The sequence below is a fragment of the Budorcas taxicolor genome, chromosome 1 (assembly GCF_023091745.1).
Source record: "Budorcas taxicolor isolate Tak-1 chromosome 1, Takin1.1, whole genome shotgun sequence".
Classification (NCBI taxonomy): domain Eukaryota; kingdom Metazoa; phylum Chordata; class Mammalia; order Artiodactyla; family Bovidae; genus Budorcas; species Budorcas taxicolor.
In genome coordinates this window covers 214,298,312-214,370,400 of record NC_068910.1, presented here as the reverse complement: position 1 = coordinate 214,370,400, position 72,089 = coordinate 214,298,312, and the positions used below count along the sequence as shown (strand labels likewise).

The 72,089-nt window shown below is 41.5% G+C and overlaps 2 non-coding genes across 2 annotated transcripts; both read left to right on the top strand.

Annotated features, from left to right (window-relative positions):
* The first annotated feature begins 40,997 nt into the window (after positions 1–40,997).
* On the top strand, positions 40,998–41,100 carry LOC128058253 (U6 spliceosomal RNA). Its single transcript, XR_008200423.1, has one exon. It is a non-coding gene; the product is annotated as a U6 spliceosomal RNA (small nuclear RNA).
* Positions 41,101–69,457: 28,357 nt separating this feature from the next.
* LOC128058342 (small nucleolar RNA SNORA72) lies at positions 69,458–69,589 on the top strand. The gene has a single exon (XR_008200451.1). It is a non-coding gene; the product is annotated as a small nucleolar RNA SNORA72 (small nucleolar RNA).
* The last annotated feature ends 2,500 nt before the right edge of the window (positions 69,590–72,089 follow it).

The following is a 72,089-nucleotide window of genomic DNA, read 5'->3' as shown; positions in this document are numbered from 1 at the left end:
GTATTTAACTGGCCGCCAATTTGCAAACCCCAACTCTAAAGCATGACTACTAACTCAATAGTGAGAAAGAATTTGCTGTTCCTCTCTGGTAACACCAGTGCCAGTTTCATGAGTTTGTGACGCCTGACTCACCCAGGGCCCTGTTCTCAGGGGAGCTCCCCATGTGGTCCAATCATCTACTGTCTCTGTCATGAAACTCTTACTGCTTTTTAAACAAAGTACCCGCATTTCTATTTTGCGATGTGTCTGTCACATTATGCAGCCAATTCAAAGACCTTCATTTACTGCCCCTGGATAAAGGGAACACCCCAGAACTAGAGCAACACGGGGAGGCTGCCTTGAGAATTGTATGACACTATCACGCTGTCCTGACAGTGGGCTGGCTGTTCAGAGAGCCCCCCACCACCCCAAGTAGAAATATCAGTATAATGAGCGCAGTTCATGAAAATTCAGCACATAGCAACTTACAAAAGAACCACCACATTATTTCAATTGAAAACACCAAAACAAAAAATAAAGGGAAACTCATGCACTTTTTCCCTTCACACTCCACCATCTGGCTGTTCTTTCTTATTTATCTTACATCTGATTCTTTATTTGGCAGCAAATTAATCTGGGTAGTGATCCTTATCGTAGGTCTTCTGAGTGGTTTAAAAGGCTGATTTTGTTACAAGAGGGTAATTCTTTGATGCTCACAGCCTGTTGCAAGGGTGCAGAGCTGGCAGGCAGAAAATGCTGCCTGCTCTATACAAGGTCAATGGTCCAGAGAACTAACGTCTTGTATCTAAACAAACAGCCTAGATGAGGCCAGCCCAAAGCATTCCTTCTTTGTCTTTGGCATTCGAAACAGGGAATTGGACCACTCTGTCGATCTTTGATCATTCTGGGAACAGACGCAGAGATGAGTGCGGTCCTTAGCATCTACCTGTCTCTTTCCAGAGTCCCTGCTTTCTCCTTGTGAATTACCTCAAATCCCAGGCCCTATTTCCTTGGGTGATGCTCTTGGTTCTCTGATGCACCATTCCTCAGTGGGGGTACCTGTCCTGCCAACCTCCTCCATCTCAGGCCCTGCCTCCTGCAGTCTCAGATATCAGGCCTCGGCCACTTTTCCCTAGAAAGCATGAGGCAAATAGCAGAGCTGATGACTTTGCCATGGAATCAAGGAATGTTTGCATTTCATAAAAGATGAGATTTTTACATACGAACTCTGACCCATAGGGAATGCTCTCACATGTGGACCTTCAGTTCTACTTCAAGAGTAACAGAGGCTTGATTTGAGAGTAAGATGGGCTGGGAGAAAGGCTGTATTTTAAACATTGGGAAAAAAAAAGTCTTACCATTAACCCTTCAATCATGCAGGGGTTAGGGGCACCAACCTTCCATGCTGTTCAAACCACCTTGTAACTTATAATTGGCTGTCCATATCCGAGGTTTCTCCAGATCCACAGTTTCTCAACCATGAGTTCAAATAACAGATTATCCTGTAGTACTGTAGTATTCACTATTGAAAAAAATCTGCATGTAGGTAGACCCATACAAAGAATACACTCAATCTGATTTTGGTGTTGACCATCTGGTGAAGTCCATGTGTAGAGTCTTCTCTTGTGTTGTTGGAAGAGGGTGTTTGCTATGACCAGTGCATTTTCTTGGCAAAACTCTATTAGTCTTTGCCCTGCTTCATTCCACATTCCAAGGCCAAATTTGCCTATCACTCCAGGTGTTTCTTGACTCCCTAGTTTTGCATTCCAGTCCCCTATAATGAAAAGGACATCTTTGGGGGGTGTTAGTTCTAAAACGTCTCGTAGGTCTTCATAAAACCGTTCAACTTCAGCTTCTTCAGTGTTACTGGTTGGGGCATAGACTTGGATAACTGTGATACTGAATGGTTTGCCTTGGAGACGAACAGAGATCATTCTGTCATTTTTGAGATTGCATCCAAGTACTGCATTCTGGACTCCTTCGTTGACCATGATGGCTACTCCATTTCTTCTGAGGGATTCCTGCCTGCAGTAGTAGATATAATGGTCATCTGAGTTAAATTCACCCATTCCAGTCCATTTTAGTTCACTGATTCCTAGAATGTCGACGTTCACCCTTGCCATCTCTTGTTTGACCACTTCCAATTTGCCTTGATTCATGGACCTAACATTCCAGATTCCTATGCAATAGGAATTTACAGCATCAGACCTTGCTTCTATCACCAGTCACATCCGCAGCTGGATATTGTTTTTGCTTTGGCTCCATCCCTTCATTCTTTCTGGAGTTATTTCTCCACTGATCTCCAATAGCATATTGGGCACCTACTGACCTGGGGAGTTCCTCTTTCAGTATCCTATCATTTTGCCTTTTCGTACTGTTCATGGGGTTCTCAAGGCAAGAATACTGAAGTGGTTTGCCATTCCCTTCTCCAGTGGACCACATTCTGTCAGACCTCTCCACCATGACCCACCCGTCTTGGGTTGCTCTGCAGGCATGGGTTGGTTTCATTGAGTTAGACGAGGCTGTGGTCCTAGTGTGATTAGATTGACTAGTTTTCTGAGTATGGTTTCAGTATGTCTGCCCTCTGATGCCCTCTTGCAACACCTACCATCTTACTTGGGTTTCCTCTTACTTTGGGCATGGGATATCTCTTCACGGCTGCTCCAGCAAAGCACAGCCACTACTCCTTACCTTGGACAAGGAGTATCTCCTTACCGCTGCCCTTCCTGACCTTCAACGTGTGAAAAGAAGAGAGGCAAAAAGCAAAGGAGAAAAGGAAAGATATAAGCATCTGAATGCAGAGTTCCAAAGAATAGCAAGAAGAGATAAGAAAGCCTTATTCAATGATCAATGCAAGGAAATAGAGGAAAACAACAGAACGGGAAAGACTAGGGATCTCTTCAAGAAAATTAGAGACAGCAAGGGAACATTTCATGCAAAGATGGGCTCGATAAAGGACAGAAATGGTATGGACCTAACAGAAGCAGAAGATATTAAGAAGAGGTGGCAAGAATACATAGAAGAACTGTACAAAAAAGATCTTCATGACCCAGATAATCATGATGGTGTGTGATCACTAATCTAGAGCCAGACATCCTGGAATGTGAAGTCAAGTGGGCCTTAGAAAGCATCACTATGAACAAAGCTAGTGGAGGTGATGGAATTCCAGTTGAGCTATTTCAAATCCTAAAAGATGATGCTGTGAAAGTGCTGCACTCACTATGCCAGCAAGTTTGGAAAACTCAGCAGTGGCCACAGGACTGGAAAAGGTCAGTTTTCATTCCAATCCCAAAGAAAGGCAATGCCAAAGAATGCTCAAACTACCGCACAATTGCACTCAACTCACATGCTAGTAAAGTAATGCTCAAAATTCTCCAAGCCAGGCTTCAGCAATACGTGAACTGTGAACTTCCTGATGTTCAAGCTGGTTTTAGAAAAGGCAGAGGAACCAGAGATCAAATTGCCAGCATCTGCTGGATCGTGGAAAAAGCAAGAGAGTTCCAGAAAAACATCTATTTCTGCTTTCTTGACTATGCCAAAGCCTTTGACTGTGTGGATCACAAGAAACCGTGGAAAATTCTGAAAGAGATGGGAATACCAGACCACCTGACCTGCCTCTTGAGAAACCTGTATGCAGGTCAGGAAGCAACAGTTAGAACTGGGCATGGAACAACAGACTGGTTCCAAATAGGAAAAGGAGTACGTCAAGGCTGTATATTGTCACCCTGCTTATTTAACTTCTGTGCAGAGTACATCATGGGAAACGCTGGACTGGAAGAAACACAAGCTGGAATCAAGATTGCCGGGAGAAATATCAATAACCTCAGATATGCAGATGACAGCACCCTTATGGCAGAAAGTGAAGAGGAGCTAAAGAGCTTCTTGATGAAAGTGAAAGAGGAGAATGAAAAAGTTAGCTTAGAGCTCAACATTCAGAAAATGAAGATCATGACATCTGGACACATCACTTCATGGAAAATAGATGGGGAAACAGTGGGAAGAGTGTCAGACTCTATTTGGGGGGGGCTCCAAAATCACTGCAGATGGTGACTGCAGCCATGAAATTAAAAGATGCTTACTCCTTGGAAGGAAAGTTATGATCAACCTACATAGTATATTCAAAAGCAGAGACATTACTTTACCGACTAAGGTCCGTCTTGTCAAGGCTATGGTTTTTCCTGTGGTCATGTATGGATGTGAGAGTTGGACTGTGAAGAAGGCAGAGCGCCAAAGAATTGATGCTTTTGAACTGTGGTGTTGGAGAAGACTCTTGAGAGTCCCTTGGACTGCAAGGAGATCCAACCAGTCCATTCTGAAGAAGATCAGCCCTGGGATTTCTTTGGAAAGAATGATGCTAAAGCTGAAACTCCAGTACTTTGGCCACCTCATGCAAAGATTTGACTCACTGGAAAAGACTCTGATGCTGGGAAGGATTGGAGGCGGGAGGAGAAGGGGACGACAGAGGATGAGATGGCTGGATGGCATCACTGACTCGATGGACATGAGTCTGAGTGAACTCCGGGAGTTGGTGATGGACAGGGAGGCCTGGTGTGCTGCGATTCATGGGATCGCAAAGAGTCAGACACGACTGAGCGACTGAACTGAACTGAACTGAGACCCGTGCAGTTCAAACCTGTGCTGTTCAAGATCAATTGTATTTTGTTTAAATGTTGCTTTGAAATCTTATGTTGTCTGAAAAGAAGATGGTTTATTTAGCTGAGGCTGTCTCAATACATCTTGCAAAAAGCATTTTGCAAGCAATTGAGCTAAACTGGTGGGTTTCTAAAAGGTATGGTCTGACTTCCCATAGATTTATCTGATATCAATGCGCTTGTTCCACTGATTTCTTATTTCAAATGTCCATCAGCAGATGAATGGATAAGAAAGCTGTGGTACCTATACACAATGGAGTATTACTCAGCCATTAAAATGAATACATTTGAATCAGTTCTAATGAGGTGGATGAAACTGGAGCCTATTATACAGAATGAAGTAAGCCAGAAAGAAAAACACCAATACAGTATACTAACACATATATATGGAATTTAGAAAGATGGTGTTGATAACCCTGTATGTGAGACAGCAAAAGAGACACAGGTGTATAGAATGGACTCTTGGACTCTCTGGGAGAGGGTGGGATGATTTGGGAGAATGGCATTGAAACATGTATATTATCATGTAAGAAATGAATCACCAGTCTCTGTTCGATACAGGATACAAGATGCTTGGGGCTGGTGCACGGGGAAGATCCAGAGAGATGATATGGGGTGGGAGGTGGGAGGGGGGTTCAGGATTGGGAACTCATGTACACCCGTGGCAGATTCAGTCAATGTATGGCAAAACCAATACAGTATTGTAAAGCAAAATAAAGTAAAAAAAAAAAATTTTTTTTTAAATAAGAAAATAAAAAATTTTATTAAACTAGGCAATCAGCAACATCAAAAAACAAAGTTATACCCAAGTCAATATTTAAAGAAGGTTAACAGTAAAATGCAGCTTAGATAGTCAAGGAACATTATAAAAGACTTAGAAATGGACAAACACATGAGTGATTCTGCTGTCTAGGGCACCCATCTGCCCTGGCTCTGCTTTTGAACACCTTTGAGTTATTTTACAGTTCTATAGGTTGCAGAAAATAGACTATAATGAAATTGTTTCTTATCTATAATAGAAACTCAAATAAGTCGTGTCCTTTGCAGCACTATTTAACAATATCCAGGGGATGGAAGCAACCTAGACATCCACTGACAGAGAATGGCTAAGGAAGATGTGGATTGATGGAATATTAGTCAGCCATAAAAAAGGAATGCATTTGAGTCAATGGTAGTGAGGTGGAACAACCTGGAGCCCGTTAACAGTTCAGTCCAGTCACTCAGTCATGTCCAACTCTTTGTGACCCCATGAATCGCAGCACACCAGGCCTCCCTGTCCATCACCAACTCCCGGAGTTCACTCAGACTCATGCTCATCAAGTCAGTGATGCCATCCAGCCATCTCATCCTCTGTTGTCCCCTTCTCCTCCTGCCCCCAATCCTTCCCAGCATCAGAGTCTTTTCCAATGAGTCAACTCTTTGCATGAGGTGGCCAAAGTACTGGAGTTTCAGCTTTAGCATCATTCCTTCCAAAGAAATCCCAGGGCTGATCTTCTTCAGAATGGACTGGTTGGATCTCCTTGCAGTCCAAGGGACTCTCAAGAGTCTTCTCCAACACCACAGTTCAAAAGCATCAATTCTTCGGCGCTCAGCTTTCTTCACATCCAACTCTGACATCCATACGTGACCACAGGAAAAACCATAGCCTTGACTAGACAGACCTTTGTTGGCAAAGTAATGTCTCTGCTTTTGAATATGCTGTCTAGGTTGATCATAACTTTTCTTCCAAGGAGTAAGTGTCTTTTAGTTTCATGGCTGCAGTCACCATCTGCAGTGATTTTGGAGCCCCCCAAAATAAAGTCTGACACTGTTTCCACTGTGTCCCCATCTATTTCCCATGAAGTGATGGGACTAGATGCCATGATCTTCGTTTTCTGAATGTTGAGCTTTAAGCCAACTTTTTCACTCTCCTCTTTCACTTTTATCAAGAGGCTTTTTAGTTCCTCTTCACTTTCTGCCATAAGGGTGGAGCCCATTATACAGACTGAAGTAAGTCAGAAAGAGAAAAACAAATACTGTATATTAACACATATGTATGGAATCTAGAAAAATGGTATTGATGAACCTAATTGCAGGTAAAGAATGGAGGTGCAGGTGTCTAGAACAGACTGTGGACACAGGGGTGACAGAGAGGCTGGGACAAACATAGACAGGAGCTTTGACATATATACACCACCATGTGTAAAGTAGATAACTAGTAAGAAGTTGCTATAGACAATAGGGAGCTCAGCCTGGTGCTCTGCGATGACCTAGAGGGGTGGGATGGGAGGAGGGAAGGGTAGCTCAAGAGGGAGGGAATATATGTATAATTATGTCTGATTCACATTGTTAAATGGCAGAAACCAACACAGCATTGTAAAGCAATTTTCTTCCAACTAAAAAATAAATTTAAGGGAAAAACAAGTAACCTGTGTCCAGTGGAGAGGTAGCTGGTTATCATTCCAAGAATATTAACCAATTTTACCTTTACTTGCTCCATTCAGATTTAATTTTTAAAAATGATAATTGCTAGAAAATGGTTTAAGATTCAAATTGACTGACATTGTGTTCTCTTGGGATAGTAAAAGTATTTACTGCATGCTACATAGTCCGAGGGGCTTCCCAAGCAGTGCTAGTGGTAAAGAATCTGTCTGCCAACGCAGGAGACATCAGAGACTCGTGTTCGATCGCTGAGTTGTGAAGATCCCCTGGAGGGACATGACAACCCACTCCAGTGCTCTGGCCTGGAGACTCACATGGACAGAGGGGCCTGGAGGGCTGCAATGCATGGGGTCACAGAGAGTTGGACACGACTGAAGCGACTAAGCACAGCAAGTATTGAATCAAATACGAATCTGAGTGTTACCGTGAAGGTATTTTCAGTTGACATGAACATCTGCAGTCACTTGATTTTAAGTAAAGGGGATTGCCCTCAGTGAAATATTTGGGCTTCGTCCAATTAGTTGAAGATCCTTAAGAACAAAAGCTGAGATATCCCAAGGAAGAGGCAACTCTGCCTCCAAGACTGCCTGAGTTTCTCAGCTGCCAATCCAACCTACAGAGTTTCCGCTGGCTAGCCCTGACATTGCATAAACCAATTTCTTAAAATATACCTCCTTAAAAAATTTTTTTAATTTTATTTATTTTTGGCTGTGCTGGGTCTTCACTGCTGTGGGGGCTTTTCTCTAGCTGTGGTGAGTGCGGGGCTACCCTCTACTTGGGGTCTGCAGACTTCGCACTGAGGCGTCCTCTCTTGTTGAGGACCACAGGCTCGAGGGCGTGTGGGCTCAGCAGCTGTCCCTGGCTGGCTCTAGAGCAGAGGTTTGATAGTTTGTGGCTCATGGGCTTAACTGCTCCACAGCATGTGAGATTTTCCCAGACTAGGGATCAAAAACTCGTGTCTCCTGCATTAGCAAGCAGATTCATAACCACTGAGCCACCAGGGAAGCCCTCTTTTAAGCTTTTAAGAATGTAAATTAAAATATCTCTATCATCTATCTATCTCTCTGCCTCCTCTTGGTTCTGTATCTCTGGGGAACCCTGACTGATGCAGGACCTTATTTCAATATAAACACATTTCGCACTGGTGGGAGACAGATGCAAGTCTGGGTGTCTGTCGTGGCTTGGTTTTTTATGACAATCTTTATGTACATTTTCAGGACAAAATGTGAAATTTGGTGATGAGCTGCTAGGGTTCTGAAATTAGGCAGAGGAAGCAAAAGGATGGGAAACCACCCTTACAGGCATGTTCCCAGGAATGCTTTCTAGCTTCCAATAAACATAATCTTTGGCACACTGACAAATTCACTGATCTGCCTGGGTTTCTGGGCTTCCTAGGTGGCACTAGTGATAAAGAACCCTCCCGGCAATGCAGGAGATGTGGGGTTCGATCCCTGGGTGGGGAAGATCCCCTGGAGGAGGAAATGGCAACCCACTCCAGGATTCTTGCCTGGAGCATCCCATGGACGGAGGAGCCTGGTGGGCTCCAGTCCATGGGGTCACACAGAGTCGAACACGACTGAAGTGATTTAGCACGATGCACGCCTGAGTTTCCCCCATGATTACGTTCATGGAAAACGAAGAGCCACAACCCCCCTCCGACTCTTTCCACTCTGCTCTTTCTGCGCCGTAATTAAAGCTTTCCAATATCAGGGACTTCAACCCTTGAAAGATTTTCTTAAGGGAAGGCAAAGAATATAAAGCATCTCAATTTTAATTAAAAGTAAAAGGACCTCATTACACAAGTGAATAAGCTACGGTGCTGATAATTATCAATTCAAAAGAGCAAAAATGGTAATTTCTAGTTAGGAAATAAGTACCAGTTCACCCCCCTTATTTAATCCATCCAATTTTAATTTCCTTCTTGTTTATGTAATTGAGGAAGAGCTGCCAGATTGGGGATGACAGGGCTGCAGCCTTCTGCTTCGAAAGGAGGGGGCTTTCATCTTCATTGTCACAGAAGCAATTAAAGCCTCTGAACTAGGCTGTCTCAGACGGATTTTTCTCCTTTCCACGTACTCATCCTGCCAAAAATAAGGAGGTTCATTAACCTCACACTGTTAGGAAACAGGGCTTATCAAGAGAAGTCTGGAATGGGATCCTTCTAGGAGCTGGGAAGGAAGGACCGCTTTTCCTAAGGGGAGCACTCCTCCCGGCTCCCAGGGCATCAGACAGCACGTGACATCTTCCTTCTCTTCAGCATCCATCAGCCCCCTTAGCTCAGTACCCCCCGGCACCCTGGTAAGAGAGAGGTTCCAGGAAGCAACATAGTCTGTAAATACTAGCATGCAATGGCAAAGCAATCAAATCCTGCCAGATAACGAGCATGACATTTGGGTTTATTGTACTCAGGTGCTGTATCACAGACTTCAGGACTTCTTCCGAGAGGAGGGCAGGACCAGAGGGGAAGCTGATGAGAACCGTGTGATTACCCTGAAAAACGGTGTTAAGCCACCAGCCTCTAGTGCTCTCAGATGCCTCATGATATTTGATAGCTAGCTGGGTTTGTAGCATTTGCAGTATCTTTTCGGCTATTGGGATAATTAATGATGTCCTTTACTAGCCCCATCAAGCTTTGGAGATGTTTTAAAATGAAAACATAGCTTTTTTTTTTTTTCTTTTTTCCCTTCCTCCTTTTTCCTTTTCCTTGCTTCCAGCATCCTTCAGAATAAAAGCTGGCCACCACTGAAACATCTTTGCATACGTGCCAAGCATCTTCAGTGGTTTCTGACTCTCTGGGACCCTGTGGACTGTAGCTCACCAGGCTCCTCTGTCAGTGGGAATACAGGAATGGGTTGCCTTGCCTTCTCCAGGGGATCTCCCTGATCCAGGGATCAAACCCGCATCTCTTATGTCTCCTGCATTGGCAAGCTGATTCTTTACCACTGGTGCTTCCTGGGAAGCACTGAAATATCTTTAACTAAAGATTACTCGTGGTTCCCACAAAATGTCAGAAAGGCAGACAGAGGGGAGCAGCGCGTGGATTGCCCACTCTGCCATCAGGTGGGGCACTTGGGCTGGATATAACTTCTCTGTTCTGCATTAGCAATAGAAATTAAAGAAATGAATTTTCTGAAGTTAACTTGCAGGGAATAACTCCTCAGTTGTTTTGGGCCAAGTGGGGCTCAGAGGTTAATGGTAGGTTATCATCAAAGAGAAATAGAATTTCTTTTTCCTTAGAGCAGAGCTTCTCAATCTCATCACTTCTAACATTTAGGGCCAGGTTAGTTTTGGTGTGGGAGACTGTCCTAAGTGTATCCTGTGAGCTCAGCAGCACCCTGGCTTTTACCCCCAGATGTCATAGGACCCTCCACAGTGGAGACAATAAAAATGTCCCCAGACACTACCAAATGTTCCCTGAAAATGAGTAGGGGTCAAATCATCCCTGGATTAAAATCACTGCCTAAAATAATGTGGCCTCCCATTGAATACATGCAAAAAACATAGGCCAAGTATTACTTTTGAATGCTAAATACAACATGTATTTAAAGTTGGTTGTTTAGCTGCTAAGTTGTGTCTGATTCTTTTGTGATCCCATGGACTATAGCCCACCTGGCTCCTCTGTCCATGGGATTCTCCAGGCAAGAGTACAGGAGAGGGTTGCCATTTCCTCCTCCACGGGAGCTTCCCAACCCAGGGATCAAACCCACATCTCCCGCACTGGAGGGTGGATCCTTAGCCACCGAAGAAGACCTGTAATTAAAGTTAAAAATACACTATTCAAATCTCCACCTCTTCCTTTGTTGCCCCCCTTTTTAAGAAATTTGCAAATTAATGATCACACCTGTAACTGTTATAAAAATTGCTGTGAAGTAGTAATATCGACAGTAATTGTCTCTGAAACAAAGACATAAAGCTTGAATTTTTTGCTAACAGCACGAACGATGAGTGTGTGCTCCACGTTTACATTCACTTCTGGAGAGACCAGGAAGCAACTGGCCTCAGTAAAATTAGCATCAAGTGAAGTTAGTTCCCACAAAAATTTATCAACTACCTCCTGCTACTTGTTGTTTTCATAGAACTCTACCTGTGATTATGCATGATTGCCAACTATCATGATCCTTCTTCAAGGACACAGTTTCCACTGTCCTCTCCCCTCCAATTTTTCTGGCTGTGGGGTCATATGGGGCACCACCCCACAGATGTCGTTAACTACAGCCTGAACTGAGAATTCTGTTCTCAGCATGTCTAGATGGTTTTCACTGGCATGTATGACTGGCTGAGGGGTTTTAACGCAGTTCAGTTAAGGGAGATGCTACTCCCAGCAAGGGAATGGTCTCACTTCCTAAACCATCACAAACCATCAGCATCTGGATTTACAAACTTATGCTTTAAACTTTTAAAAACTTGTCTGCCAGCCTGTAAAACTTCAATTGCCCCCCGAAACCAGTCATCTGTAGAACCTGAAGTTTTTATGAACTGGCACCGAGAAGCATTCTTAAGATTATAATGGGGTGGGGGGGGTTGTTATTTCAATAAGGAAAGGTAAAGCAGAGCTTCAGATCCTCTCTCTAAGTTTTCATGCCAACACCCCTCAACACACACACACATACACATACACGCCACACACCACACACACACATACACACACATCTATGTCTGTCTATGTCACCTGTTTCCCAAGAACATGTTATGAACAAGGTCAGATGCATTTACTACTGTTACCATTCAGAGCATGATTCCACAGAACACCATGGACCACGACTGTGTTAACATCTTGGCAGTCTTTCTGGGCATGTGTGGGAAGACAGATCCATCCAGCTGGCATCTGGCATTTTCCTGCCTGTGTCCTAGACAGAATGTTGAGCAGACACCTGAGGCCACACAGAGAGACCGCCAGCATCACACCTGTCCTTCACTTCCTCCCAGCACCAAGGTCATGACCACTGCCCAACCAATCTGGTGAATCTGGCTCAAGTGAAACTTACTGAGGCCCCATGTGCCAGGGAATGGGATCAGAAGCAGCCCGCATCCCATCTTCCTTCCATGGCTCTGAGCCAAAGAGCAGTATCCTAGAAGGACTGGAGGAAACTGAAACTGGCCAGGTCAAACTCTTTACGTCAACAGCAAGGGGACCAAGACTGGGGACATCTAAGGGATCCATTCTATGGCCCAGGGTTAACAAATTCAGAACAGATGGTTGTACTGAGAACCAAGATGTCTGAGATTATGGAGCACCATTGTGCAAGGCATTGTCCTGAGACCTGCTAGGCATACAAAGAAGTATCAGTTATGGACTCTGTCCAAAGAGCTCACAACAATTGCAAAGAAAAAATGCAAAGTGGTCAAGACAATAATTGAAGAATAACTCAGGAAGTGCTCAATTGTGCCAAATAGAGTGATTTGCAGATCATTAATTTTTATGCAGTGGAGCTAGTTCAGATCTCTTTTGGATGAGGTGCTTGGGAGAGATTTTAGCAGGTAAAATTAAATTTAAACAGGATTCTGAATGATGAACAGGTTTTGATCAGATGCAGAGGGGAAAAGAGACTCCCAGACAAGAAAGTAGCAAGGTAGGGCCAGGAAAAATAAACATAAATAAGCTTGATCCTCTTGGGTTCAAATTCTGTGGCTGGACCTGACCAGCTTGGCAGCTTCACCCCACAGAACCTCAGCTTGCTCCCTGTAAGTACAGTAGGGACCCCAGCAGAGAGGCCTCAGTGAGGTTGTGCGTACGTCACCCACGCGGCAGTAGTAGCTTCTCTGTCCTTTGAGTCTCCCATTGCATGTCTGAGTGAAAACCTATGACCCATGACCTCTCCAAGATTTCTCCAAGCATCCAGTGGTATAGATGATTACCGCTTTCTAGTCTCAGAACCTCCTTTCCAAACTCATGGCTCACTTCCCATGGCTGAGTTCTCTCTGATTGGCAATGACACATCCTTGAAAGTAACATGCAGGATGCCACGATGATCAGAGACGGGAGGATATGGGGGGTTTGTAGGCTAGGAACAGTACTGGAAGGTGATTGTACAGACTGGGCATATTAGTTTCTGAGGTCTGCTTTAACAAATTACCACAAACCAGGCAGCTTTCAACAACAAAAATATATTGTCCCACAGTCCTGGAGTCTAGAAGTCCTCAATGAATGTGTCCAACGTGTTGGTTCCTTCTATAGACCTTGAAGGAAATCTGTTCTGTGTCACTCTTCCAGCTTGTGGTAATTACCAAAAACTGTTGACATTTCTTGGCTTGGAGACACATTACTGCAACCTCTGCCTTGGCTGTGACATGACCTTCTCCCTGTTTGCTTCTGTGTCCAAGTTTCCCTTTTCTTATAAAGGTACCAGTCACTGGATTAAGCCTAAAGCAAGAGAGTTCCAGAAAAACATCTATATCTGCTTTATTGACTATGCCAAAGCCTTTGACTGTGTGGATCACAAGAAACCATGGAAAATTCTGAAAGAGATGGGAATACCAGACCACCTGACCTGCCTCTTGAGAAATCTGTATGCAGGTCAGGAAGCAACAGTTAGAAGTGGACATGGAACAACAGACTGGTTCCAAATAGGAAAAGGAGTATGTCAAGGCTGTCTATTGTCACCCTGCTTATTTAACTTATATGCAGAGTACATCATGAGAAACACTGGACTGGAAGGAACACAAGCTGGAATTAAGATTGCTGGGAGAAATATCAATAACCTCAGATATGCAGATGATACCACCCTTATGGCAGAAAGTGAAGAGGAGCTAAAAAGCCTCTTGATGAAAGTGAAAGAGGAGAGTGAAAAAGTTAGCTTAAAGCTCAACATTCAGAAAACAAAGATAATGGCATCTGGTCCCATCACTTCATGGGAAATAGATGGGGAAACAGTGGAAACAGTGTCAGACTTTATTTTTTGGGCTTCAAAATCACTGCAGATGGTGACTGCAGCCATGAAATTAAAAGATGCTTACTCCTTGGAAGGAAAGTTATGACCAACCTAGATAGCATATTGAAAAGCAGAGACATTACTTTGCCGACTAAGGTCCATCTAGTCAAGGCTATGGTTTTTCCTGTGGTCATGTATGGATGTGAGAGTTGGACTGTGAAAAAAAACTGAGCACCGAAGAATTGATGCTTTTGAACTGTGGTGTTGGAGAAGACTCTTGAGAGTCCCTCGGACTGCAAGGAGATCCAACCAGTCCATTCTGAAGGAGATCAGCCCTGGGATTTCTTTGGAAGGAATGATGCTAAAGCTGAAACTCCAGTACTTTGGCCACCTCATGTGAAGAGTTGACTCATTGGAAAAGACTTTGATGCTGGGAGGGGTTGGGCACAGGAGGAGAAGGGGACAACAGAGGACGAGATGGCTGGATGGCATCACCGACTTAATGGACATGAGTCTGAGTGAACTCCGGGAGTTGGTGATGGACAGGGAGGCCTGGTGTGCTGCGATTCATGGGGTTGCAAAGAGTCGGACATGACTGAGAGACTGAACTGAACTGTACTGAATCCAATATGAGGCTTCCCTGGTGGTTCAGTGGTAAAGAATCTGCCTGCTAATGCAGGAGACATGGGTTCAATCCTTGGGTCAGGGAGATCCCCTGGAAAAGGAAATGGCAATCCACTCCAGTATTCTTGCTGAGGAAGTTCCATGGACAGAGGAGCCTGGCAGGCCACAGACCATGGGCTGGCAAAGAGTCAGACACAATTTAGTGATTAAGCAACAACTAGAAGAATTGATGCTTTTGAACTGTGGTATTGGGGAAGACTCTTGAGAGTCCCTTGGACTGTAAGGAGATCCAACCAGTCCATTCTAAAAGAGATCAATCCTGGGTGTTCTTTGGAAGGAATGATGCTAAAGCTGAAACTCCAGTACTTTGGCCACCTCATGCGAAGAGTTGACTCATTGGAAAAGACTCTGACGCTGGGAAGGATTGGGAGCAGGAAGAGAAGGGGACGACAGAGGATGAGATGGCTGGATAGCATCACCAACTCGATGGACATGAGTTTGAGTGAACTCCAGGAGTTGGTGATGGACAGGGAGGCCTGGTTGCTGCGATTCATGGGGTTATAAAGAGTGGGACACGACTGAGCGACTGAACTGAACTGAGCCCGGTGTGACTTCATTTTAATTTTATTGTATCTTCAAAGACCGTCTTTCCAAATAAGGTCCTTTCACAAGTATGGAGGGTTAGGACTTGAGCATATCGTTTTGGTGGACACAGCTCAACTCACAGCCCTGGGCATAACGTGACGAAAGTCTGGAATAAGGGTGTTCAGTGAGAAAGGAAAGATGGCAGATGATGAAAAGGTGTTCTGAGGGCAGAATCAGTCATTCCTCTTAAATGGCTTTGGGAAATGGAAAGGAGAAGATGATGTCAATTTTGAGCATTGTGCATTTGTAAATGAGAAAAAAAAAAAAAACCCTGCATATTACTTGGTAAGTGCTTGATAACTTTGGCAGGAGCTGGTGCAGAAGTATGCAAGTTCCATGAGTAGAAGTGCCATGCTATCACAGGGAAGAACAAATTCGACTCCCTATATTGGATCTTTTTTTTTCAGACTTTAACCTTTGTATCTTATTGCTTTTGCTACAAGTTGAGAATGTTACCTATAGCCTAAAATATAATAGATCATTTTCAAGGCTCTGACCTTTAAAGGTGTAACATGTTTCCATTCATATAGAGATGAAAAGTTGCAGAACAGAGAATAACCTTTGTCTTGTTGGGGGGCTATAGGAACTTTATGACCTGACCCTCATGGACAGATGCAAGAGAGAATTCTGTCACCAAATAGTTTGCAACAAACAATCACACCCCTCCTTTTTTTTTTTTTTAAGTAAAAGTGAAGTATGAATTCTAACTTGGTTAAGATGAGTTCTCTGGGACACTATTCTACCATCTTCTTGGTAGCAGTATGAACTTGGACTTGTAACAATATTCTCTTGTATTCATCCTCATTATGAGGCTTTCAATAAAATTTGAGCAGAAAAGAGTGGGAGGGAGGGAGGAACAAGAGGATAGGTGAGGTTACAAAGGGAGGGAGAGAGAACGGATGGGAGAAAGGTGAGAATTTACAAAGGGAAACCATTTCTGGAGAGAGTAAGTCTTCAGTGTCAGTAATGCTGAACATTAAATTAAAAGACACTTGCTCCTTGGAAGAAAAGCTGTGACAAACCTAGGACGTGTATTAAAAAACAGAGACATCACTTTGCTGACAAACGTTTGTATAGTCAAACTATGGTTTTTTCCAGTAGTTATATACAGATGTGAGAGCTGGACTGGAAAGAAGGCTGAGCACTGAAGAATTGATGTTTTTGAATTGTGGTGCTGGAGAAGACTCTTGAAAGTCCCTTGGAATGCAAGGAGATCAAACCAGTCAACCTTAAAGGAAATCAACCCTGAATACTCTTTGGAAAGACTGATGCTAAAGCTGAAGCTCCAATATTTTGGCCACCTGATGTGAAGAACTGACTCATTGGAAAAGACCCTGATGCTGGGAAACATTGAGGACAGGAGGAGAAGGAGAAAGCAGGGGATGAGATGGTTAGATGGCATCATGAACTCAATGGACATGAGTCTGAGCAAACTTTGGGAGATAGTGAAGGACAGGGAAGCCTGGGGTGGTGCAGCCCATGGGGTCACAGAGTCCAGCATGACTTAGCCACTGAACAACAACAAATGCTGAATATAGATTCCTATGCCCATGAACCCAGTGGAAATACGTTATTAGATCTCAGGCAGATGTCTCATATTCATTTGGCATCTGGAATACAAATACATGGAATAAACAGTGACAGCTCAGAAATGGAGACAGAAAGGTATCAACCAGTTTGGCAGTCGTTTTTGTCAGACACCAACCCTTCCCTCTCCTAGAAAAATGTGGAACAAGATCTTCACTCAAGAAAGACCCTGGAGGCATTCTTACCTAGAAAATTGTCCTGACTCATATTTATACAGAGTGTGGCAGGTTAGGTGAAATGAACTTGAGATTTGGGGACTCTCAACCCCCTGCAGATTCTGCATGTTGTATGGATGCTCTGAAGAGTCTTCACTTTATTAGAGCCTCCCCAGATTTGATGCACATAAAAGTAATAAAGTCATTCTAACTTATTTATTTTTTATTGCCTCTGATGAAATTGTACTGCAAATATGCTTAGAGAATTCAGATTTTAATTGTAACTAATTGCATTCAGACTCATAAAATAGTGAAACAACACCCAGAGACAAATACGAGGAAGGAGAAGCAACAATTCACAAAAGAGAATTTACTGACCACTTTCACAGGCGCCTAGGAGCCACATTTTCTTATTACCACATGTGTGGGGATATCTGGGGGCCCTAACCAAGCCTGCTAGGGGAGAGGCAGTAGGCTCCCCTTCTAGTTCCTAATGCATTCTGTTAGGTAGTTAGAATAGGAAGAAGGAGTCCAAAATAGTGTGGCTAAAAGACAAAGAAAGGGAAAAGCCTGTGAAAATAGAACAAAGGAAGGTCCGAGGACTGGAGTGAGAACCTCAGGTGAAACAAACAGCCCTTCTGGCTAGCCCAATTTGCATAGAGCAGGCTCAAGGGGAGGAGAAAAAACTTAAAAAAAGGAGCCAAAATTAAGCCTCTCTCTTCTCTTCGCTTCTTATGGGTCGGCCAGCCCTGACGCCTCAAGGATGTATTTTCCTTTGCTTGCCAAATAGAACTGAGCTGTAACCAAGCTGTAACACTGGTCCGTCCGTCACTTCAATTTTTTGCTGTGGTGAGACAGAACCGAGGAAATTACACACTCCCCCGGCAATTCCAAGACAGAACTGGGCTTGCTCCTTTATTTTTCCTATGAAAATCAAGCTAAAACAATGCTAGAGGGTCTATGTAGGGCTCTCCTCTAGAGGGCGCCAAAGTGCAAACCAACAACTCCACCCGCAGGGGTGGGGGCGCCCCTCCAAAGCAGCAGCGGGCAACTTTTCAGAAATGACCAAGAAGTTGTAGAGGCTCAGGCCAGTTGGTTAATATCCCACAAATGAAAAATAAGCTGCTTGTGAATGTTTATATGTAAAACATTGTGGGTAATTGTGGGGGATCAAATATAGATGAAATCTTCCCTTGAGAAGCTCAAGATTTGGTAAGAAAATAAAATAGATACGAGCATCACAAGTTTTAAGTGTCACAGACAAACACAAATTAAGGGCTGTCCCACTCAACTTTTCTGAGCCATGAACTCTTTGATTGAGAGATGACAATGAGCCCAGGAGGGATTCTACTTCCTAGTTAATGTATAAGGGGTTGACACTGGGTTTCCAAGCGATTTGTAATTCTTTTTTTTTAATTTATTTATTTTACTTGGCTAATTACTTTACAACATTGGGGTGGTTTTTGCCATGCACTGACATGAATCAACTATGGGTGTACATGCATTCTCCCCATCCTGAACCCCTCTCCCACCTCCCTCCCCATCCCATCCCCTTGGGTGGTCCCGGTGCACCGGCTTTGCGTGCCCGGTTTCATGCATCGAACTTGGACTGGTCATCTATTTCACATATGGTAATATTACATGTTTCAATGCTATTCTCTCAAATCATCCCACCCTCACCTTCTCCCACGGAGTCCAAATGTCTGTTCTTTACATCTGTGTCTCTTTTGCTGTCTTGTATATAGGGTTTTCATTACCATCTTTCTAAATTCCATATATATGCATTAATATACTGTACTGGTGTTTTTCTTTCTGACTTACTTCACTCTGTATAATAGGCTCCAGCTTCATCCACCTCATTAGAACTACCTCAGATGCATTCTTTTTTATACCTGAGTAATACTCCATTGTGTGTATGTACCACGACGTTCTTATCCATTCGTCTGCCGATGGACATCTAGGTTGCTTCCGTGTCCTAGCTATACTTTTCCACTGAACATTTTAAAGGACAGTTGAATTCATCTCAACTAATATTATTGAGGTCTTCAACTATTTTACTGCCTCCCTTTCTAGCTGAGTGGGACCCACAATGAAGAAAACAAAAAAAATTACACCGGCAGTCACAAAATCCAGTCGTTGCTGCTCTTGTTCAGGTGCTCAGTTGTCTCTGACTTTTTGCGACCCTATCGGCTGCAACACCCCAGGCTTCCCCGTCCTTCACTCCCTCCCAGAGTTTGCTCAAACTCTTGTCCACTGAGTCGATGCTGACATCCAACCATCTCATCCCCTGAGGCCCCTTCTCCTGCCCTCAATCTTTCCAAGCATCAGGGTCTTTTCCAATGAGTCAGTTCTTCATATCAGGTGGCCAAAGTATTGGAGCTTCGGCTTCAGCATCAGTCTTTCCTATGAATATTCAGTGTTGATTGCATTTAGGATTGACTGGTTTGATCTCCTTTCAGTCCAAGGGGATTTCAAGAGTCTTCTCCAACACCACAGTTCAGAAGCATCAATTCTTCAGCACTTAGCCTTCTTTTTGGTCCAAATGTTCTCAAAGTTGAAAACATTTAGCAGTGCTATTCAACTTGAAACTTCATTCATGTCTCTATCCCTGGAGGAATAAGCTGCGTGAACACTTTTTCTAATTTGGTGAAGACTGCTTGATGGATTGATAACCATGTATAAGAACGCTCAAATAAACATTTGAGAATAAAACAAACACCAGGAAATAACAAGTGTTGGCAAGAATGTTGAGAAATTGGAATCCTTGTGCCCTGTTGATGTGAATGCAAGTGGTATAGCTGCTGTGGAAAACAGCATGATCATTCCTCCAAAATGAAACATACAATTACTGTGAGATCCAGAATTCCACTTCTGAATAAGTACTCAAAACATTGGAAGGTGGAGTTTCAAAGAGATATTTGTGCATCCTCGTTCATGAGAGCATTATTCAGAGTAAACAAAAGGTAGAAGCAATTCAAATATCCATTGATGGATGAATAGATGAACTGCAGGTCTATGTGTATATGTACATGTATACTATGTACATGTATATACACACACACCATGGAATACTATTCAGCCTTACCAAGAAGAACATTCTGGCACATGCTACAACATGGATGAATCTTGAAGAACTATGCTAAGCAAAATAGGCTAGTCCAAAACACGAACTAATGCTGTATGATTTCACTTAGATGGGGCACCTAGAGTAGTTAGTTGACAGAAACATAAAGAATTGTGCTGCCAGGGGCTGGGGAGGAGGGGACGATGACTTATTATTTGATGGAGACAGAGTTTCAGCTTAGGAAGATGAAAAAGTCTGGAGATGAATGGCTGTTTCACAGTAGTGTGAAGGTACTTAACGCCGCTGAACTGTACACTTCAAGATGGTTTAAATGATAGATGTTATATATATATATATATATTGCCACAATTTTTAACAGATTAAATTTTAATTTAAAAATGTTTCAGATACACAGGAAGACTGATGTGCTACCATAAATTAAAGTAGATGTAACATAAGCAGTAATTCGGTGCCTACTCCTCTACGCCCACTCAGTGAAGTAGGAGAAAAAAGCAACATTAATGTCAATAGTTAGAATTACAGATAAACCTAGATTTTGAAATAAAAATAAGAATAGATAAAAGTAGCCAGCCTTAGGAAGTGCTAAGACAGAAACCTCTAAATCTTACATTAAATGCAAACCTTCAGTTTAGCCAAAGCAAAAAGGAAACTGGAGGGAATGAGAGATGTAAACAGCTCATGTTTGGTTAAATAAACTGCTGAGTCAGAGCCCACTGCTCTCATTAGAGCTTCCAGTTCCAAGGACCAGAGCAATACTTACACAGGTTTTCAAAAGATGTTTTTACTGTATGTCATTTACTGAGATAAATGCATCACATGTGTTGCTTGTAAATCTAACGGCAATCTTGCAATGTAGTTCCCATTTTATAGATGAGGAAACAGAGGCTCAGAAAGAGATATCATTCCATACAATACAGTTTAATAACTAAGAGCGCAGTCCTTGGAAGCCAAAAGACTCTACAGCTTGCTGGTCTAAACCTTTTGAGCAAGTAGTTTACCACTGTAAGCTCTTTATCTGTAAAATGGTAAATACTAGTAATGATACCCTTACCTTTCTCATACTCTGGCTGAGAGACTCTAGTGAATTAAGGCATGTTAAATGTTGGCTGCAATATCTGATACACTGTATGTGCTTTGCAAATGCTCACTGTGGTTTCTAGGAGGATTACAGCTCTGCTGTAATGGGCTCTTTGCCCACCGTCCTCTTCTAAGGAAAACTCCACCCTCGGCAGCATGTTGAAGGAAGCAGCACCAAGCAGCCCTTGAGACAAGGGTGGCCAGGATGTGACCCAAGGCTAGCTAGTATATCAGGCGGCCAGTGACCTTCAGAGTAGCCTGGACTGCACGCCAAGTGTCTGCTCGAAAGGCATTGCTGAGAGTTGCTGAGAGTCCACGAGTGCCTCTCAGACTCCTAGACCCTCTGCCCTGGGGATCTGAACAGGGGAAGACAGAGAGAATGGGCTGGCTGGTACCTACTGGAAAGACAACATGACTCACAACGAGACGAAGAACCAAAAGCATTGGCAACATCTCCACCGTGGCTGAGTTCACGGGGCACTGAGGCCTGAGTGAGTGACCTTGAAGAGTCTAGTTCCGGACCATGGCTGGCAGGAAGTCCTACTGCTTGGTGAGACTGTAACACAAGGAGCTGCCAGAATGTTGCCCAAAGTCATACATACAGTTCTTAAGTGCCGACAATGGCAACTTCCCGCAACAGTTCTGACCACAAAGATGTGGCTTTTCTGCTCTGGCCTTCAGCCTTTCCACAATTATCTGTGTGGTTCTGGGAACTGGGAAATGCATATTGTGGGTCTGCGTTGCTTAAACTTTACTAATGACATTAAATGAAAGCTAAATGGACCACTGGGCTTCCCAAGTGGTACTAGTGGTAAAGAACCCACCTGCCAATGCAGGAGATCCAGGAGACGTGGGTTCGATCCCTGGGTTGGGAAGATCTCCTGGAGGAGGGCATGGCAACCCACTCCAGTATTCTTTGCTGGAGACTCCCATGGACAGAGGAGCCTGGCAGGCTGCAGTCCATAGGGTGGCAAAGAGTTGGACATGACTGGAGCGACTTAGCACGCACACACACAAATGGACTATTAAGATATCAGTGTTTTGTTGCTGCTGTTGTTACTGTTCTTGTTTATGAAAAACATTTGAATGGAAATCATGATGGGATGAACTGTCTTATGTTTAATTTTCAGACATAAATCTCTCATGTCCTTACTGAAATATAAATTAAGATTGAGTGTAATTTAGTTGTTTTATAAATGATCACACAGTCTTGGAAACCACGCAGAAAAGTTTGCCCAGCTAATCTCTAATTTCTATGGATAAGAAACACATACAATCTCTTACAGAAAAAGTGAATGTTGGTTTGTGACAGAGAGCAATATTCCTCCTCTACAAAATGGGGATAAGAGGAGTGCCTGCTACCCCTACTTTGACCAGCCCAGTCCCACCTGCTTCTGGAACTCGGGTCTACCTGAGTTCCAAGGGTGGTGTGCTGAGACCAAAGACACAGAGTCCTGTCGGATTGAAGTTTGGGGAGATGGTTTTAATGACCTAATACATCAGTGCGCCATGGAAATGTGGCCATGAAATCCTATGTCTCATTCCAAGAACAAGTCATCCTAGAAGCTGTCTACACAGTAAACCATCTGTGAGATAACAGGCTTTCTAACACTGCCCCAGTTCAAACCTAGAAGCACAAACCCCATAATCAACACCAGTTATTAGGAAAAGCAGAAAGGGGCTGACTTTTGAAATATAAAAGCTTTTATTTTCATGCAGTCATATCAACCTTCTGCTGTGACTATTTCATATTGCTTTGCACTTAAAAGGACTTTATTTTTTTGCTCTGAGATACACAAATATTCTGCTACATATTCTTCCAGGGGTTTTATCATGGCTAATTTTTCACATTTAAATCTTTAATCTAGTATTTATTAGGGATAATGTATCAAAACACATATCTACATTTACTTCATATTAACATACTTATTCTGTTTGGGGAGTTTCTATTTCATTATTTTATTCTGATCATCTTTTCTGGGCCACCACCACCTGTTTTGATTATATTAATATTAAATTATGTTTCTATATCTAGTATGGCAAATATCACAAGTTAATCTTTTTTTTTATTTTGTTTCTGTTTTAACTTTTCTCAGGTCTGCTCATGAATTTATTCTTCCAGATAAATCTTAGCTTTACTTGAACATGTTTCAGAATAAATCCCACTGGAAATTTAAATGCAATTGCGTTGAATGTATAAATGAATTTGGGAAGAACTGACACCTTCCCATATAGAGAATGGGGTGGTTTTTATTTAACACATTGTTTTTAATGTAGCTATCAAATTTTTAGACTACCTTCACATTTTTTTGCAAAATTTTTATAAAGCTATTTAGGTACTTAATATTTTGTCTTCTTATTATAAATGGGAAATTATTTCCATTAAATATTATACTTAGGTTTTTTCTTGGATTTTAGAAAAGCCATTTATTGTTAGAAATTCATTATGTGTCTAGCCACTTCATTTTTAAATTTGAAGGTCGAGAGTCTTTCTGGGCAAGCAGCCATTATTATCTTAAAGTAATAAAAAGGTAAATTTCTTATTTTTAAAATACAGTCCATGGAATTCTCCAGGGCAGAATACTGGAGTGGGTAACCTATCCCTTCTCCAGCAGATCTTCTTGACACAGGAATCGAACTGGGGTCTCCTGCATTGCAGGCAGATTCTTCACCAGCTAAGCTACTGGGGAAGCCCAGTAAAAAGGTAAATTTCTTGTTTTTCTCAATGTTATATATCTTACTATGTTGACTAAAATTTCTGGAACCCTAAATGGTAATGGTGGTAGCAAGCATCCTTCACTGGCTCTTGGTTTTAGTGAGGATGTGTTAATATTTCCTTATCACTTGTGTCTTTGGCTTTAATTTCATATAGAGATTCTGTCCTGTGTTGAAAAGCAATGCTTTCATTTCTGATGATGCTGCCTGCTTCTCCTCTCTCTCTAATAACAGCAAGTGAAATAATAATATGCTAGCTTCTAATATGCTTCTAAATAATAATATGCTAGTGACTACATATCACTACTTCTGTGTGTGCATGTTAAATCACTTCAGTCATGTCTGACTCTTTGTTACCCTATGGACTGTAACCCACCAGGCTTCTCTGTTCGTGGGATTCTCTAGGCAAGAGTACTGGAGTGGGTTGCCATGCCCTCCTCCAGGGGATCTTCCTGACCCAGAGAGCAAACCCACTTTTCTTACGCCTCCTGCCTTGACAGCCAGATTCTTTACCACTGCACCACCTGGGAAGCCTGTCTTTGTCTCCAACTAAGCATAAAAAAAAAAAAAAAACAGAGATGTGCCACCTGTGACTTCAATCACATTTTACAGTAACTATTCTTCAATTTTTTAAAAAGGAGACAGAAATGTTAACTAACCAGTCTTTGATCACATAGCTGCCAAGTGCCAGAACTCAGCTTCGAACCCTAGTCGATGATAATGTTCTAGAGTATGACATGCTGATGTTTAAATTACGCAAGGAGTTTGTGGCTATTATTCATTTTGTGCCCTCTCCCACATGAATTTCCTCCCATCTGGGCTCTGCTCTGCGCCACCAGGCAGATGACCTCTGCAAATCACTGTCCCCTGCCTCCCTTGCTGGCTGCCTTCCAGTGGGTTTGGCCAACTAGCATCACTGACATGACACTGGAAGTTAACAAGAAGAAGTAAGGATATTTCACCCTCTGCTTTCTCCCTGCCTAGGCATGAAATCGCTAGTAGTAGCTGAGTTCTAGTTGCGTTCACAATAATAGTGAAATGCCAGTGTGAGGCTCCAGCACCAACCCTTCGGTGGCCATAGCCTACTGTGGCCGCTATCTCTAGGTGCCTAACAAACCTTTTATGTTTCCTGAAGTTGTCTCTTCATTAAACTCTATTAGAAAAATCTAGTGGGGATGCTGACTAATTCAATGATTCTATTTTTTTTTTAATTAAAAAATAACTTGTAAAACTTCAAGAATATAACATAGAAGAAAATATAAGTGACTTTAGATTTACTGATAACTTCTTAGGTCCAAAAGCACGATCAATAATTTTAAAAAAAGAGATAAGCATGACTTTATTAAAATTAAAAATTTTGAAAATTACACTGTTAAAAGAATAAAAGAGCAAGCCACAGGCTGGTGAAAGGTTTTCTCAAAACACATATTAGATAAAGGACTTGTATCTAAAATATACAAAGAGCTTTTAAGGTTCAACAATAAGAAAACAAAAAACTCACAATAGGCAAAAGATCTGAACAGATAGTTTATCAAATAATTTATGGAGAGAGACAGCAAATAAGTTTACGAAAAAATGCTCAACATCAATAGAAATTAAAACAAGAAAATAAATTAAATTAAAACTAGAAATTAAAACAGGGAAATAGCACTATACATCTGTTAAAAAATGGGCAAAATCCCCAACAACGACAACACCAGATGCTGGTGGGGAAGTGGAGCAACAGGAACTCTTATTCATTGCTGGTAGGAATGCAGAATGGTAGAGCAATTTTGAAAATCAGCTTGACGGCTTCTTATAAAACTAAATATACTCTTACATGATCAAATAATCACCCTCCTTGGTATTTATCCAAATGAGCTGAAAACTTCTTTCAGACCAAAACTTGCACATGAGAAGTTTATAGTGGCTTTGATTTTAACAGCACAAATTTGGAAGCAAGCTGGATGTCCTTCAACAGCTGAATGTATAAACACTGCAGTGCATCCAGACAATGCTATTGGAGTGGGAAATGGCAGCCCACTCCAGTATTCCTGCCTGAAAATCCTGCAGACAGAGGCACTTCGTGGGCTATGGTCTATGGGGAAACAGTCAGACATGACTAAGCACACATGCACACGTGTGCACACACACACACACACACACACACACACACACACACACACACACACACAGACAAGGCAATACTTATCAGCAATAAAAAGAAATGTGCTGTAAGCCATGAAAAGACTTGGGGGAAACTGAAAGAAGTCAATCTGAAACAGCTACACACTTTTTGATTCCTATTGTAGGAGAAAACAATAACAGTTTCTTTCTACCCTTCTGAGTCCTGAGTTGAGACTTTTGTAATAGAAAGCAGGTTAACAAGAGGAAAACAGAAGGGTATTAACATGTCTAGTTTGTACATACATGGGAAATACCAGGGCAAATGCAGAACTCCCTAAGGTGACTTAGAATTCAGGATTAAATACCATCCTAATTGGGTATGAGAAAAGGAGATACAGGCCTTTCAGAGAAGAATAAATAAATTTTAGGAAAGATGATGGGGGCCTCTAGATTAATAGAGAGGCGTGATAGTTGGTGACAAGGTTTGTCTGGATGTGATGTTGACTTCTAACCTCCTTTCCTGTGGCAAGAATCAATTTTCCCTGGTCAATGAAGGGGGTTTATGACAACTGCACTCCTTTGGAGACTCTGTCTCTAGGCAGATAGGGGGAATGCAGAGAAAGCCTCTCCCTGCATTTGCTATTTTTCAAGTGCCTCCAGCTTAAACTAATCAACGAACCCAAGAGTATATTTCGGAGTATTGTGTCCTGAATTCCTACAGTCATATTTTGGAGTGTCATATTCTGCTACCCTCTCTAATATATGGCATTCTGAAAAATTCAAAACTATGGATCTAGTGAAAAGATCAAGGACTTTTGAATTTTTAAGGCAGTGAAGTCATTTGAATTTTTAAGGCAATGATACTTGTTGTTGTTCAGTCGCTAAATCGTGTCCAAATCTTTGTGACTCCCATGGACTGCAGCATGCCAGGCTTCCCTGTCTTTTGCCATCTCCTGGAGTTTGTTCAAACTCATGTCCATCCAGTCGGTGATGCCATCCAACCTTCTCATCCTTTGTCATCCCTCCTCCTGCCTTCAACCTTTCCCAGCATCAGTCTTCACAAATGAGTTGGTTCTTCGCATCAGGTGGCCAAAGTATTGGAGCTTCAGCTTCAGCATCAGTCCTTCTAATGAATATTCAGGATTGATTTCCTTTAGGATTGACTGGTTTGATCTGTTTGCAGTCCAAGGGACTCTTAAGAGTTTTCTTTAGCACCGCAGTTTGAAAGCATCGGTTCTTTGGTGCTCAGCCTTCTGTGATACAGTAATGGTGGATATATATGTCATTATACATTTGTGACAACCCATAGAAGGTACAACACAAACTTTACACCCTAATGTAAACTATGGACTTCAGCTAATAATGATGTGTCAATATCAGCTCATCACTTGTAACAAATGTACCAACTGGAGGCAATATACTAATAATAGAGGAAATTGTGGTCAAGAGTGTATGGAATCTCTCTGTACTTTTGACTTAGTATTTTTGCATACTCAAAATGGCTCTAAAAAGTCTATTAATTTTTTTAAAAAATTATCAATTTTCTGAATGCATTTTCAGTATTTGTAGAGATCATTGTGTAACTTGTACTAGAGCTTAAATTGATAGAGTTCTTAGTGTGGAGTGATCCTTGAGTTCTCAGAATAATTCTATTTGATTATGATACATTCTCATCTTTATTTGGCACTGAAATTGATCTGCTAAAATTTCATTTAGAGTTTTTGCACTTATATTCATGCGTGAGTGTCTCACATGATATTTTTTTTAGCTGCATGCATAGTTTTGGTGCTTTCTCAAGCTTTAGTATCAAGTGAGTCTAATTCATAAAAATGTATTGAGATTTATACGTAATTGTATATGTTTATGTGTATGTGTAGTATTATACACAGTATAAAGTATTTTATATGAAACCACCTTAACTTGAAAATTTCATATATTCTGAATAATCTTCTCAGTAACATGCCAAGAGCAATTGGCCCATTCAAGTTTTCTGCTTTCTTAAAAGTTCTATCATTTATACTTGGCCAGAAAATTGCCCTTTTCATAAAAATATCAAATTTATTTATAGAATGTATTTTTAAAGTTACCCTCATTTTTGCAGTCTCTTCTCAGTCTGTAATCTCATAATTTTTTTCACACCCCCACTTATATATCTTTATTTGAATAAAATTTATGTAGTCCAAAAAGTAAAATTTTAAAGTGAATGCATATCTTTTGTTGATTTCCTCTTATTCAAGTAACTAGATTTCAGGTTTATTAATCTACCAATTCAATTGCTTCCCCTTTCCTGATGTCATGCCGCTCACTCCTTCTCTCAGTCGTGTCTCCTGGGGTCCGACTCTTTGTGACCCCGAGGACTGTAGCCTGCCAGGCTCCTCTGCCCATGGGATTTTCCAGGCAAGAATACTGGAGTGGGTTGCCATTTCCTCTTCCAGGGGATCTTCCCGATTCAGGGGTCAAACCCATGTCTCTTGAGTCTCCTGCAATTGGCAGGCGGGATCTTAACCACTGAGCCACCTGGGGAGCCCTTCTGGATGTTAAGGAGAAAAATCCATTCCTGTACCTAGGCCTCCTGCTGGGGCCTCTATAAGAGACTGGCCAGAGGCAGGTTAATAAGAGAAGAACCGTCAGAAGGGTGTCAACGCAGGTGTCCTGCATGTGCGCACAGGAGCACCCAGTCATCCTACGCGCTGGCTAGAACTCAGGGTTAAGTGCCAAAGCCTGCAAAGGGGTCTGGGAGCTTCTGAGCAGGAGAGGCACTTTGTGGGAAGCAGACCAGGAAAAGTAAGGTTTAGCAAGGGGTGCTTAGTGAGGTTTGTGAGGCTGATTTCTCAGTGCCTTCTCAGCTGGTGCAAGAGAGGGACCCATCTCTACAAATGGAATTTTCCTTTACAAAGGGAAACCTGTTCTCTGTTGTTACAGCTTTCCCTGTATCTGCTGATTCTCAGTGGCCTTTAGCTCAAAGTAATTCCTCTACCAAAGAATAAATTTGGAGATGGCATATTCTGGTTCCCAGGCTTCCCTGGTGGTTCAGATGATAAAGAATCCACCTGCAATGCAGGAGACCCAGGTTAGATCCCTGGGTCAGGAAGATCCCCTGGTGAAGAGAATGGTACCCACACCAATATTCTTGCCTGGAGAATTCCATGAAGAGAGGAGCCTGGTGGGTTACAGTCCATGGGGTCATTTTGTATTACACCTCTGGCACTCATTTCTCTAATAACAGACCTTGTACCTTTTGATCCCCTTCAATAATCTGACCCATGCCACCCCCAACCCTGACCCTTTTCTGGCAACCACAAATCTGTTCTCTGTGTCTATAAGATCTTTTTGTTTGTTTTATTTTAGATTCTGTAAATGAGAGATTTTATGGTGTCTCTATTTCTCTATCTGATTGGCTTTGCTCAGAATAATGGCCTCAAGGCTCATCCATGTTGTTGCAAATGTCAAGATTTCCCGGTTGTTTTTTTTGTGTGTGTGTGTGACTGAATAAGATTCTGTTCTCTATATATATCACATTTGCTTTACCCATTCACCCATCAGTGGACACTTGGATCGTTTCCATGTCTTGGCTACTGTAAATAATGCAGTCAGCATGGGGTACAGATACCTTTGTAGGCAGAGATTTCATTTCCTTCAGGTAAATACCCAGAATGAAATTGCTGAATTATACGATAGTTCTATTTTTTATTTTTTGAGGAAACTCTATACTGCTGTCCATGGTCACTGGACCAATTTAATTCCCACCAGCAGTGCACAAGAGTTCCCTTTTCTTCACATCCTTGCCAACACTATTTCTTGTCATTTTAATAATAGCCATTCTAAAAGGGGTGAGATCATATCTCAGTATGGTTTTGATTTTCAATTTTTTTAATGATTAGTGATATTGAGCATCTTTTCATGTACCTATTGACTATGTGTATGTTTCTCCCTCACTGATAATTTAATTTTGGCCTTTATGTTTATTAGAAGCATTCTCCTTTAAATCTTTTTTATTTTGGCATTGTTTTCCTAATTTCTTATGATGAATAACTAGTTTAAAAATAATGTTTATCTCTTAATAATGATATATATGGGGTCTTCCCTAGTGATCCAGTGGTAAGACTCTGCACTTTCAAAGCTGAGGTTGCGGGTTCGATTCTTGGCCAGAGAACTAAGATCCTACATGTCTCGAGGCATGATCAAAACTTGAAAAATAAAAAACAACTAAAAATAATGATATATAAGGATATATATTTGCTTCTGAAAGAAAACTTTAACTTCATCTGCTAAGTTTTAGCAGTTTTCCTACAATGTACCAAAGGATGATCTTCTTTTTCTTTCTTTCTTTCTTTTTTAAATGCTGAACTGTTTGGGTTTCTTGAACTGGTGAATTGATGTTTTTTATCAATCTAGGCACATTTTTTGGCCATTACCTCTTCAGATCTTGCTTTTGCTCCTCTCTCTGTCTGTCTCTCTGTCTGTCTCTCCCTGTACTCCCAACTATACATCTGCATTTTTAATAAGACTCAGCCTGTCTCTGGTTCTTCCCCGTTTGTCAGGCAAGACTCTGCGAGGATTGAAAGCCTGGTGGATTACTGTCTCCAGCCAGGAAAGACTGGGCAAATCTACTTCTTACCTCTAGCTCGAGCTTGCTTCTTTATCTCCCGTTCCCTGTAGCTTTCAAAGGTGGCAAAAATCTTAAGTGGACAATTGACCATCCCTGTTCCTCTGGGAAATGTAATCTCCCAAGCACTCTGAGATTAAGACAGATTCTACCCTGTCTTTTAGAAACTCTTGGACTGGTACATCAATGTTCCATGTGCACAGGAATCTTCATGACTTTGGATTAGGCAGTGACTATTTTTAATGTTTTTATATTTAGTAACTAGACATGTGTATATATATGTTTTTAATTAGTTAAGGTTTTTAAATCTTAGAGCATTTACTTGAATTGATGTATTTGTTTATTATTGCCAAGTAAAGACAGTTTCTTTTGATGCTTCTTTACATAAAATTTTAAAATTAGCAGTTTTTTGGTTTTTTGCTCTTCTTCTCCATCTACTTTTTAACTTTGGTTGTAATAATCTTGGATTTTAAAAGTGTGTGTGTGTTTATGAGAGAGAGAGAGAACGAGATAGGAGGGCTGCTTTCATGTTCAGAAACATTTAAACATATATTCACTATGTTTTCAGCAATATTTTTAATACTTATTAGAATCTAAAAAATAGATCTGAGTGTTTTCTAACTTATCTGTCATAATTTCCATGTTCCCAAGTTTTATAATACATAGTCAGCTTTAATACATATTCAGTTTTGGATTTCTTTGGTTTTTTTTTTTTGGAAATGGCATTGAAATGAGCTACTTTTTAAAGCCTTGGCTGTTTACTTTTGTCTTTACAGAAAAAGGAAATCTTGTTCAGTCTAGATATCTGGGTTATGACCTTTCCCCTTTAAACCTCTGCAAATGTTAGTCTTATTTATGTCTGGTGTTCATTATAAGGGAAAAGTCTGAGATAAGGATTATTTTTCTTAATTTATAGGAAAATTGACTTTTCTGCTCGAACGCTCTCCGTGTGGACCTTTTGCCTTGAGATTTATAAATTTCACAAAGCTGCATCTAGATATTGACCTCTGTTTTTATTCACATGAAAATAGGTAAAGCATTTTTATTTGCAGATTTAAATTTTTCCGGGGAAGAATTTAAATGCTCTTTTTTTTTTTTTTTTTAAGTTTTGATCATTGCTTCTGTTCCATTTGTATTAACACACACAGACACAGAACTAAACTTAACAATCTTTTACTGTGTCTGGATTTTTAGTTTTTTCCTCCTTCCAAGACAATGTTATATTTGAAAATTTCTGTGGTTTCAGTGTTACTTTTAGATCATTGATCCTTTGAGTTTCTTCTTATGTGAAGAATTGAGATGAGTGCAATTGTGTGGTAGTTTGAATTGCCAAAGAATGTTCAAACTACCGCACAATTGCACTCATCTCATGCACTAGCAAAGTAATGCTCAAAATTCTCCAAGCCAGGATTCAACAGTACATGAACCATGAACTTCCAGATGTTCAAGCTGAATTTAGAAAAGGCAGAAGAACCAGAGATCAAATTGCCAACATCCGTTGGATCATCGAAAAAGCAAGAAAGCTCCGGAAAAACATCTACTTCTGCTTTATTGACCTTGCCAAAGCTTTTGACTGTGTGGATCACAACAAACTGTGGAAAATTCTTGATGAGATGGGAATACCAGACCACCTTACTGCCTCCTGAGAAATCTGTATGCAGGTCAAGAAGCAATAGTTAGAACTGGACATGAAACAACCAACTGATTCCAAATAGGGAAATGTCACCCCTCTGCCAGCAAAGCAGGAGATGGAGGGTTCAATCCCTGGGTTGGAAAGATCCCCTGGAGAAGGAAATGGGAACCCATTCCAGTAATCTTGCCTGGAAAATCCCATGGCTGTAGGAGCCTGGCAGGTACAGTTCAGATTTCAGTCACTCAGTCGTGTCCGACTCTTTGTGACCCCATGAACTGCAGCACACCGGGCTTCCCTGTCCATTACCAGCTCCTGGAGTTTACTCAAACTCATGTCCATTGAGTCAGTGATGCCATCCAGCCATCTCATCCTCTGTCGTCCCCTTTTCCTCCTGCCTTCAATCTTTCCCATCATCAGAGTCTTTTCAAATGAGTCAGCTCTTCACATCAGGTAGCCAAAATATTAGAGTTTCAGCTTCAACATCAGTCCTTCCAATGAATACCCAGGACTGATCTTCTTTAGGATGGACTGATTGGATCTCTTTGCAGTCCAAGGGACTCTCAAGAGTCTTCTCCAACACCACAGTTCAAAGCATCAATTCTTCGGTGCTCAGCTTTCTTTATAGTCCAACTCTCACATCCATACATGACTACTGGAAAAACCATAGCCGTGACTAGATGGACCTTTGTTGGAAAAATAATGTGTCTGCTTTTGAATATGCTGTCTAGGTTGGTCATAACTTTTCTTCCAAGGAGCAAGCATCTTTTAATTTCATGGCTGCATTCACCATCTACAGTGATTTTGGAGCCCAAGAAAATAAAGCCTGTCTCTGATTCCATTGCTTCCTCATCTATTTTCCATGAAATGGTGGGACCAGGTGCCATGATTTTCATTTTTTGAATGTTGGGTTTTAAGCCAGCTTTTACACTCTCTTCTTTCACTTTCATCAAGAGGCTCTTTAGTTCTTCTTCGCTTTCTGTCATAAGGGTAGTGTCATCTGCATATCTGAAGTTATCAATATTTCTCCTGGCAATCTTGATTCCAGCTTGTGCTTCATCCAGCCTGGCATTTTGTATGATGTACTCCATATATAAGTTAAATAAGCAGGGTGACAATATATAGCCTTGATGTACTCCTTTCCTGATTTGGAACCAGTCTGTTGTTTCATTCATTTCAGTTCAGTTCACTCGGTTGTGTCCAAATCTTTTCGATCCCATGGACTGCTGCACACCAGGCTTCCCTGTCCATCACCAATTCCCAGAGCTTGCTCAAACTCATGTCCACATTCAGTTCTGTTGCTTCTTGACCTTCATACAGATTTCTCAGGAGGTAGGTAAAGTGGTCTGGTAGTCCCATCTCTTGAAAAATTTTCCACAGTTTGTTGTGATCTACACAGTCAAAGGTTTTTGCGTAATCAATCTATATACTATATCAACCACTATATCAACATGCGATAACAAGAGACCAAGAAACCTCAAAAATTCGGTCAACAACTAAGTTAGAAAGTGAGATTAATTTTATGCAATCTCTCATTATTATTTTTTAAAATAAGTTCTCACTACAAACTCAGCCCCACAAGAAATGGATGTACTCCTTGTGTACTCCTCCCAAGGAACCTCTAAGCTAATTGACATTAATCTTTGAGTTACCATTAAAAATTTACTGAAGAATGAGTGCACAACCTGTATGAGACTCTGAATATATATGTGTTTTAAATTACTCACTTGGACAACTGTCACTGTAATTACTATTTGTATCAAGTGATCATCAGCCAACAACTCCACTGTGATGTTTACAAAGAAACCAAGTAATAGCTGGATATATATGGGATGAGATAAACTATGCATAGAACACTTTTCCTTATCTATTTGAAATCAAGAAACTTGTATTCAGAGTGAAGCACCCAGAACTTTCCTTTTGTCTGCCTATGAAGAAGGTAAGTTGGTTTTGAAAATTCTAAGATGACTAAATCTCCTTTTAGAAATAATTCAATGTCAGTTGAGTTAGATTTTGTTATAGGGCTGCTTCCAATGTTTCTAGATGCCTATTTATTAAATCCAACGAGTCAATAAAGAAAGACTAACGTTGCTTCGTTGAATCAAAACTGAGTTTAAGGGAATAAAATACGGTTATGTCAAATTTCTATGAAGACAGAAGATATTACCAGTGATGGGCTGTTTTTTTTTTTTTTCCCTCAGAAAGTAATTACTATTTTTAGTTATCTAATCATTATTTTCTTCAAACATGTCTTTCTAGACATTTTTATGACAGACAAGTTTGAATGTGAGTCATCACTAAGAATTATTATTCATATCACATTCAATGTTTTAACAAAGTGGCACACATCTTAGTTTTTAAAATCAGTAACGATTCTGGGATTCTCCCAGAGTAAGCTCCCTCCCACCAGTCCTGAATTTCTCTAATGAGTGAGATTGCATTGTAAATGGGCTTTTTTCCTCCTCCCCCTTGTGGCTGGATGTCTAATCACTTGGTACTCAGTTGGTATGGTTTATACATTGGACTTTCCTGCTGGCTCAGATGATAAGGAGTTTGCCTGTAATGCAGGAGACCCGGGTTTGATCCCTGGGTTGGAAAGATGCCTTGGAGAAGGAAATGGCAACCCTCTCCAGTATTCTTGCCTGGAAAATCTCATGGACAGAGAAGCCTGGTGGGCTATAGTCCATGGAGTTGCAAAGAGTTGGACATGACTAATCAACTATCACATACACACATAGAGGGCTTCCCAAGTGGTGCTACTGGTAAAGAACCCCCCTGCTAAAGCAGGAGGCATGAGACATGGGTTCGATCCCTGGGTCAGGAAGATCCCCTGGAGAAGGGCATGGCAACTCACTTCAGTATTCTCGCCTGGAGAATTCCAAGGACAGATGAGCCTGGCAGGCTGCAGTCCGTAGAGTCGCAATGAGTCAAACAAAACTGAAGCAACTTAGCACACATGTGCATACATAGAGCTCAGGTAAGTAAGTAAGTATTAGTTGTCCAGTAATGCCTGACTCTTTGCGATCCCACAGACTGCAGCCCACCAGACTTCTCTGTCCCTGAGATTTTCCAGGCAAGGATACTGGAATGGGTTGCCATTCCCTTCTCCAGGGGATCTTCCTGACCCAGGGATTGAACCTGGGTCTCCTGCACTGCAGGCAGATTCTTTACTGACTGAGCTACAAGGGAAGCCCACTAAGATCTAAATACTTAAAGGAAACCCCCCAGCATTGCAAACCCTCCCTCAGCTCTCCCCTCTGACTCCTGCAGTTGGAGCCCACTTCTTGTCCCGATTGCTGCCCCTGTTCACAGTCATTTCCAACTGGACGAGATTAAGAACTTCTGCCTTGCTTCCCAGGGCCATTTTTTCATGGATCCCAGTTTTCCCAGCCTTCCTTTCTCTGTCCTTCCTTCTACTATCAGATCACTGCCTCCCATGGATGTCAGAAAAAAAAAAAAATAGCCTGGCTGAAATCACATTCATATAGTACTATCCCCACTCCTTTTACGTTTGCATGGTTTTTCTGCTTCAAAATTGGTGTCCTTCTGAAAAGGACACTCAGAGAACTAATTTCTATCCCATGTATCATAACTTAATGTGACACTGCTTCTCTAATATTAAGTGCAATATGCTCTCATTAAATGTACTCACAGCTGCCAATTTTCATGTGTATCTGAAGAGCTGGAATTGGAAATGCTTCCTTTAAATGGGATGCTTTTATCTGATTAATATCCACTTACCACTCTACATGAGAACATGATCTCTAATCCCCACAAACTGGGGGCAGATTCTTACCATGTGGGCTCCATGGGGATGTATGTTCATTTACTCCTTGGGGAGAAATAAATTGCATTCCTATGCGGAATGTTCCCAACTTCCTTCACTAGGCTTTATTTATAGGTCAGTTTACTGAACTTAAATGACTGAGGTTAGACATTTTGATTCATCTCCTTTGAGATACATGAAAATAAATGAAAGAATTGTCAAATTTCATCCAAGGTTTCTTCTCTGGAAAATGGTGTCCAATACGTACCATGTTTATATGTCGGCTGTAAAATAAAATGTCAAGTATATTTATGTTGTGCGATAATTATGGCAAAGTCATGGATTTATAAGGAAATAGTATTGCACTCAATGAGAGAAAGAACTTTCTAACAACCAAAGCTGTGGAACATACCCTCCCTTCCCCCCACCACCCCGCACCAGGGTTGGCTGGTCCCTAGGGATTCAGAGGATGCAAACAGAGCCTGAGGGGATTTAAACTAGATCTGCTTTTGGATTCCTTCTATTTTGACAGCTAAGACTCCAAGGTAACCAAGTGCAGAAAGAAAGTTACATAACGTTCCAGACAAACAAAACAAAAATGCCATTTTCAAAGGTATCCTCAGATGACTCGTGTTGAAGAATCTAAAGTCTTGCGTAAATATTTTCTTTTCCATGTGGGTTTATCATTCTGCCTCTGCCGCACCCCTCGGTTCTGTCTCATGACCATCTTCCTCATCGTCCGAACCGATGAACGAGAGGAGCAGCTGAGTCTTCCTTGCTTCTTGCCCTAAACCTGTCTCAGGTGGGATGGGGGATGGCAGAGCTGACAGCAGATTTATGTAATGCCTACATTCATGATATGTTCACAGATGCTTCAGTGGCAAGATAGAAAGGCAATAAATGGATATTGCCTGCCTTCTTTTTCCCATTCTAATTACTACTTTATCTTTTTTTGGACATTTACTCCTTTATGAAGGTCAACAGAATTTAAGTATCAACATAAAAGACCAATTTTTATTGCCTTTCCCATTCCAACATGCTATATTATGACTTTTATAGGTTCCTGTGACTGTACAATGGAGAAGGCAATGCCAACCCACTCCAGTACTCTTGCCTGGAGATTCCCATGGGTGGAGGAGCCTGGTAGGCTGCAGTCCATGGGGTCACGAGGAGTCAGAGGAGTCGGACACGACTGAGCAACTTCACTTTCACTTTTCACTTTCATGCATTGGAGAAGGAAATGGCAACCCATTGTTCTTGCCTGGAGAATCCCAGGAATGGCGGAGCCTGGTGGGCTGCCATCTATGGGGTTGCACAGAGCTGGACACGATTGAAGCGACTTAGCAACAGCAGCAGTGACTGTACAGACAATAGATGTATCACTGGCCAGGAGGCAGGACATGTCCAGGTTTTTTCTTAATCTCTGAGGGTCTTACTTCCCCACAAAATGCCCTTGAGTGCCACGGTCAGACAGGGTCCTGGGCTGGGTGGATTGTTGTTCTCTTCTGGTGCAATATGCCCAAGTTTTTATGCTCAAAGTTATTCCTCTGTTCTGCTGGCTACCCTCCTCCATAGAGAATGGGCTCACAGAGAAGTTAGCACACTGGCATTTCTTTCCTTTTTACTGAGACACAAGTGGCTATATTAACTAGCCACAAGTACATGCTGGGTTATTTATGGGGCTTCCATGGTGGCTCAGATGGTAAAGGATCTGCTTGGAAGATCCCCTAGGGAAGGGAATGGCTACCCACTCCAGTATTCTTGCCTGCAGAATTCCATGAACACAGGAGCCTGATAGCCACAGTACAAAATCTATTTATAGATTTTTTTCTCTTCCTCAGAACCTGGTGAAGGCTCTCATGTAAAAGGAAAGACTTGGGAGTTCTGGTTGTAGCTCTGACACGTAAAGAGCTCAGAAATTATTCTATCCTGACAACAAGAAAAGGTTGAACCTTTCTCTTGGAAAATCAATGACATTTCTTGGAGCCAGGAGAGAATTGAAGGTGTGAAAGATCTCCTTATGTCTCTGGCAGAAGGAGGGGAAGAGTAATCTTTCTGAAATGTGTCCACAACAAAACCACCTGCTCCATGGAAAAAAGCCTTGCTAGAGTCACATCACAGCTAGGGGAAGGGTGTTCCTCCCACTACAACACCCTCTAAACTTCCTGTCTCCTTATATAGGGGGTGAAAAACGATAGTCAACAATGGTAACTTCTTCAAGGGAAAATGCTGGGAGTCCTGCAGCCAGGAGAGAGAGTGGACCAATGGAGGAACACTTGTGAAAGACACGGGTCCCAGACACAGACTCATGAAAAGAAAAAGATTTATTCATGAGATTTTAGAATATTTCTCCTACCCAGTGTCTTACCACCAGTAGGATCCAGTATAATAGCAGCAGAGCAGCACCAAAAAAGCTGACACAGATGCATAAAAAGCCCAAAATCAAGTGAAAAGAAAATGTTAGTCGCTCAGTCGAGTCCACTCTTTGTGATCCCATGGACTGTAGCCCACCAGGCTCCTCTGTTCATGGAATTCCCCAGGGAAGAATACTGGAGTGGGTAGCCATTCCCTTCTCCAGGGGTCTTCCTGACTCAGGGATTGAACCTGGGTCTCCTGCATTGCAAGCAGTTTCTTTATTGTCTGAGCTACCAGGGAAGCCCCAAAGTCAAGAGAGGAGACAAAAACAGGAACTAGAGGAACCTGAGACCTCTACAAGTTTCTACATCTCAGGGAAGAGCAAACGCTAGGTGAGTGAGTGGAAGTGGCTCAGTCGTGTCCGACTCTTTGCAACCCCATGGACTATACAATCCATGGAATTCTCCAGGCGAGAATACTGGCGTGAGTAGCCTTTCCCTTCTCCAGGGGATCTTCCCAACCCATGAACTGAACCTAGGTCTCCCACGTTGCAGGCTGATTCTTTACCAGCTGAGCCACAAGGAAAGTCTTAACACTAAACAAACACAGTCAAACACAGTCAATATGACACAATCAAAAACGGGCAGAAGACCTAAACAGACATTCCTCCAAAGAAGACATACAGATGGCTAAAAGCACATGAAAAGATGCTCAATGCAAATCAATTCTACAATGAGGTATCACCTCACACCAGTTAGAATGGCCATCATCCAGAAACCTGCAAATAATAAATGCTGGAAAGGATGTGGAGAAAAGGGAACCCTCTTACAGTGTTGGTGGGAATGTGAATTGGTGCAGCATCTATGGAGAACAGTATGGAGGTTCCCTTAAAAAAAAAAAAATAGAGAGCTACTATGCCATCCAGTAATCCCACTCCTGGATGTTTATTTGAAGAAAATCATAATTCAGAAAAATTAGCACAGCCCTATTTACAGGACATGGAAACAACCTAAACGGCCACTGATGGAAGAATAGCTGATGAAGACGCAGGACACAAGCACAGCAGAGTGTTACTCAGCCATAAAGAAGAGTGAAATCATGCCATCTGCAGCAATACAGATGGAAGTCAGTGAGACTCAAAGACAAATATCATATGATAGCGCTTATATGCGGAATCGAAAAGAAAGGATACAAATGAACTTATTCACAGAACAGACGCAGAGTCAGGAAGGACATTCATGGTTACCAGGGGATAAGGGTGGGGAGGGATAAACCGGGAGACTGGGATTGACATATACATACTACTATATACGAAATAGGTAGCTAATAAGAACCTGCTGAATAGCACCGGGAACTCCATTCAATACTGTGTAATCACCTATATGGGAATCTAAAAAAAAGGTGGCTGTATAACTGATTCACTTTGTTGTAGAGCAGAAACTAATACCACAAGTAAATCAACCATACTGCAATAAAAATTGATTTTATAAAAAGATGATCACACATTTTCATACTAAATGTCTATTTACCTTAATGCCTATTAACTAGTACAACATATTTGGCTTTCAATGAAAAACTACAAGGTATGTCAGAAAGCAAAAAAAGAAAAAAACCCCAAAGTCTGAAGAGAAAAAGAAGCATCAGAACCAGACTCAGATGTAATATACATGTTGGAATTATTAAACAAGTAATTTAAAATATCTATGTTTAATATTTTAAGGGCGCTAATGGAAAAAGTACACAACCTTCAAGAACAGATGGTAAATATAAGTAGAGAGATGGAAACATATGTGATAGGTAGATATGTATAATGAAATCACTTTGCTGTACAACTGAAAGTATCACAACATTGTAGAAAACTATACCTCAAAAAAAAAAGAAAGAAAATAATATTGAGACACATGCCCATGTTTACAAAACAAGGGAAACTAAGTGTCTATATTTTTCAACATTTTTACACACAACTCTTATACATAATGAGAAAAATTAAAATCAGTAGTTACAGAAAAAGAACTGCTGCAAATCAAAAACACTAATAGAAATGAAGAATGCCTTTGATGGGTTCATCAGTAGACATGGCACTGTCCAGGAAAGATTCACCGAGCTGACGATAGGTCAATAAAGACTTTCCAAACTGAAATGCAAAGACTAAGAGGAATAAAAATGAAGAGAACAGAACATTCACGAATTGTGAGATGATTTCAAAAGGTATAATATTGTTGGAGAAGACTCTTGAGAGTCCCATAGACTGCCAGGAGATCCAACCAGTCCATCCTAAAGGAGATCAGTCCTGGGTGTTCGTTGGAGGGACTGATGTTGAAGCTGAAACTCCAATACTTTGGCTACCTGATGCAAAGAGCTGACTCATTGGAAAAGACCCTGATGCTGGGAAAGATTGAAGGCAGGAGGAGAAGGGGACGACAGAGGATGAGACGGTTGGATGGCATCACCGACAGAATGGACATGGGTTTGGGTAAACTCTGGGAGTTCGTGATAGACAGGGAAGCCTAGTGTGCTGCGGGTCATGGGTCGCAAAGAGTCTGACATGACTGAGCAACTGAACTGAACTGAACTGAATTAGAAGGAGACGAGAGACACAATGCAATAGAAGAAACAAGTGAGGTAACAATAGCCAAGAACTTCCCAACAGTAAAGAAAAGTACAAAACCACAGATCCGGGAAGCTCAGAGAACACACAGCAGAATAAGAAGCAAGCAAACACTGCTTGCTTCAACAGCATGTATACTAACCTGGGAATGGTACAGAGAAGACAAGCAAGGCTCCTGTGCGTGGATGGTGCACAGATCCTTGAAGAGTTCCATACACTTTTGTGACTATAGTTAATAATGCATGTGTACACGCTCAGTCATGCAGTTGTGTCCGACTCTTTGTGACCCTGTGGACACAGGCTCCTCTGTCCATGGAATTCCCCAGGCAAGAATATTGGGAGTGGGCTGCCATTTCCTTCTCCTGGGGATCTTCCCGACTCAGGAATTGAACCCTTGTCTCTTGCATTTCCTGTATTGGCAGGCGGATTCTTTACCACCTGGGAAGCCCGTAGTTAATAATACTGGGTTGCATACTGGAAAGTTGCTCAGAGAGTAGATTTTTAAAGTTCTCATCAATAAGAAAAAAAAATAATAACTTTGTAACTGTGTGTGGTGATGGATGTTAACTAGATTTACTGTGATGATCATTTTGCAATATATACAAATATTGAACCATTACATTGTATACCTGAAACTAATATGATGTTGTGTATCAATTCCACCTCAATTAAAAATGAAAAAATCAAACGAATGTATCTAGGTAAATCATATTCAAACTTCAGTACACCAAAGACAAGAGAAAGTCTTGAAAGCCAGAGATTTGGGTTTCAGCAGAAACAGGTAGAGTCCTCGCTGTCCTGCTTACGAGTTAATCATTACTGGACTTTACCTCTTTTAAACATTGCTGGTTTTCTCCTTTACATAAAGGGAGAAAAGATTCATGTAAAAATACTTTGTTATAGGTATTGCTTTCTTTTTTATATAAATGAAGAGCAAATGAGATCATAAATGTATGAGGAAGCACTTTTTTAAAAACAGCAATCTCTAAATATGAAGTGTCAATCATTAATGAATTACATCCTCATCACTCTTTCAGGGACCTTGAAATGAGCTTTCTCAGCAAGGAGAATCTTGGAGTCACAAGGCATTACTTTAATGGATATAAAATTGGATATTGTTTTTGGCTTAGATAAGAGTGAAACCGATGCTTCCAAGGTACGGTTTATGCAAAAGGTGAGAGGACCGTGAGATAAATGGGTAGGGCAGGCATAAACTAACTGAGATGCTTTGGAATCAGCAGGAAATAAAGATATTCTGATACAGATATATCTGCATCTATATCTATAGAAATATCAAAATTCCCAGGGAGGTATCTGAAAAAAAAAATGAATTTTAACTTTTTCAGCTCACTAGAGCAAAAATATATCAGCAGCAAAATGATTAGAAAAACAGGCTCTTGCAAGTAAGAGAGGAATTGACATATACACATTTGCATTGAGCATTAGAATTTACAAAACACGCTTACAAGCATTGTATCATTTGGGTTTCATAACCAAGGGCATTTAGACTCCAATAAATTAAGAGATTTTCTGACTTTGCTTGACATCAATCATGGTTGAATAATAATTTTCCTGCCTGTATCTTTTGAACTCTGAACCAAATAGCTAATGAAATTGCTTTTCCATATGAATAAAAGGCAGCAGTGATAAGCAGAGAAAATTTTCATGTAGACATTTTTTAAATTTCAGGATAATACTCAAGTGAATTATTTATATAACATTTAGTTTATAAAGTGGTTTTGTGCAATGATCTCACTTTATGCTTGTTCCCCACCCTTGTAAGATTGGTGGGGGCCACTGGACTCATTCTGATTTCAACTAGACATCCAGGGGAAGCCTGGACAGTGACGTCCTACCCTGCAGCTATAGGATGCCAGGGCTGGGAATCAGAGAATCTGAGACTTCTGACCCGAAACCTGCCTGAGTCAGTGCAGGCTTACAAAGTACCACAGTCTGGTGGCTTATCAACAGCAGACATCTATTCCTTACATTTCTACAGGCTGGATGTCCAATACCGGTGTGCAGGCATGATCAGGGTCTAGTTGCAGACCGCCAACTTTTGACTATGTCCTTGTATTGTGGGAAAAGGAGGTCAGGGGTTCCTTTATAAGGGCACTGATTCCATTCATGAGGGCCCCACCCTCATGACCTAATTCCCTCCCAGAGCCCTGCCCCCACAACTCCATCAAATTGGGGCTCAGATTTCAACCTAGGAATTTTGCAGGGACACAGACATCCGGTCTTTTGCACAACCCCATGTTGACTTTTTATTTCACTTTGCTTGTCATCTGTTTTCTCTGTCACTAAAACACTCCTCGTTCTGACTTACTTCACTCTGTATGAGAGTCTCTAGGCCCATCCACATCTCTGGAAATCACACAGTTTTGTTCCTTTTTATGGCTGAGTAAATATTCCATTGTGTGTGTGTGTGTGTGTGTGTGTGTGTGTATACACACATACATGTATAATGATCATATGTATGTGTTCTATATATACACATGCATATACACACACCTGGAGAAATCCATAATTCCCAAAGAATATATACATACATGTATACACATATATATCCATATATGTACTCCACATCTTCTTTATCCATTCATCTCTTGATGGACATTAGGTTGCTTCCATGTCCTGGCTACTGTAAACAATGCTGCAGAGAACACTGGGGTGCATGTATCTTTGGGAATGATGGATTTCTCCAGGTGTATATGCCCAGGAGTGTATATGGAATCTAGAAAAATGTACAGATGAACTTATTTGCAGAGTGAAGATAGAGACACAAATGTAGAGAAAAAAATGTATGGATCCTAAGAAGGGAAATGAGGAGTGGGGTGAATTAAAGTGGGATGAGGGCCAAACTCCTAATTTACCGTCCCCTCCCTTTCCTCTCCCAAGTCCTTTTACACAGGCTTCTGCTTTCTGCTCCCCACAGTTCATCTAACCAAGACAATGCCTGATTCCTAGTGGATTTCAGGAGATTGGGATTGACATATACACATGACTATATATAAAATAGATAACTAATGAGAACCTACTGTAGAGCACAGGGAACTCTATTCAGTGCTCCTTGGTGAGCTAAGTGGGAAGAAAATCCAAAAAAGAGCAGCTATATGCATACATATAATTGATTCACTTTGCTGTACAGCAGAAACCAACACGACATTGTAAAGCAACTGTACTCCAATATTTTTTTTGAAAAAGAACACTCCTCATTTAATCTTAATTTAATCTTCACAACACGAAAAGGTAGTTTTACCTTCACTCATTCCGATATTTTAATTTCATCTGCTTCTTTGAAATCATGAATCAAATCCACTTCTTTGATAACTCATTTAAGAAAGAAATCCTTTCAATTTTCGTTTCCAGCATACTTTTAAAAGTTGTCTCTAAAAATGGGTGTAATCATTGGTGGATAATTTGTTTAAGGTTAAACCGCTCCTGGCTTATTCATCATCTACATCAGAGGGTTTCTCTTTTTCCTCTTCTTAGAGATCTAAAGGCAGGAATCTACTTCCATCAACATCTCTTCCAATGTACCCCTTCTGTTCTGTTAGTGCTAAGGCTCAGAACCCAGTTATTGGAATCTGACTGCATTTTGCCTCAAATAGGAGTCCAGACTACAAATTATGTGCCCCACATTTCTCAAATCATACAAAGGTGACAGCAAATTTCTTTAAATTTGTGGAATTCATTGACTTTTTAAGTTCCAAAATAAATCTGATAAATCCTGTTAGGCCTTTACGTTATGATTGCTCTCTGCACCAGAGGATTTCCTTCCTGATTCAACAGATCTCAGCCATGTTGAGACATAATCGTGCTTCCACACAGCAGCTAATTCAATATCAGTTAAGCTGCATGAAAATTGAATGTTCTTTCTAACTGACTACATCATTTTACAACACTGCTGGATTACATTCTCATGTCACCTCTGAGTCATTCAACCATCCATCAGTGTCGTCTCAGGGGGCACCCTAGCTAGCCCTGATTTAGGAGGAAAGTGTTGATGGCAAATCTTAGTGTCTGAGGCATGTTAATGTTATGTGCTAACTTATTAGCAAAAGGCTTAATGAACTGTAGCACTGAGAGACATTTTGAATGCCACAGATGTTTCCAGTGGTGGCGGGCAGAATTGATAAACTTCTGTGCAGTATTAAACAGTGTTGCCATATCTCATTTTTTTAGGGGCTAACGGAGCATTTGTAGAGCATTCATGGAGAAGACTCTGATGCTGGGAAAGACTGAGGGCAGGAGGAGAAGGGGATGACAGAGGATGAGATGGTTGGATGGCATCACTGACTCAATGGACATGAGTTTGGGTAAACTCCAGGAGCTGGTGATGGACAGGGAGGCCTGGCGTGCTGCAGTTCATGGGGTTGCAAAGAGTTGGACACAACTGAGCGACTGAACTGAACTGAACTGAACGTGGAGTTCACAGTCTCTCTAGTCATGTTTTTTCCCTTTGATTCTCATGATAATATATGGGAGTAGATCCTAGGGGAAGATTAAAGAGGGGCCTGCTCGGATGGAGTTGGGAAGAGCTGTACTGGACACCAGATCCAGGGACGGGGAGCCGCAAGTCTGCCTGGCCCTTCTTTCCTCCTCCGTCACTCACTGTATTAGGCTGGCTTCAGCTTGACACCCTGCAGACAGATCCTCCTTTAAAATGTGCTTTGAAGGCATCCATTCATTCATTTTCTAATTGGAATATAATTGCTTTACAATGTTGCGTTAGTTTCTGCTGTACAACAACATGAATCAGCTATAAGCATGCATATGTCCCCTCCTAACCCACTCCCCCACCTCTAAATCATCACAGAGCACCAAGCTGAGCTCCCTGTCCTATACTGCAGCTTCCCACTGGCCATCTCTTTTACACATGGTAGTGTATACAAAAGTGAAAGTGAAAATGCTCAGTCCTGTCCCACTCATTGTGACCTCATGGACTGTAGCCCACCCGGCTCCTCTGTCCACGGAATTCTCCAGGCAAGAATGCTGGAGTGGGTTGTCATTCCCTTCTCAAAGGGGTTTATCCAACCCAGGGATGGAACCTGGGTCTCTTGCACTGCAAGCGGATTCTTCACCATCTGAGCCACCAGGGAAGCCCATCCTTTATGTCAGTCCTAATCTCCTAATTCATCCCTGCCTGTCCTTGGGCTGTGTTTGTTATTCATCTTTTGAGGGATAAAGACATTAAGGAACTGATAAAAATCTATTGATCTATTCCCTAGGAAATGTATATACAGCTCCTGCATTTTACATACAATTTCAGAAAGCTGATTTTGGGGAAACAGATCTCAGCCATTTCGCATCACTTCATTTTCTTACTTGGGACAGCTCTTCCCTTTTACAGCTTCTTGTTACCTACACACCAGGGACAGAACTGAAATAACAAAGGAACTTAAGTCAAGAGTTCACTATGCTGTGTCCTCCAGGAATCTCTAGAATTAATATCCCAAACACCTCCATTCAGAACTGACTTAAACACTGGAAATGCTATCAACAGAGATAATAAGATCCCAGAGGGCTGTGGAGGAATCAAAGCACCTAGTTTATTGCTGTGAGTTGTCTGCACAAGGCCTCGTTGGCACTTCTGTTTAGCAGGCAATTGTGTTTCCCATCCCTTTGACTGGAGAGATAGACCCGGTATATAATATGCGGTTCCAGGAGCACCTCAGGCTAAAGGGGAGACAAGCTGTTTTAGCATGAATGTGTAAATATACAGCACATTCAAGGATAAAGCATAATTTGTTTCCATGTTGTTTTCCTCTTTGAGATGCTCAGCCTCAATAGCCTTCTGTATCTAGGCTTGAACTGACTATTTAATTTCATGGTCAGTCACTTGAGTGGACAGGGGTGGAAGATATAATCTCTCCTTCGGGTAAGTCTAATTTCCTCTTTTAAAGGCTGAAAGTTCAATTTTCCTTTCCCCAGGGTGTGAGCTTGGGAAATGATACCCAATCAAGTCACCCAAAATGTAAGTTTACCTTGTTTACAATGAAGGAGGGCTCCCCCGAGAAAGAAACACTGACCTTTCATCAGATGGTTCCACAGCTATAAGCACTGAGCTCCCATTCACTCTTCAGCTGACCAGGAGGCTTTGGGTCAGCTGCTCATATGAAATCAGATTTAAACTTTCTGTTTTCAAAGGACCACATTTATTAACACAGTGAATTATTAGATCAGTGTTTTCATTCTGACTTCTTCAATCTAGATTCACCATACCTTTTATCAAATCAACCCATTAGCATTTATTTGGAGTTTGTTGACAAACAGGCAAGTGAGAAGAAAACAAGAATAGGGAAAAAAATCAAGGGGAGATAAAGTATCAGTTAACCGTCTGAAATGAGCATGCAAAGTGGGCAGGTGAGATTATAAATAATTATAATTATTTGAATAATTGAAATTAAATAATTGAAATTATAATTTAATTGAAAACCATGCTGGTAAACAGGGATTTCATTTAAAGGTTCCCTCCCCCAAATATCTAAATAAGGGTGGGACACCGTCTACTATCTTTGGAAAACATTTGGAAGCCAGAAGTATGATGTGATTCAAATAAATATAAGTTGGGTAGTTCCGTCACACACACACATATGCACACACGCACGCATGCTCGGTTGTTCCATGCCGGTTATGCAGAATGACAAAAATAAGCAATTGATCCTTGAGGCACATTTAATTTAGGTCCCTTCACTTTGAAAATTGCCTTAATTTTTCACGTCACATTTAGCAGGCAATCATCTATCACCCAGTCTAATAACGTTGGGTACATTTTATAATTAGGCATAAAGGAGATCTTTTTGCCAAGCCCCCAAATTAAGTTTGTGCAGCAACATTTTACAGACGGCCTTTTCTGGGTGGTTCACATTGTGCATTTTCCGTTGCCTTGACAACTGTCTGGCTGGGCCTGCTTTGCTTGGAGAATGAGGACGCCTTTGCCTGATGAAACTCCTCAGAAATGATAATGAACCCTAAGCAAAATGATACCGACCACAGTAGGTTTGGATACACAAATAGAAAATTCTGCCTAAATTGCATTATTATCAATTCTAATTAAAAAAAATAAAATACAGGATAAGATCAGCAGTCAGTCATGCTACAAAGCCAGGGAAGATCGTGTGAAGCATAGTGGTGTGCAGTGGACAAAATTTGTGTGACTTATGACTTGTTAAAGCTTCTGTTAGCTTTGTCACAATATAATCAGTGCACACAAACCTGACATTTTATTATGTCAGTACAAGTAAAGCATAAGAGAAAAACGAAGGCTCTCATTCTGTTTGGTCACAAATACCCACCAACTCCATCTGTCATTTTGTTTAAGTGTGTTCCCACTTTTGTGTTTTAGGGCAGTGAGTCTGTGACACTTTGGTCTGGGACACTCTGACCCTATATCCATGCATGTGTGCTAAGTTGCTTCAGTCATCTCTGACTCTTTGCGACCCTATAGACCATAACCTGCCAGGCTCCTCTGTCCATGGGATTCTCCAGGCAAGAATACTGGAGTGGGTTGCCATGCCCTGTTCCAGGGTATCTTCCCGATCCAGGGATCAAACCCACCTCTCTCGTGTCTCCTGCATTGGCAGGGAGGCTCTTTACCACTGGCACCACCTAGGAAGTTCTATGAAAGATGCAATATTTTTTTTTCTCCCTTATAATTTGAAACTTGGTAGAGAGAGATGGGCTTTCCAGGTGGCACAGTGGTAAAGAATCTGCCTGTCAATGCAGGAGACTTAGGAGACTTGGGTTCCATCCCAGGATCAGGAAGACCCCCTGGAGGAGGGCATGGCAACCCACTCCAGTATTCTCGCCTGGAGAATCTTGTGGACAGAGGAGCCTTGTGGGCTACATTCATGGGGTCACAAAGAGTTGGACAAGACTGAGCACACAAAAAGGTGAAGACCAAGAATTGTGGGAACAGAGTCACAGTAATGGCAGAGTTTTAAAAACTATTTTTTTTGTTGTTTTTTCTAAATTTTTAAAAAATTTATTTAGTTTAATTGGAGGTTAATTACTTTACACACACACCAAAAAAAACTATTATTGAAGGTCCTAGGACTGTGCTTGTCTTTCTTTTTCTCAAATCTGTTATCTTTAAAGTTTCCCTAACTTTCTAGAATTTTCCAGTATCTACCTTCCCAAAATTAAAAACGTGTATTCTCCCTCCCTCTCTCTCATTTTCTTTTGGTTGGTGTTTCAGGTTCAATTTAGCCAGAATTGTTTTCTGTTCTTTGCAACAAGGAGAAAATTTTCTCTTACAGTATATGTGCAAAATTTATACTGATTTTTTTTTTTTACACTTTCTTTGGAGCAAGATCGTCCTCCTAGTTTGTGAGCTCTCTGGAGAGAGAGATTATCTTTCTCATTTCCATCTAAAGTACTAGAAGCCCCTGACACAGAGGGTCTTCAGGTATGCTTGCTGAGTAAAAACAACAGTTTTCTGAAGTGCCACAAAGCTAGTAGCTTAAAACACAGTACCCCATGTTACCTGGCAGTTCTGTAGGTCAGAAGTCCAGGCCCAGCTTGATTTAGCTAGTTTTCTGCTCCAGGTCTCATAGGTTGAAACCAAGGTATCAACAGAACTGAGTTCCTTTCTAGAGGCTTGGGGTATGAGTCTGCTTCCAAACTTATTTGGTTATTGGCTGACTTAAGTTCCATGGGTTGTAGGACTGAGGTCCCTGCTTCTTTGCTGCTCACCCATAGGGCTCCACTCCCAACTCCTAGAGGCCCCACTTTATATAGCATGTGGCTCTCTTCCTCCATCTTCAAAACCAGCAATGACAGAGCGTGCCTTCTCACGCTTCCAGTCTCTCCAGCTTCCTCTTCTGCTGTGTGTCTCTGGCTTTCTCTTTGCACTTAAGGGCTCATATGATTGCATTGGGCTTTCCTGGTGGCTCAAACCATAAAGAATGCACCTGCAATGCAGGAGACATGGGTTTGATCCCTGGGTTGGGAAGATCCCCTGGAGGAGGGCATGGCGACCCCCTCCAGTAATCCTTCCTGGGAACTCCCATGGACATGAGGAGCCTGGCAGGCTACAGTGAAGGGGTCAGGAAGGGTTGGGCATGATTGAGCAACTAAGCACACACATTCACACACGATTACAATGGGTCCACCTGGATAATCCATGGTATCGTTGCTATATTTTAAAGTTAGTTGGTTAGCTTCCTAAAGTTCCATCTGCAAAGCCCCTTAACAACATGATCCAGATAAGTACTTGATTAAACAGCCAGTGGATAGCATCACAGGGAGACAGCTTTAGAATTCTGCCTCCCATAGTAGGTGAGTGAGGTCAGGTGAGACAGGCAGAGTTCCAGGTATGTCCAGGCCAGTCAGCAGAGGGGGTCAATGAAGCATCTTGCCTTCCTCTCTTCTAGAACCTTCTGCTTCCAGCTACCCTCATCTCTGTGGCACCCAGGGAGGAAGAGTGTAATTCCAAGCAGTGCTATGAATTCTGTCTTCAGTTTGTACCAGAATATAGAACTATTTCCTACCAACACTAAATGTATTTCACAAGTACTTTTTTTTCCCATTAAACAATATATTGACAACATCATGACCAAATTGGGCTTATTCCAAAAACTGCAAGGCTGGTTTGATATTCAAAAATAAACCAAAGCAATTCACACATTAACAGTCTCAGAAGATTAAAAAAATACAATTATCTCAATATATACAGAAAAAACATTTGAAAAAAGTCCAGATTTATTCATGATAAAAACTTTCAGCAGCCTAGGAACTTATTATCAACCAGTAACAGACAGCTAGGGCTTCCCAGGTGGCTCAGTGGTAAAGAATCCAGCTGTCAATGCAGGAGACCCAGGAGACAAGGGGTTGGATCCCAGGCTTGGGGGAAGATCCCCTGGAAAAGGAAATGGCAACCCACTGAATATTCTTGCCTGGGAAATCCCTGGCAGACTACCATCCATGGGGTCACAAAGAATCAATTAGGACTGAGCAAGTGAGTTTGAAGGACGTCTAAAGAACTAAGTATCAGTACTTAGTAGTAGGACTGAATGCTTTCCCTCTACAATCATCAACGTGGCAAACATGTCCTTTGGTACCACTTCCATTCAAAACTGTACTGGATTCCTAGTCCATGCAATAAAAAAGGACAGAGATTGAAAAAGAAGAAATAAAACTGTCTGTACTCATAGACATTATTGTCTGCATAGAAAATCCCAAAGAGGGCTTCCCTGGTGGCTCAGTGGTTAAAAAAAAAAAAAAAGTATGTCTGCTAATGCATGAGACATGGGTTCAATCCCTGATCTGGGAAGATCCTACATGCCATGGAGCAACTAAGCCCATATGCCATAACTACTGAGCCCACGTGCTGAAACTACTGAAGCCCATTCACCTTGAGCCTTGTTTGCAACAAAATAAGCCAGCGCAATGAGAAGCCCACACATCACAACTAAGAGTAGCTCCCACTCACTGCGAGAGGAAGCCTTCATGCAGCAACTGCACAGCCAAAAATAAAGACCCAACACAACCAAAATAAATGAATAAACTTTTAAAAACAAGAAAACCCTGAAGAATCTATATTAAAAAATAAAAAGCAAACACCTTGTAGATCTAGTAAGGATGTTTACCCAGGTCACAGGGTAAATGCTTTCCCTAGAAAAAAACATTGGAATTAAAAAAAAATTTTTTAACTACAAATCAAAAAGTACACAGAGGATCTATATACTGAAAACTACAAAACTCTGATTTTAATTTTTAAAAAAATCTAAATAAGTGGAAAGATATACTGTGACCAACAATTAGAAGACAATATTGTTAAGGTGTCAGTTCTTCTTAATTTGATTTATAAATTCAATATAAACATAATCAAAATCCAGAAAGGCCTTTTCAAGTAGCTATTAAAAAGCTGTATGGAAAATACATATAGAAAAACAAAGGAAATAGAATAGTCAAAACAATCTTGGAAAAGAAGAACAAAGTTGGAGGACTCTTACTACCCAATTTCAACTTACAATAAATCTACAGTAAATAAGGCAGTATAATATTGACAGAAAGCCAGACACATAGCTCAATAGAATGGAACTGAGAGTCCATAAATAGTCCAGAAAATCAAGCAACCAATTGATTTTGAACAAAGGCACAAAAGCATTCAATGTAGGAAGAATACTTTTTTTCAACAAATGGTGCTGGAATGATGGGACAAAACATGAAAAAAAAAGTGTTGAAATACACTTCATACTTTATACAAAAAAAAAAAAAATTAAAAATGACACCTCAAAGTGGATAATAGACATTTAAATTATTAAATTTCCAAAAGAAAATATAGGAGCCAATCTTCACCACCTTTGTTCAGGCAGCATTTTTCATTATAATACCAAACCCTAGTACATAGAGGAAAAAAGTACATGGGACCTAATCAAATTTAAAAACTTTTGCTCTGAAAATGATATACTTAAGAAATTTAAGACAACTCATAAATGGAGAGAAAATATTTGAAAATCACATTTCTGACAAAAGACTGTGTCCAGAAGACTGAACTCTGAAAACTCAAAAATTAAGCAAACAAGCATCTCAAATTTTTAAAAATAAGTTAGTGATTCAAACATGTATGTCACCAGTGAGGGCACACAAGCACTTTAAAAATGGGTACCATCATCTGCCATTGAAAATGAAAGTTGCTCAGTCATGTGTGACTCTTTGTGATCCCATGGACTGTCCATGGAATTATACAGGCCAGAACACTGAAGTGGATACCCTTTCCTTTCTCCAAGGGATTTTCCCAACCCAGAGATTGAACCCAGGTATCCCACATTGCAAGCAGATTCTTTACCAGCTGAGCCACAAGGGAAGCCCTCATCTGTCATTAGGGAAATGTAAATAATATCACAATGTAATACCATTACCCACTACCCCAAATTGTTAAAACAGAAAATTTTGACAATATCTTATCGCAAAAGAACTGAAACTCCCATATATTGCTAGTTTTCTGGTGAGGATACAAAATGGTAAACTGGTAAACCGTTGAACATTTTCTTAAATATTGAATAGCCTTAAATGTACACCTACTATATGACTCAGTGATCCATTTCTACCTATTTATCCCCCCAAAAGGAGATGTATGTTCACATAAAGACCTGACCATGAATTTCTATAGAAGCTTCATTCATCATTTTGCAAAGCTGGAAATAGCCCATGTGACTTCCAAGAGTCAATGGATAGATTGTGCACCCATACAATCGAATACTAAGAACAAATAAGAACAAACTTTTGATTTATACAACATGACAAACCTCAAGTGCCTTTTACTTTGTGAGAGAAGTCCATCTCCAAAGGCTGTATATCGTATGATTCTATTATATGACATCCTGGTTAAGGTCCAGCTACAAAAATGGAAAGTGGATCAGTGGGTGTTGGGTGATGGGGGTTGGGTGCTGGGGGTTGGGTGATGATGGTAAGGGTTCAACTACAAATGGAAATTATGAAGGAATTTAGGAGGTGACGGATGGAATTGGTCTCTAAGGAATCGTGGCAGTCAATAAGACTTTTCATTTGTCAATGACTCTTAAAGCACAGAATAAACTTGCTGTCTATAAATTATATTTTAAAAATCAACAAGCAGGACTTCCCTGGTGGTCCAGGGGCTAAGACTCTGTGCTGCCAATTCAGGGGGCCAGGGCTCAATTCCTGGTTGCAGAACCAGATCCCACATGCTACAGACACAGGTTGAGAAGATCCCCTGGAGGAGGAAATGGCAACCCACCCCAGAATTCTTCCCTGTAAAATTCCATGCACTCAGAGGAGCCTGGAAGGCTACAGTTCATGGGGTGACAAAGTGTTGGACACAACTGAGCACAGACACACACACACAAGCAGTGGGTGGGGGAAAGACTCAAGAGGGAAAGCAGACTGTGAGAAATGAATCTAACTGTGTGACAAGAGAATTATGTTACCTCACTAAAAGTGGGGAGGAAGAGAGGTGACCTATGTATCTTTGGGAAACCTGTTTGAACTTAATACCCAAAAACTAAAGAGAAAAAACTGTACGTGACAAGGTCCTTTATTTAATAGATTTGTTTTTCTCTGGGGTGTAGGAGAGCAATTTTAAACCACTTTATGTGTGTGTTAGGACTGAGCAAATAAATGTATCACTGATAATGAGGGTCAGGTTTCTCATAATCAGATAAAGGAGTTACAAATAAGGAGAGGGTGGCTAGACTGAACTTCATGGTGTGGGGCTGGATCAGAAGTATCTACACGAACTTATGTCTTTATAAATGATATGCAGGTGAGTATGTGCAGAAATGTAGATGTGTGAGTGCATGGGTTAGTATGATATATGTACTTCCTGTTCTGTCTGTGGGAAGGACTTAGAAGCAATGACACTGCAGTAGCAATGAGTACGTCTAGTGCCCAGATCAAGACTCCTAGGTTCTATTTTGCAACAATAGAAATCAGGGCTTATGCAAAAGTGGTTGATTTCATGACTACAGTGCCAGAAGGCAAGCAAAGGCGAAAGTCGCTCAGTCATGTCCAACTATTTGCAGCCCCATGGACTATACAGTCCAAGGAATTCTCCAGGCCAGAATACTGGAGTGGATTGCCATTTCCTTCTCCAGGGGCCAGAAAAAAAGGATGTGCTCAGATGAAAAGGAGGGCAGCATACAATGGAGGAAGGAAGAGCTGATGAACTCCCAGAGGTTTCAAACGTGAAACAATTTGAGCAACAAAACTGGATGAAAGCCTGAATAATAAAATAAATATTTTGAGCTCATACTGCTGAGAAAATAACTGAATAAATAAATAAATGAGGGAGAAAAAATAACTTTCTTCTAGAGAACTTTCAGTTAGTAAATGTAGAAAGGCTGAGGAAAATGGAAAATCACCATTGGAGCCACACAGTAAGAATTCAATCAAGATCCACCAATGGAGGCAAAAAGAGTGAGCAAGTTTTAAGAAGAAAATTTTCACAATCTCAAAAAATCTCTCTAAAACTACATATTTATTAATTGCAAAGGGAAAACAGTAAGTTCAGTGTGGAAAATCCTGACCGACATCCCCCAAGCCTAGGGGTCAAGGTGAGTATTACCAGTAGTAAGTCAGATGGACATTACAGATCCCCTGACAAGCTGCACTAGGAAGGATCCATCGCCTCGGTGGTATTCATCCCCAAATGCACAAGCTTGATCTAATCATAAGAAGACTACAGACAGACCCAAATTGAAGGACATTTTGCAAAATACTTGATCAGCATGTTTCAAAAGTATTGAGGTCTCAGAAGACAAGGAAGACTGGAGAATTTTCACAGATTGAAAGAAACTAAGGAGAAATGATAAATAAATGTAGGGTGACATCCTGGACTGGAGATGGCACAGAAAAATGACATTCATGGAAAAACTGGTGAAATCGGAACACAGTCTTCACTGTAGTTAACAATATCCTATGAACGTTAATTTCTTAGTAGCGATCATTGTACAACTAAGACCTGTTCCTGCACCAGGTCTTAGTTGCAGCTCTTGGGTTCTTTTTAGTTGTGGCATTTGAACTCTTAGTTGCAGCGTGTGGAATCTAGCCCCCTGGCCATGGATCAAACCCAGGCTCCCAAGGATCAAATTCCCAGGGCTGAATTTCAGCCGCTGGACCACCAGGGAAGTCCTTACACTTAGGTTTGATAAGATGTTAAATTCGTGGTTTAGTTGCTATGTGCTTAGTCATTCAGTTTTGTCCAACTCTTTGCAACTCCAGGGACTGTAGGCTTCTCTATCCATGGGGATTCTCCAGGCAAGAATGCTGGAGTGAGTTGCTATGCCCTCCTCCAAGGGATCTTCCCAAGCCAGGGATCAAACCCAGGTCTCCCGCATTAGAGATGGATTAGTTGCCAAGTCATATGACTCCATGGACTGTCACCTGCCAGGTTCCTCTTTCCATGGGATTTCCCAGGCAAGAATACTGGAGTGGGTTGCCATTTCCTTCTTCATGGATCTTCCCCATCTGGAGATTGAACCCAGGTCTCCAGCATTGGCAGGTGGTCTCTTGCATTGCAGGCAGATTCTTCACTGACTGAGCCCCCAGGGAAGCCCAGATGTTAAATTAGGAGACACTAAATGAAGAACGTACAAGAACCCCATACTGTTTCTGCTATTCCTCTGCATTTCTGAAAATATCTCAAAATGAGAAGATTTTTTTTTAAGATATGGGTTAATTTTCACTATAAATGTCCTAATCCTTTCAAGTTATTTATCTCATGGTGAAATGCCTTCTCTCCCCAGAAGCCACATTGATTTTCTCCTGCCAGCCTGTGGATACAGATGAATACTATGGGCAAGTGTGCACCCTTCCCTTGCTGAGATTCTGCTGTTCACAAGCTCCATTCCCACACAGTCCATGTTCGTCATCGAGTAAATAACCACACTAAACGTGCTATCAGTTCCCTGCTCCTATTTATATTCCTCGTGTTTCGAACAATGAAACTGTTGATCCAATAGGCGCTATTATGTCTCAGGAAATCAGACTGATCATTCAGGACTCATTTAATTAAAACTTTCAGGCAGAATTACAGTTCTGTCTCTCAGGAAGGGGAATATGAAGGAGGCTTAAAACCCAATTTTACAGGGATCAACACAAAACCCAGTTGCTTTCATGATTGTTGAGTAGTACATTCCTATGACCTTGGCCCTGACAGAGGCTCCCTCCCCAGTTGGGTTGAGGCAGGTGCCAGCCTGCAAAGGCTGCTTGGATTCTTGTGGGTGTCTGCAGGGAGGAGGCAGGGGAGGGATGGTGGAACTTTCCTTGAGCCCAGAACCATGGCTCTGTTCCTTCCCATAGGCCCGTGCAGCTCAAGGCACTTTGTGTTACAAAGAACTCCTCTGGATTTTCCCAAAGTCTCAGAAACTGCCCAGGGGGAGGGTACAGGTGTTTGTACATGGAGGTGGGGGTGAGGGACATTCTTGATAATGCTCAGATGTCGACTGGCAGGGAACAAAACACATTACTCATTGCTCTGCCAAGTCCTTCTGGTCTACCCGATGAACAGAACTAGCAAATGGCGTGGTAAAGTGGGACAACATGCTCCATCCAGATTTTCCAGGATTTGCCATTTGAGTTAATGAGCAGCCTCATCTTGGGGTGAGAAGAGGCACTGAGAGAAGTTTAGCTCCTGCCCAAGACAGGCGGTGGTCCTAGTTTGTCATCATCGCTTAACCATGTTTGGGGCAGGGTCTTCAGGAGAGCAACTTGAACGTTAGAACAGGAGTGTAAATGAGAAGATAGATTACTAAGTGCAACACAGATAACTAAAGAAAACAGGGGGGCGGTCCTAAGATGGCAGAGGAATAGGACAGGGAGACCACTTTCTCCCCCACAAATTCATCAAAGAACATTTGAACGCTGAGTAAATTCCACAAAACAACTTCTGAATGCTGGCAGAGGACATCAGGCACCCAGAAGAGCAGCCCATTGTCTTCAAAAGGAGGGAGGAAAAACTATAAAAGATAAAAAGAGAGACAAAAGAGGTAGGGATGGAGATCCTTCCTGGGAAGGGAGTCTTAAAGAAGAGAGAAGTTTCCAAACACCAGGAAACACTCTCACTGGCGAGTTTGCGGCGAGCCTTGGAACCACAGAGGGCAACATAACCAGGAGGAAAAATAAATAAATAATTAAACCCCACAGATTACATGCCCAACAGTAACTCCCAGTGGAGAAGCAGTGCAGACGCTTGCATCCACCACTGGCAAGCGGGGTCTGGAAAGGGAGGCGGGGGCTGCATTGCTTAGAGTAAGGACCAGGCCTGAATGCCCCAAGGGCAATCTGAGGGAACTAACTTGAGATAGCAAACCAGACTGTGGGAGAACTACCCCGTGAAAAGCCCTAACCTAAGACACTGCCAGGCCTGCTCATATAACAAAGGACTGAGCAGAGCTAGCCGGCTGTGGATTGGCTCATACCCCTCCGGAGACAGGCAGGCGAGGGCAGCCAGAGCCAGAAGGGGGCAACCATGGCCCCAGAGAGGCATTATTTACCAAACTGCAAGCAGACTTCGTTGCTAACCAAGACTTCCTGGGATTCTGGATGGTCGACATCCACCTGAGAAGGTGCGCTGGTTGTACACCCAGAAAACCGAGCAGCAGGGATGGGGGAGGTGATCAGTCACAGCGACCATGCTCACCAAACACCTGGTCACCTGAGCTGCTCAGACCTGGGAAGGGCACAAAACACAGGCCCAACTGAGTCTGTGCCTCTGAGGACTACCTGAGTGCCTGTACCTGAGCGGCTTAGACATGGGAGGTGCATACAAACCACGGCCAGCCTCAGACAGTTCCCGGCAGAGCAACCTGGAGCCTAAGCAGTGTAGACAGGGAAAGCACACAGGCCATGAGCAGGGGCAAACCCAGTGTGGCCGAGACACTGCGAGCGCCCGCCAGTGTTATTTGTTTGCAGCGTCCCTCCCTCCCCACGGAGAAGGAAATGGCAATCCACTCCAGCACTCTTGCCTGGAAAATCCCATGGATGGAGGAGCCTGATAGGCTACAGTCCATGGGGTCACAAAGAGTCAGACACGACTGAGCGAGTTCACTTTCACTTTCCTCCCCACAGCACGACTGAGCAAGTGAGCCTAAAAAAGTGTTCACCACCGCCCCCTTGTGTCAGGGCAGAAATCAAACACTGAAGAGACCAGCAAACAGAAGAAGCTAAAACACAGGGAACCGCCTTGGAAGTGACAGGTACAATAGGTTGAAACCCTGTAGTTAGTACCGACTACATAGGAAGGGGCCTATAGATCTTGAGAAGTATAAGCTGGATCAAGGAACTATCTGAAAATGAACTGACCCCACACTGTCCACAACAACACCAGAGAAAGCCCTAGATATATTTTTACTATTATCATTCTTTAATTTTTTTTTTAATTTTTTAAAGTCCTCTATTACTCTTTTAATTTTCATTTTTAAAACCTACTATTACTTTGCAAAACAAAAGACCCTATTTTTTAAAGGAAAAAACTATATATATATATATTTTATAATTTTTGTGACTTTGTTTTTTTTCTTTAATATTGTATTTTTGAAAATCCAACCTCTACTCTAGATTTTTAATCTTTGCTTTTTGGTATTTGTTATCAATTTTGTACCTTTAAGAACCCAATCTTCAGAACCCATTTTTACTTGGGAGCGAGATTACTGGCTTGACTGCTCTCTCCCCCTTTGGACTCTTCTTTTTCTCCACCAGGTCGCCTCTGTCTACTCCCTCCCCCTTCTCTTCTCTACCCAACTCTGTGAATCTCTTTGTGTGTTCTGGACGGTGGAGAACACTTAGGGAACTGATTACTGGCTGGATCTGTCTCTCCCCCTTTTTACTCCCCCTCTTCTCCTCCTGGCCACCTCTGTCTCCTTCCTCCCTCTCCTCTTCTCTGTATAACTCCATGAACATCTCTGAGTGGTCCAGAGTGTGGAGCACACATAAGGAAGTGATTACTGGATAGCTTGGTCTCCTCTTTTTATTCCCCCTCATCTTATCCTGGTCACCTCTATCTCCCTCCTCCCTTTTCTCTTCTCCATGTAACTCTGTGAACCTCTCTGGGTGTCCCTCACTGTGGGGAAACTTTTCATCTTTAACCTAGATGTTTTATCAATGGTGCTGTATAGATGGAGAAATCTTGAGGCTCCTGTAAAAATAAGACTGAAAACCAGAGGCAGGAGGCTTAAGTCCAAATCCAGAGAACACCAGAGAACTCCTCACTCCAGGGAACATTAATCGATAGAAGCTCATCAAACGCCTCCATATCTACACTGAAACCAAGCACCACCCAAGGGCCAACAAGTTCCAGAGCAAGACACACCACACAAATTTTCCAGCAACACAGGAACAATAGCCCTGAGCTTCAATATGCAGGCTGCCCAGAGAAACTCCAAACCCACTGACATCTCATAACTCATTACTGGACACTTCATTGCACTCCAGAGAGAAGAAATCCAGCTCCACCCACCAGAACACCAACACAAGCTTCCCTAACCAGGAAACCTTGACAAGCCGCCCGTACAACCCCACCCACAGTGAGGAAACTCCACAATAAGGAGAACTCCACAAACTGCCAGAATACAGAAAGGCCACCCCAAACACAGCAATATAAACAAGATGAAGAGGCAGAGGAATACCCAGCAAATAAAGGAACAGGATAAATGCCCACCAAACCAAACAAAAGAGGAAGAGATAGGGAATCTACCTGATAAAAAATTCTGAATAATGATAGTAAAAATGATCCAAAATCTTGAAAACAAAATGGAGTTACAGATAAATAGCCTGGAGACAAGGATTGAGAAGATGCAAGAAAGGTTTAACAAGGACCTAGAAGAAATAAAAAAGAGTCAATATATAATGAATAATGCAATAAATTATATCAAAAACACTCTGGTGGGAACCAACAGTAGAATAACGGAAGCAGAAGATAGGATAAGTGAGGTAGAAGATAGAATGGTAGAAATAAATGAAACACAGAGGAAAAAAGAAAAGCGAATTAAAAGAAATGAGAACAATCTCAGAGACCTCTGGGACAATGTTAAACACCCCAACATTCGAATCATAGGAGTCCCAGAATAAGAAGACAAAAAGAAAGGCCAAGAGAAAATACTTGAGGAGATAATAGTTGAAACTTCCTTAAAATGGGGAAGGAAATAATTACCCAAGTCCAAGAAAGCCAGAGAGTCCCAAACAGGATAAACCCAAGGCAAAACACCCCAAGACACATATTAATCAAATTAATAAAGATCAAACACAAAGAACAAATATTAAAAGCAGCAAGGGAAAAACAACAAATAACACACAAGGGGATTCCCATAAGGATAACAGCTGATCTTTCAATAGAAACTCTTCAGGCCAGGAGGGAATGGCAGGACATACTTAAAGTGATGAAAGAAAATTACCTACAGCCCAGATTACTGTACCCAGCAAGGATCTCATTCAAATATGAAGGAGAAATCAAAAGCTTTACAGACAAGCAAAAGCTAGAGAATTCAGCACCACCAAACCAGCTCTCCAACAAATGCTAAAGGATCTTCTCTAGACAGGAAACACAGAAAGGGTGTATAAACTCAAACCCAAAACAATAAAGTAAATAGCAATGGGATCATACTTACCAATAATTACCTTAAACGTAAATGGGTTGAACGCCCCAACCAAAAGACAAAGATTGGCTGAATGGATACAAAAGCAAGACTCCTATATATATTGTCTACAAGAGACCCACCTCAAAACAAGGGACACATACAGACTGAAAGTTAAGGGCTGGAAAAAGATATTCCATGCAAATAGAGACTGAAAGAAAGCAGGAGTAGCAATACTCATATCTGATAAAATAGACTTTAAAACAAAGGCTGTGAAAAGACACAAAGAAGGCCACTACATAATGATCAAAGGATCAATCCAAGAAGAAGATATAACAATTTTCAATATATATGCACCCAACACAGGAGCACCACAATATGTAAGGCAAATGCTAACAAGTATGAAAGTGGAAGTTAACAATAACACAATAATAGTGGGAGACTTTAATACCCCACTCACACCTATGGATAGATCAACTAAATAGAAAATTAACAAGGAAACACAAACTTTAAACGATACAATAGACCAGTTAGACCTAATTGATATCTATAGGACATTTCACCCCCCCAAAATGAAATTTACCTTTTTCTCAAGCACACACGGAAACTTCTCCAGGATAGACCACATCCTGGGCCATAAATCTAGCCTTGCTAAATTAAAAAAAAATGGAAATCATTCCAAGCATCTTTTCTGACCACAATACAGTAAGATTAGATCTCAATTACAGGAGAAAAACTATTAAAAATTCCAACATATGGAGGCTGAACAACATGCTGCTGAAAAACCAACAAATCACAGAAGAAATCAAAAAAGAAATCAAAGTATGCATAGAAATGAAGGAAAATGAAAACACAACAACCCAAAACCTGTGGGACACTGTAAAAGCAGTGCTAAGGGGTAGGTTCATAGCAATACAGGCATACCTCAAGAAACAAGAAAAAAGTCAAATAAATAACCTAACTCTACACCTAAAGCAACTAGAAAAGGAAGAAATGAAGAACCCCAGGGTTAGTAGAAGGAAATAAATCTTTAAAATTAGGGCAGAAATAAATGCAAAAGAAACAAAAGAGACCATAGCAAAATTCAACAAAGCCAAAAGCTGGTTCTTTGAAAGGATAAATAAAATTGACAAACAATTAGCCAGACTCATCAAGAAACAAAGGGAGAAAAATCAAATCAATATAATTAGAAATGAAAATGGAGAGATCACAACAGACAACACAGAAATACAAAGGATCGTAAGAGACTACTATCAGCAATTATATGCCAATAAAATGGACAACTTGGAAGAAATGGACAAATTCTTAGAAAAGTACAACTTTCCGAAACTGAACCAGGAAGAAATAGAAAATCTTAACAGACCCATTACAGGCACAGAAATTGAAACTGTAATCAGAAATCTTCTTCCAGCAAACAAAAACCCAGGTCCAGACAGCTTCACAGCTGAATTCTACCAAAAATTTAGAGAAGCACATAACACCTATCCTATTCAAACTCTTCCAGAAAATTGCAGAGGAAGGTAATCTTCCCAATTCATTCTATGAGGCCACCATCACTCTAATACCAAAACCTGACAAAGATGCCACACACACACACACACAAAATAAAACTACAGGCCAGTATCACTGATGAGCATAGATACAAAAATCCCTAACAAAATTCTAGCAATCAGAATCCAACAGCACATCACAAAGACCATACATCATGACCAAGTGGGCTTTATCCCAGTTCAGTTCAGTTTAGTTCAGTCACTCAGTCGTGTCCGACTCTTTGTGACCCCATGAATCGCAGCACGCCAGGCCTCCCTGTCCATCACCACCTCCCAGAGTTCACTCAGACTCACATCCATCGCGTCCGTGATACCATCCAGCCATCTCATCCTGGGTTGTCCCCTTCTCCTTCCTGCCCCCAATCTCTCCCAGCATCAGAGTCTTTTCCAATGAGTCAACTCTTTGCATGAGGTGGCCAAAGTACTGGAGCTTCAGCTTTAGCATCATTCCTTCCAAAGAAATCCCAGGGTTGATCTCCTTCAGAACAGACTGGTTGGACCTCCTTGCAGTCCAAGGGGTGTGCTAGATGCAAAGTATTACACTTAGAATGGATAAACAAGGTCCTAATGTATAGCACAGGGAACTGTTCAAAATTCTGTGATAAATCATAATGGAAAAGAATACTGAAAAAGAATGTGTATATCTGAACACCTAAGTCAGGTTGCTGTACAGCAGAGACTGGCACATTGTAAATCAACTATACTTCAATAATAAATAAAACAAAGACTGTATGAATCACTGATGTTTGCATATTTACCCATAGTGACCCACTTCTAACCATATATGTAAACAAATGATTTAGAGTTGCATCTTTTGAATGTTTTTGGCAATGACAAAATGCTCACCCACTGATTCCAAGTCAGTTTGAACAATATAAATTTAAATCTTAAAATGCCAAAAAAAAAAAAAAAAAGACTATATATGACTGTGTGGCCCAGGACTATTTTTTAATACATTTTTCTTTGCCCAAATAAGGGCAGAACCAGCATTATTCACAGGCTGACATTGATCATTTATTCTCATAATTTTTAATACAAAAACAGAAACCATTGTTCTAGTTTTATTGTTCTACCATGTTCCTTTTTAGAACATATAGACATTAAAAAGCCTGGAGCTTCCAACGTGTCACAATGATTTTCTCCTGCACAGATGTGTTTTACTGGTTTTCTACTTATCACATTATACATGCCAGAAAAACTTCTAAAGGTAATGTTAAATGGGATGCAAGGATTCTTCAATATCTGCAAGTCAATCAATATAATATACCACATTAACAAATTGAAAAATAACAGCCATATGATTATCTCAATAGATGCAGAGAAAGCCTTTGACAAAATTCAACATCCACTTATGATAAAAACCCTCCAGAAAGCAGGAATAGAAGGAACATACCTCAACATAATAAAAGCTATATGTGACAAACCCACAGCAAACATTATGCTCAATGGGGAAAAATTGAAAGCATTTCTCCTAAGTTCAGGAAAAAGACAAGGGTGCCCACTCTCACCACTACTATTCAACATAGTTTCGGAAGTTTTGGCCACAGCAATCAGAGCAAAAAAAGAAATAAAAGGAATCCAAATTGGAAAAGAAGAAGTAAAACTATCACTGTTTGCAAATGGCATGATCATCTACACAGAAAACCCTAATGGCACCACCAGAAAATTATTAGAGCTAATCAATGAATATAGTAAAGCTGCAGGATATAAAATCAACACACAGAAATCCTTTGCATTCTTATACACTAATAATGAGAAAATAGAGAAATTAAGGAAACAATTCCATTCACCATTGCAACAAAGGAATAAAATACTTAGGAATACATCTACCTAAAGAAACAAAAGACCTATATATAGAAAACTATAAAGCACTGGTGAAAGAAATCAAAAAGGACAATAATAGATGGAGAAAGATACCATGTTCATGGTTTGGAAGAATCAATATAGTAAAAATGAGTATACTACCCAAAGCAATCTCTGGATTCAATGCAATCCCTATCAAGCTACCAATGGTATTTTCATAGAGCTAGAACAAATAATTTTGCAATTTGTGTGGAAATACAAAAAACCTTGAATAGCCAAAGCAATCTTGAGAAAGAATGGAACTGGAGGAATCAACTTGCCTGACTTCAGGCTCTACTACAAAGCCACAGTCATCAAGACAGTATGATACAGGCACAAAGACAGAAATATAGATCAATGGAACAAAATAGAGAGCCCAGAGATAAACGCATGCATCTATGGACACCTTATCTTTAACAAAGGAGGCAAGCATATGCAATGGAGAAAAGACAATCTCTTTAACAAGTGGTGCTTGGAAAACTGGTCAACCACTTGTAAAAGAACGAAACTAAAACACTTTCTAACACCATACACAAAAATAAACAAAAATGGATTAAAGATCTAAACGTAAGACCAGAAACTATAAAACTTCTAGAGGAGAACATAGGCAAAACACTCAGCGACATAAATCACAGCAGGATCCTCTATGACCCACCTCCCAGAATATTGCAAATAAAAGCAAAAATAGTTCAGTTCAGTTCAGTCGCTAAGTCGTGTCCGACTCTTTGCGACCCCATGAATCGCAGCACACCAGGCCTCCCTGTCCATCACCAACACCTGGAGTTCACTCAAACTCACATCCATCGAGTCGGTGATGCCATCCAGCCATCTCATCCTCTCTTGTCCCCTTCTCCTCTGCCCCCGATCCCTCCCAGCATCAGTCTTTTCCAATGAGTCAACTCTTCACATGAGGTGGCCAAAGTACTGGAGTTTCAGCTTTAGCATCATTCCTTCCAAAGAACACCCAGTACTGATCTCCTTCAGAATGGACTAATTGGATCTCCTTGCAGTCCAAGGGACTCTCAAGAGTCTTCTCCAACACCACAGTTCAAAAGCATCAATTCTTCAGTGCTCAGCCTTCTTCACAGTCCAACTCTCACATCCATACATGACAACAAGGAAAACCGTAGCCTTGACTAGATAGACCTTAGTCAGCAAAGTAATGTCTCTGCTTTTGAATACACTATCTAGGTTGGTCATAAGTTTTCTTGCAAGGAGTAAGCGTCTTTTAATTTCATGGCTGCAGTCACCATCTTCAGTGATTTTGGAGCCCCCCAAAATAAAGTCTGACACTGTTTCCACTGTTGCCCCATCTATTTCCCATGAAGTGATGGGACCAGATGCCATGATCTTCGTTTTCTGAATGTTGAGCTTTAAGCCAACTTTTTCACTCTCCTCTTTCACTTTCATCAAGAGGCTTTTTAGCTCCTCTTCACTTTCTTCCATAAGGGTGGTGTCATCTGCATATCTGAGGTTATTGATATTTCTCCCAGCAATCTTGATTCCAGCTTGTGTTTCTTCCAGCCCAGCATGTCTCATGATGTACTCTGCATATAAGTTAAATAAGCAGGGTGACAGTATACTGCCTTGACACACCCCTTTTCCTATTTGGAACCATTCTGTTGTCCCATGTCCACTTCTAACTGTTGCTTCCTGACCTGCATATAGGTTTCTCAAGAGGCAGGTCAGGTGGTCTGGCATGCCCATCTCTTTCAGAATTTTCCACAGTTTATTGTGATCCACACTGTCAAAGGCTTTGGCATAGTCAATAAATCAGAAATAGATGTTTTTCTGGAACTCTCTTGCTTTTTCCATGATCCAGCAGATGTTGGCAATTTGATCTCTGGTTCCTCTGCCTATTCTAAAACCAGCTTGAACATCAGGGAGTTCATGGTTCTGAAGCCTGGCTTGGAGAATTTTGAGCATGACTTTACTAGCATGTGAGATGAGTGCAATTGTGCAGTAGTTTGAGCATTCTTTGGCATTGCCTTTCTTTAGGATTGAAATGAAAACTGACCTTTTCCAGTCCTGTGGCCACTGCTGAGTTTTCCACATTTGCTGGCATAGTGAGTGCAGCACTTTCACAGCATCATCTTCCAGGATTTGAAATAGCTCCACTGGAATTCCATCACCTCTACTAGCTTTGTTCATAGTGCTGCTTTCTAAGGCCCACTTGACTTCACATTCCAGGATGTCTGGCTCTAGGTGAGTGATCACACCATCATGATTATCTTGGTCATGAAGATCTTCTTTGTACAGTTCTTCTGTGTATTCTTGCCACCTCTTCTTAATATCCTCTGCTTCTGTTAAGTCCATACCATTTCTGTCCTTTATCAAGCCCATCTTTGCATGAAATGTTCCCTTGGTATCTCTAATTTTCTTGAAGAGATCTCTAGTCTTTCCCACTCTATTGTTTTCCTCTGTTTCCTTGCATTGATTGCTGAGGAAGCTTTCTTATCTCTCCTTGCTATTCTTTGGAACTCTACATTCAGAGTCTTATATCTTTCCTTTTCTCCTTTGCTTTTCGCCTCTCTTCTTTTCACAGCTATTTGTAAGGTCTCCCCAGACAGCCATTTTGCTTTTTTGCATTTCTTTTCCATGGGAATGGTCTTGATCGCTGTCTCCTGTACAATGTCATGAACCTCCATCCATAGTTCTTCAGGCACTCTATCTGTCAGATCTAGTCTCTTAAATCTATTTCTCACTTCCAATGTATAATCATAAAGGATTTGATTTAGGTCATGCTTGAATGGTCTAGTGGTTTTCCCTACTTTCTTCAATTGAAGTCTGAATTTGGCAGTAAGGAGTTCATGATCTGAGCCACAGTCAGCTCCTAGTCTTGTTTTTGCTGACTGTATAGAGCTTCTCCATCTTTGGCTGCAAAGAATATAATCAGTCTGATTTCATTGTTGACCATCTGGTGATGTCCATGTGTAGAGGCTTCTCTTGTGTTGTTTGAAGAGGATGTTTTCTATGACCGTATGTTCTCTTGGCAAAACTCTATTAGCCTTTGCCCTGCTTCATCCCATATTCCAAGGCCAAATTTGCCAGGTGTTTCTTGTTGTCCTACTTTTGCATTCCAGTCCCCTATAATGAAAAGGACATCTTTTTTGGGTGTTAGTTCTAAAAGGTCTTGTAGGTCTTCATAGAACTGTTCAACTTCAGTTTCTTCAGCATTACCGGTTGGGGCATTGACTTTGATTAATGTGTTATTGAATGATTTGCCTTGGAAATGAACAAAGATCATTCTGTCATTTTTGAGATTGCATTCAAGTACTACATTTCAGACTCTTTTGTCGACTATGATGGCTACTGCATTTCTTCTGAGGGATTCCTGCCCACAGTAGTAGATATAATGATCATCTGAGTTAAATTCACCCATTCCAGTCCATTTTAGTTCGCTGATTCCGAGAATGTCAATGTTCATCCTTGCCATCTCTTGTTTGACCACTTCCAATTTGCCTTGATTCATGGACCTGGCATTCCAGGTTCCTATGCAATATTGCTGTTTACAGCGTTGGACCTTGCTTCTATCACCAGTCACATCCACAACTGGGTATTGTTTTTGCTTTGGCTCCATCCATTCATTCTTTCTGGAGTTATTTCTCCACTAATCGCCAGTAGCATATTGGGCACCTACCCACCTGGGGAGTTCCTCTTTCAGTATCCTGTCATTTTGCCTTTTCATACTGTTCATGGGGTTCTCAAGGCAAGAATACTGAAGTGGTTTGCCATTCCCTTCTCCAGTGGACCAAATTCTGTCAGACCTCTCCACCATGACCTGCTCATCTTGGGTGGCCCCACACGGCATGACTTAGTCTCACTGAGTCAGACAAGGCTGTCGTCTGTGTGATTAGATTGACTAGTTTTCTGTGATTATCATTTCAGTGTGTCTGCCCTCTGATGCCCTCTCGCAACAGGTATATATACCAATGTGCAAAAATCCCTCTAAATGGGAGAAGCCACAGCAGGTAAAGGAAGGACACCTCAACCTATTTCTTCTGGCCTTTCTTGGGAAGGTTTTTAGCTGCTCCCTGCATCTGTAAACCAATATTCGGTCCTGCTCAGCTTAGAGACATAACCCACTAGGCTAGAGCTGGAGCGTTCTACTCCAAGAACCTCTTAGGGGTACCAAATACAGCCCTGCCTCAGGTTTTGTTTGTTTGTTTTTTTTTTTGAAGTTGAAGGAATAGAGAAAAAGAGAAGGACTTTTGAAGTGGGAGTGTATGACATAAGAGTCACTACAGCTGGACCAAACCAGATCAAATGGCAGGGCTGCAAGGGCCATAAAAGTCTCCAGGCAAGACAATGTGAACATGAGTCAGACACAGCCTTGGTCCCAGGCCTGCCCTGGTCACCCTGTGTAATCCCCTCTGTATTTCACCCTTGTCATGAAGGGTAGCCTTCTATTAAGTGCCTATCAGTTAATTTGAAAGCCTGTGACCTCAGACATGCTCCCATTTCAGAGGTCCTGCCCAAGGGCCTATATAATCTTTGAAAACTCTATTCATCTTCTTTCCTGTCTTAGTACTGGTTTAATACTCAGTATCACAATTAAATAAAGAACAGAAAAGAAAAACACATCAGGGCAACCGACACAGGCAATTTAGTCAAATAAATATTCTTTGTTTTGAGTTAACTCAATTGCAAATAAAATGAAACAAATAAGGGGTGAAACCTATATCTTAATTTAAAATGAAAAAACTGTTTTCAAGTGTCTTATTTGGCTCCCTATGGTTACGTGAAAATACTTTCCCCCAAATCACTCCTAACACAGGTAAGAGAAGCCAGTACACTCAATACTTACCCCCTTTATTTGGTCATTAAAGCAAAAACAAAGCTAAAAGTGCATTGTTTATAACCTTTAAATATCCAACAGGGTATTGTAGCTTATAGAAGCTACCCAAGAGTATGTGTATACTTGCAAAATGAAATGGAAAGATCCTCACAAAGGCACATGCTTAATAATTCAAGTAGGTTGAATAGTTCTTCCCAGACATCAGCAGTTCCTTAAATCAGCACTCTAGTGTGGCTCTCCTAACTTCCAGGGCTTTGTAAATCCAAGATTACTGTGTGTGTAGCTGCAAGCTGCCTGTCATGCATGAGGCATTAAAGAATACAACATTTGCTGTGAATATTCTCACGCTTCTGATTTTGTAATAGTTAGGGCAGGCCAAACATTCACTATATTAAGATCATGCTTGTGTCCCCAGACCTAGTTCTTTTCGTCAGTCTGGCTTTATAAATGCTGATGATAAACCAAGTCTCATTTATACAGTGTATCTTATGTAGAAAAGGCCTATGACTTTAGGTATCTGGTAAACCTCAAGAAATACCAGCACAGCCAGTATAATAACTTCTTCAGATAGCCATTGCTAATTTGTTGATGGCAAGGTGCCATTAAATGAATTGTGAAATTATTGTGATTCAGTTTCTAGGTGATTCTGATACCATTAGAAGCATGCCAGAATGGACTGATGAAAATGTAAATTGCACAAAAATTTTCTTTAGTAAGACTGACCAGGGCTTCCCAGGTGGTGCAGTGGTAAAGAATCTCCTGCCAATGCAGAAGACATGTGTTTGACCCCTGATCTGGGAAGATCCACATGCTGTAGAGAGACTAAGCTCTTGCGCCACAACTATTTAGTCTGTGCTCTGGACCCCAGGAGCCAAATTACTGAGCCCACGTGCTGTGACTGCAGAAGCCCATCCACCCTAGAGCCTGTGCTCTGCAACAAGAGGAGCCACTGTAATGAGAAGCCCGTCCAGCATGACTAGAGAAGAGTCCTCAGAGCAGCAAAGACCCAGCACAGTCTAATAAATAAATAACAATTTTTTAAAAGGACCAACCAGAACTTGTTTTTTCAAAACAGCAGGTTTTGTAGACAGTCTTGATGAAACCAGATTCTGAGCCTCCCACTTACTGCTGCTGCTGCTACTGCTGCTAAGTCGCTTCAGTCGTGTCTGACTCTGTGCAACCCCATAGACGGCAGCCCACCAGGCTCCCCCGTCCCTGGGATTCTCCAGGCAAGAACACTGGAGTGGGTTGCCATTTCCTTCTCCAATGCATGAAAGTGAAAAGTGAAAGTGAAGTCGCTCAGTCGTGTCCGATCCTCAGCAACTGCAGCCTTCCAGGCTCCTCCGTCCATGGGATTTTCCAGGCAAGAGTACTAGAGTGGGGTGCCATTGCCTTCTCCGCTCTCCCACTTACTAGTTGTCAGCAAATCATAAATACTTAGGCCCCCATATCCTTACCTGTCAGTTAAGTTCAGTAAGAGAAGACCCACCAAAGGTTTGTTCTGAGCAGGAATGCAGAGCAAAGCCTGGCACAGAAGAAACACACAGTGGCTACTAGTCATTACTGTTAAAAAATCATGGGGTATATAGCCCCTTGGGTTCAGATGGGTGGGATATTGATGACTTCATTTCACAAATGGCCTTGCTAGGGACCCAGGGACACAGGCCCTGGAAATATGCACTGTCTCCCTCAGGCACACAGCCATGCATGCCGACTCACCTGCCTCTGGGCAGCCTGTGCAGAGAAGCTATGTCTGGGTAAATCAATCAGTACAGAATGGTGCACCACAGGCTTGTATACAGTTACACACAGTCATAATACGGCAGGGTCATCACTGCCGCTGGAACACTGTGTAGACCTGTGAACCATCTTTCCTTTTCACGATTGGTATAATCCTCCTTAAAAGCTGAGGACAGACACCAGGGCTTGAGCTTTAAACTTGCCCATCAAGAGCCCAGTGTTTTCCATTTGAAATGGGCAAGATGGCTCCCAGTCCTTTCGGTAAGGACTCGGTTTTTCAGACTCGCACCCCATGATTCCACCACCTCTTGGTAGGCTGGTCTGATCCAGTCACTGGAACGAAGGGCACTGGTCTCAGCTTCACCTTGGCACCTGTGCCAGGACTGACTGGTCATGTTGGTGGCCCTTGTCATTTGTGCTGTTTGCCAAGTGTGAACCTCCTCCAGCTTCGTTATCTGGCCCCCCAGCCTCTGCTGACCCACAGCCTTCTGCTCTCTCTCCCTGTACAAGTAAGGGTACCAGGAGCAGAGCTGCCAGATCCCCGTCTAGCCCCAGATGCTGGTTCAGCCTCTTAGGAGGCCATCCAAGCATCCTTCCAGCTCTTTCCCTGCATCGTTCACTCCTTCCTGGGACTTCGGCCTGGAAGGGAGGTGGCCTCTCCCTCTAAGTCCATCATCCTCCCCATCATCCTCCAGGACGGGAGGGGTGGGGATTCCTTCTCCCTCTCTAGCAGGGCGTCCCTCAAACTTCCTCTCTTTTCTCTGTGAGCCAGTCCTTCAGGACTCAACTCAGAAGCAGCCAGGGCATCCTCCATTCTCTGTGGAAGGTCCTCTATGATCCAAACCCGTCAGGTGAGACTCTTGGAAGAGAGTCACCACACAAAATGACAATGATGAAAATCTATTGCTTTACTGTCCCATGACCACCATGTGTGTCATGGGACAGTAATGTGTGTGGGGGGTGTGTGTGTGTGGGGGGGGGTTGTTAAATACTCACATTTCAACTTAAAGTTTGCCATAGATTTCTGAATATGAGAAGAAAAATAAAATTTAATATATTAAAGGTTCTCATCATAAGAAAATAAGTTTCAACAGTGTCTGGTGTTAACAGATGTTAACTGGACTTAATGTGATGATCATTTTACAATATATACAAATGTTAGATGATTGCATTGTACCTCTGAAACTAATATAATGTTGTATATTGATTATGTCTCAATTTT